Genomic DNA, 72,089 nt, shown 5'->3' with positions numbered 1-72,089 from the left:
GGAGTGCTAGGAAAATCTTTGATTCTAATATTAGTTTTTGACAACTGTTCCTGTCCCAGAGCTCCTAAGACCTTTGTAATTTCCTGAGGGATAGGAGCATCTAACACAAAACTCCTAAATCTCTTGGAATCCCCTGGGTGATAGGAATGTCTTTTGTTCTAATGAGGCAAATTTTGGTGGGCTTCTGGATGGGGCTGACTACCAGAAAGACCATGATTAGAAGCTTGGAACTTTCAGCCTTCTCTCCCCCAGTTCTCAGGAGAGGGGAGAGAAGCTGGATGTGGAGTTGATAATCAAATCACGGCTAGGTGATGAAGCCCTCCATAAACATCCCCAAAGTATGGGATTCAGAGAGCTTCTGGGTTGGTGAACCATTCCATGCTCCAAGAGGGTGGCACAGGACAACTCCATGGGAACCGAAGTTCCTACATTGTGTATTTCTTCATCTGTCTGTTCCTTTGTATCCTTTAAAATATTATTTTTAATTAATTAGCAATAGTAAATAAATTGTCTTTCCTGAATTCTGTGAGCTGCTCTAACAATTTATTAAACCCAAGGAGGGGGTTGTGGGAACTCCCAATCTGTAGCCACATCCAACAGAAGTTGTGGGTAACTTGGGGACCTATTACCTGTGAATGGCGTCTGAAGTGGGGGCACTCTTGTAGGACCAATCCCTTAAACTGTGGTGTCTGTGCTAATTCTGGTTAGTGTTAGAATTGAATTGAATTGAGGATACCCAGCTAGTGTCAGAGAATTGGTCAGTGTGGGGAAAATCCACATACTTGGTGTCAGAAATGTATGTGCGAGTAAAGAAAATACAATGAATGAAAACATTCCCTTTTTAAATTCTCCTCAAATACCTTCTTTCGGCAGTGCATCTACTTCTTAGCACTATAACTAATGATACATGTATATAAAGCTTCACATTCATCTTTGAACCTAACCCCTGGGTAAAGTATGATTCCTTGTGCCAAGGGCCAGTGTCAGTAAAGAAGGCAGTTTCAAACCTCAGCCTGAAAACCTGTCAAGTGTATAGAAAACACAACGTTTTCTATTTATCTATAACTTGGCTTAATTTCTATTTCAACCACAATCCTCCATGATTGCAAAAACATAAGCTAAATCAGTTCATGGTCCCTCGTGACAATAAAAAACACAATTAATAAGTGTAAGAATAGAACTACACACTAGGAATTTGGGAGCCAAGGGGAGCAACACCTAACACAGCCTCAAAGGAAGAACGGAGTGCCAGGGAACTTCCTGGACAGTGTGATGTCTGCATTGAGACAAAAGGATGAATGGGGTTAACCAAGCAAAGAAAGAAAACGGCATGCTAGGCACAGGGCAAAGACACAGAGGCAGGGAACTACAAGTAATTCAGTGTTGTTAGAGGATAAGGTCAAGGCATGGAAAGGTGACAGATAAAACAGTGACCAGATCTTGAGGGCTCTATTACACCAGGTTAAGGAGCTTGATCTTTATTATAGGTCAGTGGTCCCCCAAAGTGAGGTGCACACATCCCAGGGTGTACACAAGAACGTTCACTGGACACCAGGAAGAAAATGTTAGAAATTCTATCTTCTGCTTAAATTGTGTGTGTGTGTGTGTGTGTGTGTGTGTGTGTGTGTGTGTGTTGTATAATGTACATAGTATATTAGTGCCATAGGACAAATTATATAATAAACAAATAAATATTAGGTACACTCTGAAGTTTGGGTTCAACCTCAGAATTCACCCATAATCTGACAATTGACTTTGGCTCTGACCAAGTGCCCACTTGAATATCATATCTAACATCACTGAAACTATGTGTAATCAGTGATTCTGTGAAAGCAGACATCACCATCCTATCTAATCAGTGTATCAGCAACAATTATATAAACAAGGTATGTGACTTGGTTTCACTGTTAGTATTAAAATGTTTGTTTTCCAAAATGAGTGAGTTTTCTAGATGTAATTTTGAATACATTTTCCTTATGTGTTTTATAAGTGGAAATTCTACGTGGTAGATGAAATACATATATAGATACATATTTATTATTGCAAGAGTAAAATACTACAGTAATCAATGATGACTGTGAAGCTAATGATTTTGCATACAAAGTCAATTTGAAACTTTCAAATTATTAAATAGGGAAATAGATTACACTTAATATGAAGATTTAGAAAGAGTGAAGTAGCTGAATAACTTTATGAAACATATTTTTGAGCCAACATGCTTATAAAATTTTTAAGAATAATATAACATAGCAGGGCACCTGGGTGGCTCAGTTGGTTAAGCGTCTGACTCTTGATTTCAGCTCAGGTCAGATCTAGCAGTTCATGGGTTCAAACCCCATGGTGGGCTCTGCACTGATGGCATGGAGCCCGCTTAGGATTCTCTATTCCCCCCTCTCTCTCTACCCCTCCTACACTCATTCTCTCTCTCTCCCTCTCTCTTTTTCTCTCTCAAAAATAAATAAACATTTTTAAAAATAATAAAATGTAGAGTAAAACAGATTCTATTATAACTTATGGAAGCACTTGGTGTTACTAGCCTGCATTTATAATACAAAATAACCTGTAAGAACTGTATTCAAGTTTTCATTACTTAATTCCATTTTGGCCATGAGTCTTTCAAAAAAAAAAAAAACTTACACCTGTCAAATCGGCTATAATCAAAATGTCAAGAAATAACAAGTGTGAGCAAGAATGTGGAGAAAAAGGAACCCTCCTGCGCTATTAGTGGGAATGTAAATTGGTGCAGCCACTGCATAAAACAGAATGGAGGTTCCTCAAAAAATTCAAAATATAAATCAAATATGATCCAATAATCCCACACCTGGGCATTTACCCAAAGAAAATGAAAATACTAATTTAAAAAGATATGTGTATCCCTATGTTTGTTGCAGCATTATTTACAATAGCCAAAATATGGAAGCAACCTAAATGTCCACTGATAGATGAATGGATAAGGAAGATGTGTATACACATACAACGGATTATTATGCAGCTATAAACAAGGATGAGACTGTGCCATTGCAGTAACATGGATGGACCTAGAGAGTATTATGCGAAGTGAAATAAGTCAGACTGAGAAAGACAAAAACCATATGATTTCACTCATATGTGGAATTTTAAAAACAAAACAAATGAATGAACAAACAAATAAAAAGTGGAATCATATCTGTAAATACAGAGAACGACTAATGGTTATTAGTCAGGGGAGGGGGAAGGGGATGGGAAGATGGGCAAAATGGGTGAAGGGGAGTGGGAAATTTTGGACTTTTGGTTATGGAAGGAATAAGTTGTGGGAGTAAAAGGTACAACATAGGGAATGTAGTCAATGGTATTATCATAGTGTTGTGACAGATACAGCTACACTTCTGGTGAGCATAGCATAACATATAGAGAATTTGGATCATGATGATGTACATTTGAAACTAATGTAACATTGTGTGTGAGCTGTACTAAAAAAATATTTTTTAAGAACATTTATTTGGGTGTTCTTTAATCCTGTGAAAGCATGGTGTCAACTCTGATACTTCAGAATTTTACTCCTATATCAAGCACCACAGCATCCTTGATACCTTATCTTTAATTGAGATATAATAAGGAATATAAATAGCACATTTTTTAAAAAGGGAACTTTTAGAGAAAAATGAAGTTCTCAAAACATATTGCGATTTCACCAAACTTCTATCATTTTCCCTAGGTGAAGTAAAAAAATCTTTTGAGATTTCCCAAGTTATAAATCCGAGGTACAAAGTTTCTCCAAGAACTCAAGGTACTGGAAAATCTTTTCCAGAATCTAATTTGCTGAGCACAAAAAGGATAGTGCTTTTATTGAATGTATTCCTTTGGTGGTGTTTGTGTAGACATTCGGGCATGTGGAGAAAATACGGCATTTTTAAGTTTAATGGCTCTGTGGAATAATGACTAAGTCAACTCTCCTATTTTCCTTGGTGGCTGAGATAACTTAGGATCTCCCTAAAACTAATAGCATGGTAAATCTGACTGATGAAACACTAACAGAATGGAAAATCATTTAGGTAAACAAACAAGGTAAAGAATGATTAAGGAGTCACAAACATTCAGTATTTTATTCAAATCCGTTAGCTATATTCAATAAGGTAATTACAGTAAAGCATAATATAACAGGGTTACTAGCCAAGGATTAGCCAATGGTGGGCCCTCTCATCATTTTCAGCTAAAAGCAAGCTAATGAACATAGAAGAGGTTTAGAAGCTCTCTTTTACTTATTATAAAAGATGCTCAAATAAGATGGAACAGTAGCTGCTACATGTTTTAAAGCATTTGAACAGAAGAAAGGCTTAATGTACTCCACAGAAAACAATAGCAATGAAGCAGGCTTAGCAGCAGGTTGATAGTTGCTTACAGAAAAACTGCTTCAGGGGCTCCTGGGTGGCTCAGTTGGTTGAGCACCCGACTCTTGGTTTCAGCTCAGGTCATAATTTCATGGTTCATGAGATCGAGCCCTGCTTCGGGCTCCGCAGTGAGCCTGTTTGGGATTCTCTCTCTCCCTCCTTGACCTTCTCCTGCTCCTGCTATCTCTCTCAAAATAAGTTAAAAACTTATAAAAAATACAATGACATAGTTAAGTTGAAGTAAAAGGATGAAAAAAAGTTATGCAAACATTAATCAAAAACATCTGAGGCTCTATTTTTTTAAATTTTTAATGTTTATTTTTGAGAGAGAGAGAGACAGAGCACGAGTGGGGGAGGAGCAAAGAAAGGAGACACAGAATCCGAAGCAGGATCCAGGCTCTGAGCTGTCAGCACAGAGCCTGACACGGAGCTCAAACCCATGAACAGCAAGATCATGACCTGAGCCAAAGTCAGACACTTAACCAACTGAGCCACCCAGGCACCCCTGAGTACCTCTATTAATACCAGATAAGTACACATCAGAGCAAATAAAGTTACTAGAGACAAAAAGGGACGTTATGTAATGATAAAAGGTAAATGATAAGTGTTCATCCACCAGGAAGACATTGCAATCTTAAATGTGAATCCACCAAGTAAATGAAGCTCATACATGAGCCACAAATCACATGAAGCAGACACTGATAGAGCTGAAAGGAGAAATAGACAAACACACAATTATAGTTGGGGAATTCAACACTCCATTCACAATGATTGATAGAACTTCTTAAGCAGGAAATCAGCAAGGATATTTAAGAACTGAACAAGACAGTCGACCAACAGAATCTAATATCCAATACCCAACAGCAGTGGAATACACATTTTTGTTAAATATCCACAGAACACTCTTTAACCTAAAAGAGTTAAAGTCATAGAGAGCATGTGCTCTGACCACATGACATCAAACTAGAAATCAATACCAAGAAAACATCCAAACATTTAGAAATTAAATAACACACTTCTAAATAATGCATTGGTAAAATAGGAAGTCTCAAGTCAAAAATACATAATTGAATGAAAATGAAAATATAGCATATCAAAATTTGTGGAATTTAGCTAAAGCAATGCTGAAATCAGGAAAAAAAATTGTAACACTAAAAGCTGTATTGGAAAAAAGAACAGGCTTCAAACCAAATCAATAATGGGGCACCTGGTTGGCTTAGATGGTTAAGCGCCTGACTTTAGCTCAGGTCACGATCTCACAGTTTGTGAGTTGGAGTCCCACATCAGGTTCTCTGCTATCAGTATGGAGCCTGCTTCAGATCCTCTGTCCCCCTCTCTCTATGCCCCTTCCCCCTCTCAAAAATAAAGAAACATTAAAAAAAAAAAAGAAAAGAAAAGTCTTCAAATCAAATCAATAATATAAGTTCCTAAATTGAGAAACTAGAAGATAAGAACAAAAATACCCAAAGCACACAGAAGAAAGTAATAAAGATAAGAGTATACATCAACAAATTTGAACAGAAAAAGAATGGAGAAAATTAATGAAACAAAAAGCTGGAACTTTTTGGAACTTTGAAAAAAATCAATAAAGTTGATCAATTTTTAGCAAGAATGACCAAAAAAAAGGAAGAAAAAATGAATTACCAATATTAGAAATGAAACAGGGAATATCGCTACAGATTCTGCAGCTACTAAAAGGATGGCAAAGAAATACTACAATTTTACATTTATAAAATTGACAACTCAGAAAAAAAGGGGGTAAATTGCTTAAACACTACAAACTACTAAAACTCAACCAAGAAAAAAATAGGCAACTTAAGTAGTCCTGTAGCCATTACAAAAATTCTATTTGTAATTTAAAATCTCCCCCCCCCACACACAAAAATCTTCAATTCCAGATGGTTCCACTAGAGAATTAAATAGAACATTTAAAGAATTAACATTAATTTGACATAATCTCTTCCAGAAAATAGAAGAGGAGGGAACATATCCCAACTTATTTTATGAGGCTAACACCAAAGACAGTACAAAAATAGAAAACTGCAAACCAATATCCCACAATATCTCATTTACATACAAAAATCCCCAACAAAATATTAACAAACCTAATCTAGCAGCATATTAAAAAATTGTACACCATAGCCAAGTGGGATTTACTCCAAGTATGGAAGACTGGTTCAACATGCTTAAAAATAATCAGTGCAATCCACCATATCCACAAACTAAAGAAAAGTCATATGATCATATCCATTGATAGAGCAAAGCATTTAACACAATCCAACACTCATTTAAAAAAAAACTCTCAGTAAACTAGAAATAGAATGAAGTTCCCCAAACTGGAAAAGAGCATTTACTAAAAAACCTACAGTTAAGATCATACTTAATGGTAAAATACTGAATGCTTTCCCTCTAAAACAGGAGATTCTCTCATTATTGTCATTCAACATATACTAAAAGTCCTAGCCAGTGCAACGAGTTGGAAGAAAGAAAGAAAGAAAGAAAGAAAGAAAGAAAGAAAGAAAGAGAAAGAAAGAAAGAAAAGAATGAAGGAAGAGGGAGGAAGGAAGGAGGGAAGAAGAGAGGGAGGCAAGAAAAAAAAGAGGGAAAGAAAGAGAAAGAAAGTAATGGAAGAAAGGGAGGAAAGGAGGAAGGGAGGGGAAAAAGGAAGGAAGGAAGAGAGGGAGAGAAGGAGAGGAAGGAAGGGAGATATAAAGATGAAAGGAAATAAAGAAGGAAGGAAGAAGGAAAGAAAGGCAAAAAAGGCAGTCTGGAAAGTAAAAAATAAAATCCCAATCTGCAGATGACATGATTGTCTAAGTAGAAAATCCCAAAGAATATACAAAACAAAACAAAAACAACCACACATAAAACAGGATACAAGATCAACACATAAAGTTTGTTTGCATTCCTATATGCTAATAATGAACATGTGGAAATTGAAACTTAAAACACAATACTATTGGGGTGCCTGGGTGGCTCAGTCGGTTGAGCATCTGACTTCGGCTCAGGTCATGATCTCACAGTTCGTGGGTTCGAGCTCTGCATCAGGCTCTGTGCTGATAGCTCAGAGCCTGGAGCCTGCTTCAGATTCTGTGTTTCCCTCTCTCTCTGCCCCTCCCCTACTCGTGTTTTGTCTCACTCTGTTTCTCAAAAATAAATAAATGTAAAAAGAGGCCATAAGCTATTTATAACCACTCCAAAGAAAATGAAATACTAAGGTATAAATTTACAAAACATGTACAGGTCTGTATGCTGAAAATTAAAAAATGCTAATGAAAGAAAAAATACCTAAATAAATGGAGAGACATACCATGCTCATGCATTGGAAACAACCTAGCAAGAGTGTGAGCACTCCCCAAATTTATCCATTCAATTTCTATAAGAAATCATGGACATAGACAAACTTATTCTAAAATGTATATGGAAAGGCACAGGCCCTAGAACAATTCAAACAATCTTGAAAAATAAGAATCAACTGAGAAGAATCACTCTATCCAATATTACCGTTTACTATGTGGCTGGTGATCTACAGAGTGAGATACTGTTGGAGGGATAGTCACATAGATCAATGGAACAGAACAGAAAACCCAAAAATAGATCCACACACGTATGACCAACTGATTTTTGATGAAACTGTAAAAAGCATTTCAATAGAGGAGGGATAGCCTTTTCAACAAATAATGCTAGAGCAATTGAACATCCTTAACCAAAAAAATTTAACCTGCCTAAACCTCACACCTTCTATAAAATTTAGCAGAAAATGGACCCTAGACTTAAACATAAAATATAAAACTTTTAGAAAAAAATGAGAGAAGGTTTCGGGGCTATCAAGCTAGGGAAAGAGTTCATAGACTTGGCACCAAAAGTATGATCAATAAAAGAAAAAATTGATACATTGGACCTCATCACAACAAAAAAGTTTGCTCGATAAAAGAGTCTGTTAAGAGGATAAAAAAACAAGCTACAGACTAGAAGAAAATGTTTCCAAGCCTTTAATCTGGCAAAGTATGATTACCTGGAATATATAAAGAATACTCAAGGCTCAACAGTAAAAATGTAAACAATCCAGGGGCACCTGGGTGGTTCAGTCAGTCAAGCATCTGACTTGGTTCAGGCCGTTATTTTATGGTTCATGAGATCGAGCCTTCCATTGGGCTCCACACTGACGGCGAGGAGTCTGCTTGGGATTCTCTCTCTCTCCCTCCCTCTACCTCTCCCCTACTCTCTCTCAAAACAAATAAATTTAAAAACTTGAAAAAATAAAGTACACATTAAATGTGATTTCATAAATTTAACATGAAAGATGATTGCATAGATCAGAACATGAGCACAAGACATGAACAGATATTTCATCAAAGAAAATATTCAGAAGGCAAATAAGTGCATAAATGGATGTTCAACATCGTTGGCCATTAAATAAATGCAAACTGAAACCACAATGAGATGTCACTACACACCTATCAGAATAACCAAAATAAAGTGTAGTGACAGCTCCAAATGCTGGCGAGTATGTGGAGAAACTGGACTACTCACACATTGCTGGTGGGGATGTAAAATGATACATCCACTCTGGAAAACAGTTTGGCAGTTTCCTATAAAATTAAATATGCAACCACCATTCAACTCAGCAACTGTCCCCCTGAACTTTTATCCCAGAGAAATGAAAACTAATGTTCACACAAAAACCTGTACAGAAACGTTATAGCAGCTTTATTTTTTAAATTTCTTAATGTTTATTTATTTTTGAGAGGGAGACAGAGTGCCAACAGGGGAGGGGCAGAGAGAGAGGGAGACATAGAATCCGAAGCAGGTTCCAGGCTCTGAGCTGTCAGCACAGAGCCTCATGCGCGGCTCGAACTCCCAGACAGTGAGGTCATGACCTGAGCCAAAGTCGGATGCTTAACTGACTGAGCCACGCAGGCACCCCTATAGCAGCTTTATTTATAATAGCCAAAATCTAGAAACAACCCAGATGTCTTTCAACAAGTAAACTATGGTACCATGGAATTCTAGCTGGGAATAAGAAGGAATGAACTATGGATACACCACACAACTTGAATGAGTCTCCAGGGGTGTTATGAGGTGTTAGACCACCATGTCAGCAATTCATGCTCCAATGGTTCAAGGAAAAACTACTCTTTGCCCTATTCTTGCAAGCCTGAAATTATTTCAAAAGGAAAACCAAGTAACTGACAGAATTAAAGTTTAATTGGACATGAGAAAGGCAGGAGTCAAGAAAGACTCCCAGGTTCCTAATTTAGGTCACGGGGGTTACCAGCTGAGGCTGAAATGCAAGGCTTCCCATCTTAATTACGATGTATATTAAATATTATTTCATAAATTTAATATAAAAGAGGATTGCATAGATTAGAGAGTCTCTTTTACTATCGCATATTCATTTATTAAGGTGATCTTGACAAATTTCCGTATCCTCAGCTAACTTCTTTCTTTTTCTTTTTTTTTAATTTATTTTCTTAGATTCAAGTTAGTTAACATACAGTGTGGTATTGATTTCAGAAGTAGAACCCAGTGATTCATCACTTACATATAATACCCAGTGCTCATCCCATCAAGTGCCCTCCTTAATACCCATCACTCATTTAGCCCATCCCCCCCAACCACCTCCCCTCTAGCAACCCCTAGTCTGTTCTCTGTATTTGAGAGTCTCTTATGGTTTACCTCCCTCTCAGCTAACTTCTAAGAGTTGCCTGTGGTCAAATGGTTTGGTGCAAGAACAAGAATCAGAAATCCTAAGCCTTATTCCTGGCTCTAATTTTACACAGAGCACTAAATTTCTTCAATGCTTGCTTTCTCATCTACGAAGTGGGACCAATAATTCTAGTCTGCAAAATGCTTTCCTCAGGAGAGAGTCATAATTTGAGTGCAGTTAACGGCTTCTAATTTTTCAAAAAATAAAATTCTGCCTAGTAGCGGAGACACAATGTCCCAAACTAATTGTTTCTACAAGTGATCATTTTTTGGAAGCCATCAATTCATTTTGTGATAATTTTATGAAATGGCGACTAAACTGGAACTAACTCATATGAAAATAATATCTTTTAATATTAGCTGTAATGACAGCTTGATATCTTAATAGGGAAGTTGTGTAACATGAGGAGAAAGGGGAAGAGATAAAAACAATGAAAAGTCTATTCCTACTTAAAACTCCAATTTTAAGCAGTGGTATCCACCCCTTCTATAAGTTTTCTCAGAAAGCACCAGACAGAATTATATGTAGTCCCCACAAGAAACTAATGAACTCTGGGGCGCCTGGGTGGCGCAGTCGGTTAAGCGTCCAACTTCAGCCAGGTCACGATCTCGCGGTCCGTGAGTTCGAGCCCCGCGTCAGGCTCTGGGCTGATGGCTCAGAGCCTGGAGCCTGTTTCCGATTCTGTGTCTCCCTCTCTCTCCGCCCCTCCCCCGTTCATGCTCTGTCTCTCTCTGTACCAAAAATAAAAAAAAAAAAAAAAAAACGTTGAAAAAAGAAACTAATGAACTCAATACAAACAATACCACTAGACATGGTAAGAGATGCTGCCTTGGAGTATTAGTGTCAGACTTGAATACTGAAGACCAAACTGGGGCCATACCTTAATCTAAAGGGACTGGGTCCAAACAAGATGCTTCTGGTTGCCCATTGTTAAGCCCTTTCCCCGACCTCTTCAGAGTGCTTTTAGGTTGTTCTTTAGAAGAAAAGACCAGGAAGACTCAGAGAGAAAAAACAGTTCATGCATTCATCATCTCTCCTCACAGAGAAACAATGATTTTTTTAGTACTGTACAATAATTTTTAAGTGGTTCCCTCTCCTATTTTAATGTGAGTCCTTAGTTTAAATAGATTCATAAAATGATAAGTCATAAAATTATGAAATATGCCTATAGTAGCAGAAATAAAAGAAACTAATGCTTAGAACATGTTTGAATAAAATTCTAGTCACTCTGCAGGGTTTGAGGGGCCATAGGTCCTAGTATCAAATTTTAAGAATTTATATTTGAGGGGTGCCTGGGTGGCTAAGTCAGCTGAGCATCTGAGTCTTGATTTCAGCTCAGGTCCTGATCCCCAGGTTGTGGGATCAAGCCCTGTGTTGGGATCCACAATGAGTGTGGAGCCTATTTGGGATTCTCTGTCTCTCTCCCTTTGCCCCTCTTCCCCACTTGCATGCTCTCTCTCTTTCTCTCTAAAATAGAAAAAAGGAGAGGTGCCTTGATAGCTCAGTCAATTGAGAGTCTGACTTCAGCTCAGGTCACGATCTCATAGTTCATGAGTTTGAGCCCCGCATGGGGCTTGCTGCTGCTCAGAGCCTGCTTTGGATACTCTGACCCCTTCTCTCTCCCTGCCCCTCACCCACTCACACTCTCTTTCTCAAAAATGAATGAATGTTTATTTTTTTAAAAAGGGAAAAAAATTTTTAGTAATTCTTATTTAGATATAGCATACATACAGAAAGTGCATAAATCCTAAGTGTACAAATTGGTAAATAATAAAAAGTGACCACATCTATGTAACCAACAATCAGGTCACGAAATAGTAATACATGAAAAACTAATTCCTGATACAAATTGGTCAGAATAGTGGTTAATGTTGGGAGTTGTCAGGGTGCCTGGGTGGCTCAGTCAGTTAAGCGTCTCATTTCAACTCAGGTCATGATCCCACAGTTTGTGGGTTCGAACCCCATATCAGGCTCTGTGCTGACAGCTCAGAGCCTGGAGCCTGATTCGGATTCTGTGTCTCCCTCTCTCTCTACCCGTCCCCTACTTGTGTTCTGTCTCTCTCTCTCTCTCTGTCTCTGTCTCTCAAAAATAAATAAACATTAAAAAAATTAACGTTGGGAGCTGTCATGTGGGTGAAGGACATGCTCACTGCGGTATTGAAAATGTTCTATATCTTGGGGCGCCTGGGTGGCGCAGTCGGTTAAGCGTCCAACTTCAGCCAGGTCACGATCTCGCGGTCCGTGAGTTCGAGCCCCGCGTCAGGCTCTGGGCTGATGGCTCAGAGCCTGGAGCCTGTTTCAGATTCTGTGTCTCCCTCTCTCTCTGCCCCTCCCCCGCTCATGCTCTGTCTCTCTCTGTCCCAAAAATAAATAAACGTTGAAAAAAAATTTTTTTAAAAATGTTCTATATCTTGATCTGGGTGATGGTTATCACAAGTGTTTACTTATGTAACAATTATCCTGTACATTTAAGATTCATGCATTTTCTCTACTTAAGTTATAGTTCAATAAAAAGTAAAAAATGTTAAAGGATTAGTTTTGCCTGTTTTTGAACTAGATGAAAATAAAATCATACCACATGTGTTCTTTTATACCTTGCCCAACATCATATTTGGGAAATTCATCCATGTGGTTCAATATAGTTGCAATTCATTCATTTTTTTCAATAGTGTTCAATCATATGAATATACCACAACTTATTTATCCATTCTACTTCTGGGTTATATCCAGTTTGGGGCTGATATGAATACTATTTATGTACATGTCTTTTGGTATGTTTGTGTACACATTCTTGCAGGGTATATGTTTAGGAGTAACATTGCTGGATCTTAGGGTGTGTGTGTATGCAACGGATATACTGCCAAAGAGTCTTCTAACATGCTCACCGATTTACATCCCCACCATCAATGTATGAGAGTTCCCACCAGCCCCATATCCTTGCCAGTAGTTGATGCTGTCAGTTTTTGTAATCTTAGTTATTCTGGTCAAAGCATACAGTGCATTTTATTGTTTTCATTTTAATTTCATTGATTGCTAGTGAGTTTGAATAGTTTTTCATGTATGAGTAGTCATTTTGTGAAATTTGCTCAAATCTTTACCCCCTTTTTAAAATAGCCTGTCTATATTTGCCTTACTGATCCAAAAGAGTTCTCTCTTTTTAAAATTTTTTAAATAAATTCTACCCCCCCCCCCAACTTGGGGCTCAAACTCATGACCCTGAGATCAAGAGTTGCATGCTCTACTGACTGAGCTAGCCAGGTGCCCCTGAAAGAGTTCTTTATATATTTTGGATATAAATCCTATGGCTTTCCTTTTCACCTTTGTAATGGTATCTTTGGTGAGCAGATGTTATTAATATTAGTTTGGTCCAACTTATCGATCTTTTTCTTCATGGCTAGTGCACTCTTTGTGTCCTACTAAAGAAATATTTTTCATCGTGGTCATAAAAGTTGTTTCCTATGTTACTTTTAGAAGGATCATAAAGATTGTGTTCTATATTAGTTTTGTAAGTTTATTTTTAGATCTGTAATTTTGTAGTATTTAATATTCTATATGATATGATGTAAAGGTCAGGTTTCATTTTTTCCGCATGGATATCCAATTGTACTCGCACTAGTTATTGAAAAGTTCGGCTTTTCCCACTGCTCTGAAGTGTCATCTTTGTCATATATCAAATGTCCATGTGTATGTATCTACTGCCAGTCACTCTATTCTGTCTAGTTGATCTAATTTATCTTCCTTGCACCATATTATGCTGTCTTAATAACTGTAAGTTATTTACAGTTATTTTTTACAGTATATACAGTTATTTACAGTAAGTTTTGATACTCAATGGCAAACCTTTCTACCTTCTTCTTTTTAAAAATTGTCTTAACTATTTTTGCCTCTTTGAATTTTCATATAAATTTTTAAATCAGCTTTTCAAAACCCACCAAAACAAACAAACAGAAAGCTTGCTAGGAATTTTATTGGGGCTGCACAAAAATTTAGAACAATTTAAGGAGAATCATATTCTGTCCATGAACAGGATACTTTCCTCCACTTACACAATTGAGAATAAATTTTACCATTGCTTTTATTAAAAACAAATTGAAATATTTAAAGGTAGAGGTGCCTGGGTGTCTCAGTAGTTAAGCATCCAACTTAGGCTCAGGTAGTGGTCTCATAGTTCATGAGTTTGAGCCCCATATCAGGCTCTCTGCTGTCAGCACAGAGCCCACTTCTGATCCTCTGTCTCCCTCTCTCTGTTCCTCCCCCATTAGCGTTCTCTCTCTCTCTCTCAAAAATAAAATAAACATTTTTAAATGAAATATTTAGAGGTAAAATATCTAGCAATTTGTGTTTTTAAATAGATTTCTACATATGTCTCATTGACCAAAACCGTGTCACATGGTGTCTCCTTACTACAAGGGATGAGATGGGACTGAGAACATGAGGTTTACATTTTTTTGTCCCCAGGAGCAGCTGGGTGGCTCAGTTGGTTGAGCATCCAACTCTTGATTTTGGCTCAGGCTATCATCCCAGGGTCATAGGATGAAGCCTTGCATAAGGCTCTGTGCTGAGGGTGGAGGCTGCTCAAGATTGTCTCTCTCTCTCTCTGTCTCTCTCTCTCTCTCATTCTCACTCTGTCTAAAATAAAATTTAAAAATTGTTTAAATTATTTTCATTTTAATAATTTATCAGTAATTTGTGAATTTTCTATATATACAAGTATGTCAGTTGCATATAATGATGGGTTTTTTTGCCCTAAGCCTTATACATTTTATTTTGTTTCTTGCCTTTTGTACTGGCTAGCATAATATTACATAGAAATGGTGATAGTAAACATCCTTGTCTTGTTCCCAACTGCAGGGGGAAAGGTTTTGATATTCTACTATTTAATACATTTGTTGTAGAGTTTGTGTAGAACCACCTGTGATATTACAGAAGATCCTTTCTATCCATTCACACTAGGCTTTTTTTTTTCAGTAATGAATATATGTAGAATTTTACCAAAAACCTTTTCTTTCTTTCTTACACTGAGAATATCCCGCCTTTATCCTGTAAATATATTTAATTACATTTATTAACTTTTTAATGTTAAACCAACCTTGCATTTCTGGAATAAACCTGACATAGTCATCCATAGTCATACCCACTGGCTATGGTCTTTTCTGGGTTCTTGTCTTTTAAGACTAAATTGCAGTTACCCCCAAATCGTTAAAAAGAAAATCTCAAATATAACTTAGGGTAATTTATGCCTAGGTTATGCTTAATTTTGGTAACTGTTTCGGACTCCCTTTTCCAGACACTATGGTTATGTAACAAATCACCATAACTTAATGACTTAGAACAATAATAATTTTTCTCTCTCATGGTGTCCATGTGTCAAGAATTCCAGAGCAGCTCAGCAGGCCCAGCTCTGCTCAAGGTCTCTTATGGGTTACAAATCAGATTGGTTGGGACTGGAGTTATTTCAAAGGCCTTTTTCACATCCCTAGTGCCTGGGCTGGGGGGACTCCAACAGCTGGCTACTGGAACATGGGGGTCTCATCAAACATCCCCCTCTGCCTCTGTTGTCATCTCTGGCAAGACAGCTTCAGGGTGGTAGGATTTTTTGTATCAGCTCAGGGTTCCAGAGGCATGTGTCCCGAGGCAGAAGCAGAAGGAAACTATGTTGCCTATTATGACCTAGCCTTAGAAGTCACATAGAATCATTCTACCATACTATTGGTCAGGTAGTTACAAAAGCCCACTCAGTTTCAAGGGTTAGGAACATAGGCCCATCTCCCAGTGGAGGAGTGTTAAGTCACACTGTAAGGAGAACATGTGGAGCAGATGTATGTCAGCAAAGCCATCTTTAGAAGATACAACCTGCCACAGCAACATCTCCACAGCCAACCTACACAGTCATCTTTACCATCACCCACCTTTGGCCGGTCTATTTTAGGTCCCACACCTCCTTTCTTACCTCTGCCCCCAGTAGTATGGTGCCCATCTTCATTGTCCTTCATGCACAGCCACATACTGGGGTCCCACAAGATCACTCTTAAGACTCGTTTCTCAGATATCTTCCCTAGAGTTTTGGAGGGAACCCAGTGGGCTTAAGAAATGGGTATCAAATGTTACCCCAGCCAGAGGTCCCAAGGAATGTTATTATGTACTTGGGACAGCTGGACAGACCCCTGAGTGCATTTTCATGACAATGTGCCAAGATGAAATTCTTTCCTCAATTCCAAGGATCTTCTCAATGAGGGCTTTCTCCAGACCAGGACTGTGTTAGAAGCTGGTCGCATGAAAAAAGAAGGAACTCACAGTGGAAAGATGTGTCTGTAAACTTGTCAGCACATGACCCAGAGGAAAGGGAAGATTAAAAGATACTAAGCCAAGAAGTGTCACGATCAGGTTTGCACTTTGGAAAGATCATAACTATGGGGCGTCTGGCTAGCTCAGTCAGTGGAGCCTGCGACCCTTGATCTCACGGTTGTGAGTTTGAGCCCCATTTTGGGTGTAGAGATTACTTAAAAATAAAATATATTGAAAAGAGAGAGAGGAAGGGAGGGAGAGAGAGAGAAAGAAAGAGAAAAAGGGAGGGAGAGAAAGCAAGCAAGCAAACAAGCAGGAAAAGTCATCACTATGTTTAAGTAAAGCTTGTCCCTTACTGCCAGGAACAATGCATACTCAGTGGCACTGTGTGTACAAATCTGCATTTCAATGTATTAGACCTGAGGGGGATTTCTTTGATATGAAGCCGCTTTGAGACAGAATCATCAAGGCCTCGCTTGTTTATATACATACCAGAAGCACACTTTGAAGAAAACCTGCAATGGAATGGAGTCTGCTTTCCTCAGTTCAGAAAACTGGAGGATTTGGAGTTGGCGTCGCGACTACCTCATCTAAAGAATTTACTCCAGGGGAGGGGCGCCTGGGTGGCGCAGTCGGTTAAGCGTCCGACTTCAGCCAGGTCACGATCTCGCGGTCCGGGAGTTCGAGCCCCGCGTCGGGCTCTGGGCTGATGGCTCAGAGCCTGGAGCCTGTTTCTGATTCTGTGTCTCCCTCTCTCTCTCTGACCCTCCCCCGTTCATGCTCTCTCTCTCTCTCTCTCTCAAAAAGTAAATAAACGTTAAAAAAAATAAAAAAAAAAAAAAAAGAATTTACTCCAGGGGAGACTGGGTGGCTCAGATGGTGAAGTGTCCAACTCTTGATTTCAACTCAGGTTACGATCTCACAGTTGGTCACGATTTCATGGTCGGTTGGGAGATCAAGCCCTGCATCGAGCCCCGTATTGAGCTGTGCATTGAGTCCCATATGGGGCTTGGAAACAGGCGTGGAGACTGCTTAAGATACTCTCTCTTTGGGGCGCCTGGGTGGCTCAGTCGGTTAAGCGGCTGACTTCAGCTCAGGTCATGATCTCGCGGTCTGTGAGTTTGAGCCCCGTGTCATGCTCTGTGCTGACAGCTCAGAGCCTGCAGCCTGTTTCAGATTCTGTGTCTCCCTCTCTCTGACCCTCCCCCGTTCATGCTCTGTCTCTCTGTCTCAAAAATAAATAAACGTTAAAAAAATTAAAAAAAAAAAAGATATTCTCTCTCTCTCTCTCTCTCCCCCCCCACCACCCCCTTCTCTCAAAAAAAAATTTACTCCAAAATCTGAATTCATTATTAATTTTCACCATCCCAACAGATAAAGACTAATTTGATTCCGTAGTTGAAAAATGAGCATAGCAACATCCTTTGTAAAATATTTTGGAAATGTCCCTGATTTATTGAAAATGCTATGACAAATCATGACAAAGATCATAAAGAATTTTCACAATAGTCTTTTGTGGAATCCTGAGCAGCAGCAGCTATTCCTGGTAGTACTGTCTTTCCCTGCGCTCTAACCATCATTGGACAAGGAAACTGTACACCTGATTGATTCAGGAAATCAAAGTAATAAAACTGCCAGCAACAATGCGGCCAAGTGATTAAAAGAAGGCTGGTTGAAAATTTAAACACCCTTTTTACTCATTAATCTCCAACTGCTAAAGACAAACAAAAAGCAAAATTAACATGATTGTAAACTAAGCACTTGTGTCCTGTGGCTACCGTGTTAGCCTGCTGAGAGGGAATGGGCTGATCAAAGCCGCGGAGTCCGCAGAGAACTGTGGCTAAGAGCTGCTTCAGGGAACGCACAGCCAGGATCCATTACCGGCCCGGTTCAGAAACAGGTGAGTACCGTAATTAATCTTGCCCTCAATTTGGAGGGAAGTGGGAAACCCACCTGCTCTGTCCACTGAGTTTATATGTTAATCCTCTGAGCTCTGGGAAAAAGTTTTTAAATTGGTGTAAAGACTTTTTCTGCCCTTCCGAAAGTGTAGAGAAGAAACAGTTGGGAGGGGGTGTTGAGGTCTCTAACTTCAGGCAGTTAAGATGCCTCCCAGGAAAGCTGTTGATTGCTACCTTGCTTGGTTTGACGCATCTAAGCCCACAGAGCAAAGGCTCTTCCAATGAAGCTAGCAGGTTTTTTAATGCAAGAAATACTCAGAGACACAGGGGGCCTCACCCCACAAACATAAACCATGAAAATCCAGATACTTAGAATTGATCTTGGGGACAAATTCACTAACCAATGGTGTCTTGAATTGCTTAAAGCATATCCAGTACTTTATATATTATTCTAGATAAGAAAAATGAATAGGCGTCTGCTTTGTCCCTTCTCTGCACCAAATTCATATTAAAAAAAAACAAAAACCAATAGGGGCTCCTGGGTGGCTCAGTTGGTTGAACATCCAACTTCGGCCCAGTTCATGATCCCACCTGTCATGGGTTCAAGCCCCGCATCGGGCTCTGTGCTGACAGCTCGGAGCCTGGAGCCTGCTTCGGACTCTGTGTCTCCCTCTCTCTCCTCCCCTCTCCCACTCTCTCTGCCTCCCAAAAATAAATAAACATTAAAAAGCAATAAACCGTACAAACAAAATATCGGCATCAGCAATAGAGATTTCACATTAGAAAAACTGAGAACTACTAAAACTCAGTGCTGAATAAATGGGGTAACAAAGTCAAACCACAGAAAGCAATCTTTCTTCTGCAACGAGACAACAAATTATGGGCATAAGCAGAAGATGCTAGAAGGTGCCCTCTGAACCCCTAACAAGGAGCGGTAGAGGCCACTCTGTGGCAGAAGGCTGAAAGCAAAGCTGTTTGAGGCGCCCGGTAGAAACTGTAATGCTTGGGTGCTCCTCCTTCTGAGACACCCTCAGTGATGCGCTGAGGCCCCAATGGGGCCCCGATTAGTCATCCAAGCATAAAACCTTAAAAAGCAAGGTCCCTTTCCTAGAGAACCTGCCCACAATGATAGAGGTGTGGCTTCACCAGAACTACCTCCCCCATTCCACTCTGCTCCCCGCCCCCCACAGTTCTATGATAAACTATTGCTACATTTCTGAAATGTCATTGCTGCCAGCTTCTTTTCCTCCTGATTTATCTGGATCTGCTATCCTACAATTAAAAATTTGGTTGGGACCTGTCTTAGTTTGGCCTGCTACAACAAGACCATAGACGGGGTGGCTTAAAACACAGAAATTTATTTCTCACAATTCTGGAAGCTGAAAAGTCCAAGATCAAAATGCCAGTAGATTCGGCGTCTGGTAAGAGCCCATCTTCCTGGTGGCTATCTTCTCACGGTGTCCTCCCATGGCAGGGACCAAAAAGAGAGAAGCAAGAACTTTCCTGTCTCTTCTTATAAGGGCACTAATCTCATCATGAAGACTCCACTCTCACGACCTATTATCTCCTGAAGGCTCCATCTCCAGGTACCAGCACATTGGGGATTAGAGTGTCAGTTTATGTATTTGGGGGCAGGGTGGCAAGTGGCATCAAACACGCAGTCTGTAACAGGACCCATATCAATTTCTGACAACATCCAACTCCTATTTGTTCAAGATCAACGGAGCAGCACCGAACCTGAATCTATTGAGAGCAGATTCAACCACATATTTTATTTTAGTTGTTCAAATAGGTAGGGAGTCCCTGCATGGTCACTACGTATTGAGCAACAGGGTTTAGGATGAATTCCATATGGTCATTCAGCTTGAGTTAAGGAATAGTCTTTAATGGGGGAAATTACAAGCCGGGGGTCAGAAAGAGAAGACAGCAGAGTCTAGGTTCTTCCAAACATCCAAGAGACAGGGGTGCTATGGCTGGGTGCGTGTGTGTTCCAGTGGAGGAATATGTCCTCCCAGATTAGATCTTCTTAGAGTAAACTTGTGAGGAAGCAGCCTCATCAGAATGTTTCCCAAAGAAATTATTTAGAGCCAGGGTAACTGAAGTTAGGTGCCAGCTGCCCAATACCTGGTGATCTTAAGAAGTTCAGCCCTGGGGCACCTATGTGGTTAGTCATTTAAGCGTCCGACTTCAGCTCAGGTCATGATCTCGAAGTTGATGAGTTCGAGCCCCACATCGGGCTCTGTGCTGACACCTCAGAGCCTGGAGCCTGCTTCAGATTCTGTGTCTCCCTTTCTCTCTGCCCTCCCCCTTGCGCACTCTCTCTCTCTCTCTCTCTTTCTCTCTCTCTCTCCCTCTCAAAAATAAATAAACATGAAAAAAAAAAAGAAGTTGCAGCCCCTTATGCAAGGAGTAGAAACCCATCCCAGGAAGCTAAGTGTGGGCACAGCTGTTTCTGCTGGTAGAAAGAGAGACCCTAGTCCTTTCTGGCACAATATGTGGGCAACCCCAGTGTCATCTCCCAAGGTCATTTTTGGATGATCCTACCTGAAGCACCATACTCTTCTATTCATACTTTATTATTTATTTATTTTTTAAAAGTGTATTTATTTATTTTGAGAGAGACAGGGACAGCACAGCAGAGAGAGGGAGAGGGAAAATCCTAAGCAGGCTTGACGTTATCAGTGCAGAGCCCAACACAGGGCTTGAACTCACGAACCGTGAGATCATGACCTGAGCCAAAACCAAGAGTTGGACACGTAACCAAACGAGCCACTTAGGCGCCCCTATTCATACTTTAAAAAGTGTTAGTTATAACCTGCAAATGACCAGTACGAACAACCCTATGCTACAACAATCTGCCAGAGAAAGGAAATGCTTTGAGCTAGTAAAGGTTGTTCAGAGATGAAAAGGTTCCAATAGAATACTTGTATAACATTCAGACACATCAGAATATTAAGTTGAAGGCAAAGTGGAGATTGTCTACCTATTGGGGCAAAAAGATGGAGAGATAATAAGATGAAGGAAGACATAAGGGAGAATAATATTTGAAATTAATTCCTGCAACAAATATTTATGTTTATGAAGTTCTGAGACTGAGCTGGTGAGCAAGACAGATATGCCCTACTTGTTCTACAGACAAGTAAACAGCCCAGTAGATGTTTAAAAAGCTAAAATAATTTTTAAAGATTTTTCCCCTGAATTACTTGCATGAACATTTTAAACTCTCCCAAGTTGCATTTCTGTTTACCTGAACAAACAAACAAAAAAGAGCTGATTGATGGAACACAAGGAATTTTCAAAGTTAAAAAAAAGGGGGGAGGACTTAACCTAATCTTTTAAAAAGTACTCAGGAAAAAAATGTTTAATGTTTACTATGTTCTAGACACATTTTAGGGAAAAGACCGTCATACAAAGGCCTGTTTGGACAGAATTTTTAAACTTCAAAAATAAGAATTGTACAAGTGTTTAAGACTCACCAGGTAACAATAAAGCACCATCTACCAACATTGAAGGGAATGTTATGATTTAGTAAAAGGGCATTTTCAAATATGCCAGAACTAGGAAAATGTACCCCCTTTCTAAATAACCTATTTCAAGACTCATTCTAGAGCGAGAGATGATCATAAGGAAAAACTCAAGGATAGGGAAGTTGTAGCTGGAAGAGACTGGCAGTAAGCACCGAAAACATTTCATTTGTAGGGGTGAGTCTTGATAATTGGTGTAAATACAGTTATACCACAAGGAAAGTAGACAATACATGAATCCACAGAGTAGGAAATATAAATGGCTGGTGAAATACCACTGATCAGAGACATGTAAATTAAAACCACAAAAAAAATACCACTTTCCAACCTATCATATTGATTTAAAAAAATTTTTTTAATACTGGCAGAGGAACCAGCTTGACAGAGGAACCCACTGGCCAAAGCTGGGATAATTTTAGCATCAAAAGAACCATAACTGTAATTGATTGAAACATGCTGACTACATTAGAAAAATGAATCCATGTCATACTAAAAAAAAAAAAAGAGGAATAAAATAAGCAATCAAATAAATAAGAATTTCTTTGAATGGGCCATTATACCAAGTTCTTAACTCTGGAAGGAAAAGGAATATTTTTTTCTTTGCAGTAGGAATCATATTGCAGGATAACTAACAGCCCTAGTTAATGAGAAAAAAAGCTCTTCTTTCTATAAAAATGCCAGCTATAAATGTAGACAGAATTGGAAATCACAGTTTGCAACCCCTAAGGAAATAATTAAGCCAAGAGTATCAACAGATGCTTTAACCATCAGGTGAATGGTTGATGAAGAGCTGGATATCCACCTAGTCCCAAAGTTATCACCCCACAGATTACTAGTTTGTTCCAAGATGACTGTCACTACATAAACCGTTAGTATCTTGGTATCACCAATGATAGGATAACCAGAGCTTCATAATGTGACTCCTGGTGTGATGCAGTGTTTAGCCTGAATCTAATCAAGCCTTTAGATCTAGCTTCCAATAATAGAAAATATGGCACTTACTGTTAAATTACACCACAAGGGACCAGTCAGAAAAATCCAGAAATTGGGACATTCTAGGAAACAACTATCCTGGTCTTTCTGAATCAATGTCATTGGAAAAATAAAAAGCTGGGGGTGGGAGGTGAGGAGGAGATGAGAAGGGATAAGAAAGGGTGTGTCTCTTCTAAATCTAAATACACTTCAGAGACCCAGCAACCAAATACAATCATGGCTCTTAACTGGATCCTTATATGAACAAACTTGCTGCAAAAGACATTTGGGGGACAAGAGGGGGGAACTTGGGTGTGTTGGTATTATTGTGGTTATGTAGAAAAGTGTTCCTATTTATATATACATATCAAAATTTAGGAATGAAATGTCATGATATCTGTATTTACTTTAAATTTCTTCAAAAATAGGTGAAACATGACAAAATACTAAAATAATTGTTTAATCAATGTGATAAGCATATGGTGTTTATTATACTACTCTACTTTTTTTTTACTTTTTTTTAACGTTTATTTTATTTTTGAGACAGAGAGAGACAGAGCATGAACAGGGGAGGGGCAGAGAGAGAGGGAGACACAGAATCTGAAACAGGCTCCGGGCTCTGAGCTGTCAGCACAGAGCCCGCCGCGGGGCTCGAACTCACAGACCGTGAGATCATGACCTGAGCCGAAGTCGGACGCTTAACCGACCAAGCCACCCAGGCGCCCCTATACTACTCTACTTTTACGTATGTTTATAATATTCATAATAAGTATAAAAAGTATTTTTAATATCTAGCATTTGTGAGGGTTTGAGGAAACAGACCATTCTATACATATTGTTGGTAGTAGTTAAATTGTTATAACCTTCTTAGAGAACAATTTGGAATATATAAATATCATTTTAGAGGTGCCTGGGTGGCTCAGTCAGTTGAGCGTCCGACTTCAGTTCAGGTCATGGTTTTGCAGTTCGTGAATTTGAGCCCCGTGTCGGCTCTGTGCTAACAAAGAGGTCAGGTGGAGCCTGCTTCAGATTCTGTCTGTCTGTCTCTCTCTCCCTCCCCTGCTCATGCTCTGCCTCTCTCTGTCTCTCAAAAATAAATAAATGTTAAAAAAATAAATATTATTTTAAAATATACATACCCTTTAACATAGTAATCTCATCATTAAGAATCCATTCATGGGACACTTGGGTGGCTTAGCTGGTTAAGCGTCTGACTCTTCGTTTCAGCTCTGGTCATGATCTCTCAGTTTTGTGAGTTCAAGCCCCAAGTCAGACTCTGCACTGGCAGCACGGAGCCTTTGTGGGATTCTGTCTCTCTCCCTCTCTCTGTCCCCCACCCCCACTCGCTCTGTCTCTCTCAAAATAAATAAATAAACTTGCAAAAAATATAATCCAGGGGTGCGTGGGTGGCTCAGTCAACCAGTTAAGTAATCCAACTTTGGCTCAGGTCATGATCTCAAGGTTGGTGAGTTCGAGCCCCACAGCGGGCTCTCTGCTTATCAGCACACAGCCTGCTTTGGACCTTCTGTCCGCCCCCCTCCTCAAAAATAAATAAACATTTTTTTAAAAACTTAAAAAAAAGAATCCATTCAATAACTAGTGACAGAAGAATAGAGGATGTATTATAAAGATATTTATTATAGCATATTGATAATATAAACAAATATGAGACAATAGGAAATGGTTAAAAAGGACAAAGTAGGTGCACATTTACTGTTCTGGTTTGCTAGAGCTTCCTGACAAAGTACCACGGACTGGGTGGGTGGCTCAAACAACAGAAATGTATTTTGTCACAGTTCTGGAGGCCACAAGACTGAGACACAGTATGTGCACGGCTGGTTTCTTCTGAGGTCTCTCTCCTTGGCTTATAGGTGGCCGTCTTCTCCTAGTGCCTTCACATGGCCTTCCCTGTGTACCCATCTGTGTCCAAATTTCCTCTTCTTACAAGAACACCTGTCATCTTGGAGTAGAGGCCACACTAATAACTTCATTTAAACTTAATTATCTTGGGGAGCCTGGGTGGCTCAGTCGGTTGAGTGTCCAACTCTTGATTTCGGCTTAGGCCATGATCTCATGGTTCTGTGAATTTGAGCCCCATGTCAGCATGCTGACCCACACTGTCAGCATAGAGCCTGCTTGGGATTCTCTCTCTCTCCCTCTCTCTCTGTTCCTCCCCAGCTCGTGCACACATTCTCTCTCTCTCTCTCTCTCTTAAAATAAATCAATAAATAAAAACAAAAAAATTAATTTAATTCTCTCTGTAAAGACCCTGTCTCCAGGTACAGTCACATTCTGAGGTACTGGGAGTTGGGGCTCCAACATATGAAACTTTAGGGGCACACATCATAACATTTACTGACATGGAAAGATGTGCATGACTTTTAGGCTAAAAAAAATTAAGCAGAACAACATGTACAGTATCCCTTTTTCTCAAAATTTAAAAATAACAAAAGCAAACCTCTGGTACATATTTATACATAGCTTGGGATATATTGAAAACATACCTATCTGAAAGGATTGATATCCACCTGTTACAAAGGCTCCCTGGGGAATAAAATGGAGTTGGGAATGAAAGGGAAGGACATATTTCCACTCTTTCTTTATAAGCATAGGTTACTTTTGTAATTAGAAAATTTTAGCTTAAAAAAAAAAAAAAAAAGACCCTTACAATGAGCTCCGGACAAGACCTGGAGGCATCAGAGACTCTCCAGTCCCAAGTGCCATGAGGCCAGGAAAGTAGACTTAGCCGCGCCAAGGACCAGATGTGCACAATCTGTCCTACCTCCGCTAATACATTGGCACCATCTCAAGAATTGGGGAAGGGTGACCAAGATTGTCTTTGTCTGCCAGCTCAGAAGAATGAGGGATTCAGAGTCAAAAATTCAGTTTTAGAAAATAAAGTGATATTTCTTGCATGTCTGAACTTTTAGACTGAGATCCATATGGCTACACATACTGTACTCATTTAATTCTCTCACAATCTTACTATCTTCATTTTACAAATGAAGACAGGGCTTTTTAAGGTTAATTTTCCTGAGTATGTAGCAAAACTGGAACTCAAATTTGGGCCTCCCTTGCACTGAAGCCCACACTACCTACTACTCTATGCTGCATGGAATAGGTTTTGCCTCTTCTCTCCACCACCTGTACCCAATCCCGACTACCAAACCTTGCTAATTCAGGCGGCATCCTCTCTTCTAGGAAGCCACTTTCCAACATTTCCCCTAACTTTAGGTGGCCTCTTAGGCCTCCCTAAATCCCTATCTGTATTTCCATGATCTCTGTGTATGTTTGTCCTCCTCCACAAGACTGTGAAGGGCAAGAGTTAAATATCTCTAGTGCCTGACACACAGTAGGTGCTTTAGTTCTACGACAGAAGAACATCACTTACATTTTATTGTTTCCTCACTAAACTCTGAATTTCATAAGGTTAAAGAATACATCCGGTTTTATGAACCATTAAGCCACTGGCACCTAACAGCACTTGGTTTTCAGTAAATATTTTTGAAAGGATGAATGGATAATTTTATAAGTAATCGCCTCTATTTCCTGGGACTCTGAGTCACATTCCGAGAAAAAGCAGCTTCCTGACATCCTTTTCCTTGTAATGGTTTAGTGTATTAAATTATTTCTTGGATTTATCCTTCCATTGCAAACTGCTAGCGATTCTCACTTAACTGACAGAATGTCATGAATCAAGGGAGGTAGAGGTGAAGTGAACAGGTTAGCCTCCAATTTACAAGCTTGCTTTCCACTGGTTTAATTGTAAAGTCACACGTTCCTCGGTGTGACCCTCTCACGACAAAATCTCCACGAGTGGATTGATCACGTAGAACTCTGACTAATTAAAGATGTAGGATAACAGAAGAGTTAAAATTGTATTTGCTAGGCAAGGTTGTGATCTTTTAAAAAATGTTATAGTCTTTCATTGGTGAAACAAGGAAAATATGGTCCAAATTACCTTCCAAGCGGTTTGCCTAGATTGACAGTCCCACGGACAAAGGAGGGGACAAAACACTCCTTCCGACCTGCATTTGAGGCCAGAGCCGGCGCCCCTTGTGGGCGGGACCACGCGAGCCTCCGGGGACCCAAAGGAGGAGGGGGCGGGGTCGAAGGCGGGTCCAGGCCTCCGGGGGCGGGGCCGCAGCGGGCGAGGGGCAGGCTGGGAAGCGGCGCCATATTGGCGTCGGCCGCGCTGTATTGTCATAAATAGAGCCGGTTTTGTGGTGTTTTCACTACTCGGTTGGATGCCTCGGCCGTAGTAAGTGAGAAAGTGAGCGAGCAGGCGAGCTACAAGCAACCGGAGGAAAGTGGACAGGAGGAGAAGGAAAGAGCAAGAACTTGACTCCAGAGCGAAAGATACTCGGCGGTGAGGGAGACGCAGGAAGCGATGAAAGAGATGTCTGCGTAAGTGATGGGGGGCGGCGGTTGGGGGCGAAGCGGAGAGGGGTGGGTTGGGGTGGTCGGCCGGGACCCCGTTTCCGTTCCCTGCCCCTCGCACCCTGCCCATAGCTCGCCGGAGTGGTCTCCTTCCCTGCTCCTGGCCGGTCGGCAAGGGCACCTCCCCTACACCGGGCGGCTCACCTGGCCACCCCTGAACAGACTGGGGGGCTCTTGGAGCCCCCATCTGCCCTCGCCTGTCCCGCCTGCGAGGATGCCCCCAGGCAAATAAGCAGCCGGAGAGGCGCGGGTGTCCGTGGGGAGAAATTGTCGGTCACTCTCCTGCCCCCAGCGCTGTCTGAGCCCGTCTCTGCTCCTGTCTGCATTGGCGCAAATACCATCCCCCTACCTCCCCCTCCTCCCTCCCGACCGGCTGTCTCCTGGTCTTCAGGAGTGAATGACCTATCCTAGCCCATGGGTTTCTTTTTAATAAAGACTATGATCTTTTCGCTCTCCCCCGGCCTCCCCCACCTACCCATAGTATATCTACGAGTCTGGACCTCCTGCTCACACTTTGATAAGTCACAAACGGTTTCCATGCTTGGCAAGATTTTGTTGTGGCTTCTAACATTTTGGTTTATTAGGAAGTAATTTAAGCAGAAAAATGCAGAGAATAACATAAGCATCATTTGTGTAGTCACCATCCATCTCTCTCAAAGCATAACATTCTGTATGTGTGGAGAGTGTGTGTGTGTGTGTACGTAAATACCTTTATTTAGAAGAAATCAACTATTACAGATGTGTTTGAAGGATTCTCCTACCTCCTCTGTTCCATTCACCTCCCTCCCCGTAGTACCCCACAGTCCTGAATTTGATGTTTCTTGCTGCATTTTTAAAAATGCTCTTACAACATATGTACATGTCCATAATAACTGGCATTGTTTTACTTGTTTTTTAAGCTTTGTATAACTGGTGTCACACTTGTCATTCGGCATCTTCTTTAAGTGCAACGTAGTTAGTATCTTTGAACTTTGTCCCTGTTAATATTTTCAACTCTAATGAATTCATAATAAGTACTATATTGTATTCCATTGTAGTGATACACCTTAGTTTAGGGTTTTTTTTTTTTTCCTGTTTTGACTATTTCAGGTTGTTTTGAAGTTTTTTTTTAAATTTTATTTAGAGAGAGTGCTCACACAACCAGGGAAGAGGGGCTGAGAGAGAATCTTTTTTTTTTTGTTAATGTTTTTAAATGTATTTTTGAGAGAGAGAGTGCGCAAGCGGACAAGGGGCAGAGAGAGAGAGACAGAGGATTGTGAGCCTGATGTGGGGCTCAAACTCACAAAATGTGAGATCATGACCTGAGCCAAAGTCCAAGTCAGATGCCCAACCAATTGAGCCACCCAGGCACCCCATGTTTCTAAGTTCTTAATGGTACAGTGTGGCAGTAAACATTCTTGTACATGTTTCCTTGTACACTTGTACTAGAATTTCTCTAGAGTGTTTACTTGTAAGTGAAATTGATGCATTGAAGGGAATGTGGAATTCCTTTGCTTGCTTTTTCTTCCCCCCCCCTCTAGATGAGGGAGTTTCAGAATCATAGATTTAGAATTTTAGAGCTGGTAGGCATGTTCTTAGCTAACTTTTTCAGCATACAGATGAGAAAGTGGGACCCAGGATCATAGTATCGGAACTGAAGTACTTGTTGAAGGGAGAATGGAGGGGTGGAAAGATCTTGAGTTTTGGAGTTCAGATTCTGGCTCTTCGTATCCCTTGGATCTTGGGTACCTATCTGTAAGATGGCACTTATTCACTACCTACCTCTTACAGTTATTTTTGAGATTAATTGATCGTATATACTCTGTCCCATCCATTTACCATACACTTATAAACAAATTTTGTTTGTTCAACAGGAAAATTGATACCAGAAAGAAATTAAAGTCACTAATACTGATGTTTCCCTTTTGTGTCTCTTAATCATTTCAGAAGATACATAGGCTATTGTATCTTTCATTTGCTTCTCCCTCCCTACCTAATCAAATCTTTACCCAAGGAGCATGCCTTACTATATGAACTTAGTGAATAAGACACTGTTTTGACCAGTTAAAATTCAAAACGATCACTACTGTATTTTGGTGTGTTATTGTTTACAGGGCTGATGTATTATTTAAAAGACCGTTCTTTTATATTTTGAGATTACATTCTTAACTGTTGTTGTTGATGGTCCTTACTGTTGAATGGTAAAGATAGATGGCAGGGTTACTTGGTTATCGTGTATGTTTATTTTTACTTTACTTTCTTAGCAGAATAAAAAGTTATACCAACCCATGGTGGTCCCAAAATTTATTTTGAAATTATTGGCCTGTGTAAATACAAAATCAGAAATTGAGCTGTACTGTATTCAAAACTGTAATTCCCTGTTAGGATCTTTTGGAGGCTAGCTTATATTGTATCTATAAAAGTATAAAGAATTTGATAATTATTTAGTGTGACAATGGACTGGGTACCAATCTAAATAAAGAGAACAATTAACCAGAGTCAATGTTAGGACTGTAAATTCTGATTTGAGCAAAGGATGTTAATGTAGGTCTCTCAAGGACAAATCCTAGTTGTGATTTCTTTTTAAAAGCGAGTCACAAGGACCTACCTTCTAATGTGATGTTTTGTTTCTTTCCTGGGGGGGGGGGGGACATTGTTCTTACTCAGAGCTTTCTTTTCAAGTGGCTGACTGCTCTTCAAAGATTGAATATAGATGGTACTTGACTTAAGTCCGCAGGGTGTAGTGGAGGTGGCCCTGGCCCAGCTCCCATTCAGGCTCTTTGCCTTTGAGCTAAGTGGTGCTGGCACAGTTGTCCTGATGCCAACACATGCTGCTTTTGGCTTGAAAAGACATCCTAACCATGAAAGCTGGAGGCAGTATGAATAGCCCTTCATCAAAATAAACACAAAATACCCTTTTTTCCCTTAAAAAAAAAAAAGTGCCTGCCCCAACTGTTAGTACTAAGTAAACTTTTAAGGTAGCTAAATTAATGAGTGGATTGAGAGATCCATGTATCAGTATGATATGATACTTTAAATTTTTTCTGCTGTTTCATTTTTCTTGAACAGAAACACCATGCTGGACAGCCAGCGTCAACAAAAGCATTATGGAATCACTTCTCCAATTAGTTTGGCATGTCCAAAAGAAATTGATCATATTTATACACAGAAATTGATTGATGCCATGAAACCATTTGGAGTGTTTGAAGATGAAGAAGAACTGAACCACAGGTATGTCATATAAAAATGCAAAATATTTAATAGCACATTAAATATTTAATCATTAATTCTGCAAATATATATCAGGTACTTACCATTATCCTGCCTAGGGATACAAAAATGACCAAATGGAGAGAAATTTTGGCCCTCCTAGAGCTTCTGTTTTTAGGTGGTTAGGGGAAAAGACAATTAGCCAAATACGTACAATAAATACAATGTTACACATAAGAAGTGCTGCTGAGAAAAATGAAGCTGGAAGTGGAGTTGTCAGGAAGGCCTCATTAACATTTGAGGAAAAATTTGAGAGGGAGGGAACTATGTAGATATTTGAGGGAAGAGCATTCTAGGCAGAAGTTTTCAGGTGGGAGTGTACCTGGTATATTTAAGGAATATATAGTAAGGTAACCAAAGTGTCCAAAACAGGGGGATATGGTCTTAAAGAATATGAGGTGGGAAGGAGCTTGGAGAGCTAGGTCACTTAGGACCTTATAAGCCATTATAAAAGTTTTGGCTTTAACTCTGAGTGAAATAGGAAGCCATTACGTTTTTGAGCAGAAAATGGACATGATTTACTCATGCCTTAAGACAGTCAGTCTAGCTGCTATATTGAGAATAGCCTGAAGAGGGATCAAGGGAAGAAATGGGGAAACGAGTTAGAAGGCTATTACAAGAACCCAGGGATGAAAGGACGGTGAGTTGAACTAGGGCAATGGTAGTGGAAGTGATAAGTAGTAGAGTTCTGGATATATTTTAAAGGTAGGGTTGTTTAATGACTGGAATGTGTGTGAGAGAGAGAGAGGTTAAGGATGATGCCAAGGGTTTGGATGTTAGCACCTCAAAGGATGGAATTCCATTACCTGGAGAAGGCTGAGGGAGAAGCACGTTTGGACATCTCAGGAATTCCATTTTTCATGTCATCTTTGAGATGCCTAAACTCTACTCTTCCCCAACCTCTTTTTTTTTTTTTTTTTTTAATGTGGATTTGGATATGCTGTTGGTTGAAAGTTTGGTTTAATATCAATTCTTTTATTAAGTAATATTATTTCATAAAAATTAGCCAGTATTTAATTTGCTCATTTTAATTATCCAAAGACCTATGACTGTCAGTGAGACAATGCTAACCTCTATCACCACGTTGAATTGATTTTATTCCATAGTAAGGCCAAGAAAGTTGACAATTCAGTTGGCCTCTGCAGACTTATTGAAGGTAATTTTGATTTTTTATTAGGCTTTTTGAATTTTGAAAATAGCTCAAAGACCAAAATACTGTCATCACATTTGTCATTTCTTTGGAACTCTTAGGGACCTAAGAATGCCAAAGAGATGTGCCATGTACCAACAGATGCGACAGCATTAGCCCATGTATAATGTGCTTTTACTCTAGCACCAACACAAAGGTTCTGCCTATATGTTTAACTACTTTTTTAAATACTGGTTTTGGGTTTTCTTAGTTTTAATCTAAAGCATGTTATTTTTTATTATAGGCTGGTTGTTCTTGGTAAATTGAACAATTTAGTAAAAGAATGGATTTCTGATGTCAGTGAGAGTAAGGTAAGACTCTAAACTGCATTGAATTCATAGTTCATTATGTCCTGGTCCTTAGTCCTAGTTAATAAGATGTAGAAATTGAAAATAATCTGAAATATATTAAAACTAGGCTTTTTGCTCTGCTTGGTAATGAATTGGTCTAGATAGTTGAGTCTCTAAGTGAGAATTTCACTAGTGTCTAGCTATAGATCTACATAGATTTCTTGCTTGAATTATATATAGTGGGCCAAAGTGTAAATATCAAGGGATTTTAGCTTAAAAGCCAGATATCAGACATCTTGTGAAATACCAGGTCTGGCAACATTGGACCTGCCTTTGGGCAAAGCAGGAAGAAGCTTCAGTGGATTTGGGCTCCTGCCTTCCAGTGCCTCGTGGCCCCTACCAATGCCTGGTCTCTCTGACACAGCACTTGTCACTTATCAATCAATTTTGTGTTTCTTATGTATACTTCCCTCCATTTGCATACCTGCCTGGCCCCTGAGACATAAGAGTTTGCAAATCCTAATTTGTAATTATACAACTTTTTTTTCCCTTCCGGTAGCTTAACTATTTTTCTTCTAAAATAAGTTACATTTTCTTACTTTCTTAGAGTATTTTGAATGTAATTGAATTTTCATTTGAAAATCACTGAATATTATTTTACTGAGTATACTAAATTGAAATAGGGTGTGTGCGACTGGGTGATACCATTTTCCCCTTCACTATGTGGCCCAGACTGTTGTATTTTAAGTTTTTTGTTTGTTTTTATAATTTTTCCATTTCTCCCTTAACAATAATCAGTTGAAAGTTAATGTCTCACAGCAGTCAGTGTGTCTCTCTAAATTCTTTCTGCCCCTTACTCTGCCTGATTTTAGAAATTAGATAAACACCTGTCAGAATTCTTTCTTTTGTAAGTTTTATTTCTGTACCTATATGATACATGTTTAAAATTGGTTCTTTTAGACTCATGCGCTCTCAAAAATAAATTTAAAAAAAAACATTTAAAAAAATTTTTTGATTTCCAAAATTGGTTCTTTTAGACTCTGAATAAGGTCATGAGGGACTCTGGTAAGTCTTCAGTCATTGAGTTTAAATAAATGGTCTTTATGTTGTTTATTTTTGCTGCCAGATAGCTATCTGACTCGTTTCTGAGCTCTCAGCAGGATTATCAGTAGTTGAGATTTTCAGATAAGTTGAATTCTGAGCAGGTGAAATGCTAGTCATGAGTAACAAAAAAAAAAATTCACTTTTGTTTTTCTGCTACTAGGTGATCAACTCCTTAAGAAAAAAGACCTGTCTTGGTCACCTGCCTAACTTCAAGACAGAACTCAGGCATTAAATAAATGTTAAAGGAATCCATTGTCCCTTTCTAATCAGCCTATAATTGTTACAAATGTGCAAACCAAATACTCACTAGAATTATTTTAAAATCATAATAACAAGCTTTATGATTTATTGTGTGTGGTCTTCATGTCAGCTATTATGGTTGTACTAAGGTCTTTGTTTCCATCCCCATTCTATGATGCATTCAAGATAAATCAAGTGGTATTATCCACAAAAGAGGCTATAATAATTTGTTGAGAGATGTACCTAATTTTCTTCACAATTTCTTTGCACTTAACTGAAAAATCCAGTAGAATTCTGTTTCTAGGCCAAAAGGTGTTTGTTTTTTATTAAATTGCTTTTTCTCCCATGTTAACTCACATCAGTAGTTTAATCTGCATAAAGCAATCACTGGTTTACATTTAATTTTTAGGCATAAAAATTTAAGACTGCCACAATTTGGCTTTTTGTAGGCACAGTAAGTAAAATATCTAATTATGAAAAAAATTTTTAATTGGTTTTGACATCTTCCATTGTTTGGATAGAGTGATTTTTCATTTTATGTATCAACTATTCCTTTAATCTATGCATATTTTAGTTTGGAAAATATTGGAAGAATTTGAGTTAGATCAAAGCTCATTTAAATATTCTACACACAGTTCGGATATTTTTAGATTGTAAACAATCTAAAACTCAAATTAGATCATTTTAATTACTGTGGTTTGTGATGAAATTTTGTTTCTAATGTGGAACGCTTCACAAATCAGCGTGTCATCCTTGCACAGGGGCCATGCTAATCTTCTCTGTAGTTTTAGTATTTGTGTGTTGCTGAAGCGAGCACTGTAATGAAAATATTTTACCCTGGTTCAGTGTATCATTTTCTCATAAAATCTGTAAGAATCTTGCTTTTCAAAGTAGAAAAGTAAAAAATAGAAAGTAGGAAGGTAAGCTAAAAGTTCCCTATCTTCTCTACCTTTTTGGCTCATATTAGTCATCAATATCTTTACTGACTTCTTGCTCTAAAATTACGTGTGGTACTCTTGAAACATTAATATCCATTAAACAGGGAATAAGAAACATATCTTGTTACACAGATAATTTCATTCAAGTGAATCAAGGATATTCTTTGGAACTTGCACTGGGCATTATAAAAACTAAGAGAAGTAGTAGAGACAATTCTCATTTTTAAGGAATTTATAGTTGAAGAGATGGGACATATATTCAGCAAAGAAAGGTCAATAAATGTATAATAGAGGAGCAGAGAGGGAAAAGAGCTTGTTATGGAAGAGAGGGGATCACCAGAGAAGGCTTCATGAAAAAAGGTAGAACTTGAAATGAATTTTGAAAAAATAGTTGGTACTGAGATACCCAGAGAAGGATGGACAAGTGCGATGGAAAGGAGACTAGATTGTGTAACATGTTGGCAGTTGGGGCTTTAAAAGGATCCAGGGATCCTTACCTCAGCAGTCAGAGAAGAGTGCATTAGTAAGTTTTGAGCAGAAGAGTTATAATATATAGTAAGAACATTAGCAAGTGAGTTTTGTACAAAAAGAAATAGAAAATATAGACGAAAGGCAAGAAAGTAGCTTAAGATCCTAGAATTGAGGATTAAATTAGAACCTAGAATTAAGGGGGTAGTAGTTGAATAGAAAGGAGGTGACATGTGAGGGATATAAACTACAAATTGGTAAGCCAAGAAGAATAATGACTACAGGGAACAGGTGGTGAGGAGAATGAGGAACAAAGAGAAATCAGACAGGATACCTGTTTATCATAGGAAGAATATTTTGTTTCAGGCATGGCTATTGAAGTGGATCAGAATGTCTGAGTGAAAATAGCGAAGGGGAAGTTAGAATTGGCTCGAGAGAGAGGTGAAAAGTAGGCTTATAATTCTGGTACAGTCTAAAAGATTTTATTAAAGTTGTTAGATTAGGTCATAAGGAGATCATGTCAAGAATGGCTCCACTTTCTTACAGAAAGGTTGCAAAGCTAGAATAAAGAAATTAAGCATATTTGTCACAATAACTAAAGGGGAAATGGAGTCAGTTAAGTGTAAGGTACTGGAAAGAACTGAAAGTGCATTAGTTTGGTGCTTAAGACCTCCTTGGTGACTTCTGAGTGACGGAGCCATTGAAAGACAGGCCATTGGAAGGGGACAAGTAGGGTCAAGTGATAAAAAATGTTTTTCATAGAGATTTGTGCATGCGTGAATTTGTTTTATCTTCCCTCAGGAAATACTCTGATTACTTCAAGCTACAGCCCAAAAGAGCTCTGAAGTACTTTCACAAATCTCAATTTACCTAAGTTGACAAATGTAGTATATATCACTAGTATTTAGGCAATTTTTATGCTAAAAAATTTGAAAAATGGAATGCCATTTGTTTAATTTAATTTAATTTGATTTTAGAATCTCCCACCTTCTGTCGTGGCTACTGTTGGTGGTAAAATTTTCACATTTGGCTCCTACAGGCTTGGAGTACACACCAAAGGTAATTGCTTTTCTGTGTTCTACTGATAAGAACTTTCAGTAACAAGCTCTTATTTATTTATAATTTGAAAGTAAAGAAGAGGAAAATACCCATTATCTCACTACTCAGCTAATCATTGTTAACGCTTTCCTATATTCATTTTACATATTTTCTTCTGTACATGTTTGTATATATACTTTAACAAAAACGTACTTTACTCTTGTTGACTAGAAATAACTTTGATTTGCAGGAGCTGATATTGATGCACTTTGTGTAGCTCCAAGACATGTGGAGAGATCTGATTTTTTTCAGTCTTTTTTTGAAAAATTGAAACATCAAGATGGCATTAGAAACTTAAGAGTAAGTATCCTTTAGTATTTAATATTTTGAACTTATTAAGAAAAGCTAGGGCTTATGGTTGTCAAAATATTTAAGAAGTCACTACATCTGGGGGACCTGGGTGGCTTAGTCGGTTACACGTCCGACTTTGGCCCAGGTCATGGTCTCGCAGTTGGTGAGTTCAAGCCCTGCCATGGGCTCTATGTTGACATCTCAAAGCCTGGAGCCTGCTTTGGATTCTGTGTCTCCCTCTCTCTATGCCCCTCTGCCACTTGCGCTCTCTCTCTCAAATAAATAAACATTAAAAAAATTTTTTTTAATTTTAAAAAAAAGGAAGCCGCTACATTTTATTAAAATAGCAAATGATTGAAAACATGGGCTTTACAGTTATACAGACCTGGGTTTGAATCTGGAATCTACCACATACTAACTTTTAGATTTTAAGTTACCTATTCTCTTTGAGCCTAGTTTCCTCAGCTGTAAAGTGGAGATGTAGTGATAACTTGTTACAAGGTTTTTCTGAGGATCAGTGAGATAATTGACATAAACATTTACTATAAGATCTGATAAATGGTTGATGCATATCAAACGATGGCTATTATTATGTATAAGATTAATAGTAACTTTGTGTTATATGTAGCCATTCATTCAGCAAATGAAATTTCAGCACCAGTGATTTGTCAGATACTGTCCTTAGTCCCACAAATACAGTAGTGAATAAGACCGTTTATGGGAGGGAGGGATTGGGGAAATTAAATAGATAGCTTTAATACTATCTGAAGTGCTAGGATAAGGTGAAGTTGAAAGGATCTGCATTATTTGGGTATCTGGGAATGGAGAAGGAGATTAAGAATTTGTTAGGCTGAGGGATTAAGGAAAGCTCAGAAAGACATCGGTTTCTACTAAATCAAATTATATTGATTGTATTTTTCTAACAGATTAAATCATGAGCTCTGGTCTTGTTTTTATTTCCAGTACTAGTGCCCTTTGTAAATAATCAGTTTTTAATTTAATCTCAACAAATAGTAAGTACCCAGATGATAGCAGTTCTGCCTGCTAGTTTCTGATGAAGATTTTTAGGAGGATAATAAATTTGATAACTATGGTCTTGACATTTTGTGTGTCTTAAATAACACAATCACAGAGTAGAAGTATTTTTCTAGAATGTGAGACCCAAGAATATTTTTGCTTTTTAGCAAAATTATTCACATTGGCACTTTAGGAAGGATAAAGAAAGGATTACACCTTTGAAGGGATTACTTATGTGTTGTCATTGTTGTCCTCTTGTAGGCTGTAGAAGATGCCTTTGTACCTGTTATAAAGTTTGAATTTGATGGAATTGAAGTAAGTGTTTAATATTTTTCTGACTTTGTAATTGAACTATTTAATACATAAGGTTTTTTTCAGTTTTGTTTTCTTTTTTAAGTCAGACTCACATAGACACATATTTTAAAGAATCAAATAGTCTTTAAATAGTTCCTCACCTTTCTTTCTCCTGTATCTATTGACTTCTCACTGTGGAAAATGAACCAGCTTCCATCCCTACCCCATGATTTTTATACACACCCTTTGCATTCCCATAATCTAAAATAATTGTATTACTATAATTTTGGTTGGAACATATTCAATATTTACATTATAATGATCTTATAAATGATGTTCAAAACTGAGCATAACGTGTGTACTAGATTACCATTCTTTGCTCTGTGGCACTGTGTTTCTTGGGAGTCAATAATTGTTTTTGCATTTTGTTTGCTTGGTTTTTATACATAACACTATTTCAAACTCAGTCTCTGCTAGCTGTCTAAATCTCCAAATAGATTTAGATTTCTCAGGTGTTCTGTCATTATCAACTTAAAAAGATATCTGACTCTTCTCACCTGTTCGAATCCACACCCAATTCTCCATGAATGATATACCAACTAGCATCCTGGCATCTTTCTTTACTATCATCCCGGGATTTCCTTTCACTTCTCTCTAGAGGTTTCTTCTTTTTTGACTTCCTGTCATTTTACGGGCACTCATCCACTAGCTTCCTGAAAAAGAGCACATATTTTTGAGATCTTGCATGTTTAAAAGTGACTTTATTTTGTTCTCACACCAAAATAATAGTTTGGCTGAGTATAGAGCTCTAGGTGGGAAATAGTGTATCTCAGAATTTTGAAGATCTTGCTTCATTGTCTTCTACCTCTCATGCTTTGTTGAAAAGTGTGATGCCATTTTGATTTCACATCCTTTGCTTGTGAGCTGTTTTATCTCTTTGGACACTTAATGTGATCTTTTTTTCCTGGGCTTCATAGTTGTTAAATTCATGGCAATAATATACTTTGGTATATCTTTTCAACCAAATATGCTAGGCACTAATAGTCCTCTTAAGCACTTTGGAAACTCCTGTCCTTCTGTTCTTGGAAATTGTATTGAATTCTGTTGGATTTCCTACCTTTGTTTTCTCTCCTTTTTCTGTGTATTAGACCTCCACATCGCTATATTTTTGTTCTGCTTTTTGGGGTTTTCTCATCTTCCAAACTTCCTATTGTCCTCCCTTTCTGCTGTCATATTTTTAAGAATAACTTTTTTATTCTCTAAATGTTCCTTTCTATTTATGTATGTGTTTATTTACAGCCTCCCTCTTTCCTGGTTATAATATTTTTTATCTCTTAAATCTGCTGAGTCAGTTACCACTCATCCCCATCTGCTTTCATCGTTTTTGCTGTTGTCTCTTTATTACCTTTGTCCTAGTGGATGATGCCTTCAAAAACAAAATAATATAAAAAACAAAACGCAATTATGCTGGTATTTTAATGGGGTTTCAATAGGGAGTGAATGTAAATGTGTGTTGGATCTGCCATCTTTTCTAGAAGTTCACTCATAAGATTTTGATGTTCTTTTTAATGCTCGGCATATATGCTAAATTAAAATGCTTTCTCTTAATTTGCAAACTTAATTACCATCACAGAACTTTGGTGATTTTCCCATGTGAGATTGCCTAGATAGGCTTTTTGCAGTTTTGGTAGACCTTCCCAAACTAATAATTAGAACTTTATACTTTTAAGGTTGGGAGGGGGGAGAATGGACTAGAAGGAGAAAAAGTAATATTTTTCTCTTTTTTTTTTTTTTTTTTTTTTTTTTTTTTATCTTTCCAAAGATTGATCTAGTCTTTGCAAGACTGGCAATACAAACCATATCAGATAATTTAGATCTAAGAGACGACTCTCGACTGAGAAGCCTTGATATAAGGTGTATTCGCAGCCTAAATGGTAAGCTTCTAAAAAGAAATCTCAGATACCTGCTTGAAAACAATTAGACAAAGAGATCTTTTTGCAGAACTATTAATGGACTTTTCAAGGGACTGGACTAACTCAGTTAAAAATGATGTGATTTTCTTTATATAGATCATCTGACCACATTTAGGCGTTTTAAAAGATACATTTATTTGAAATGTTGTTTGTAGTAATGGTGCACAAACTTAATGGTCTCAGGACCCCTTTGCACTTTGAAAATTTATTGAGGACCCCAAAATCTTCTATTTATGTGGGTTATATCTGTCAGTATTTACTGTATTAGAAGTAAAAACAGAAAATTTTAAAGTATGAGTTTATTTCAAAATAATAAACCCATTCTAAGTGAATATAAATGCATCTTTTCTGTGAGAATGGCATTTTTTGCATTTTTGCAAATCTCTTTAATATTTCCAATATTTAATATTGGAAAAAGGAAGAGAATTTTAATAGCTTTTTCAGAAAATTATGGATATTCTTTGATGCTACACCAAAACTTGACCAGTGACAGTGTCTTTTTTTTTTTTTCTCCAACAGCTCTATTAAGGTATAATTATATGCCATAAAATTTGTCCCTTTTGGGGTACAATTCCATAGTCTTTACTGTATTCACAGAGTTGTCCACCACAGTCCAATTTTAGAACATTTCATCATCTTCAAAAGATCCCTCTTACACATTTACGGTCATTCTCCTTTCCAACCCCCAGTCCTAGGCAACCACTAATCTACCTTCTGTGTATAAATTTGCTTTTTCTGGACATTTCATATAAATGGGATCATACAATATGTGGTCTTTTGTGTCTGACTTCTTTCACTTAGCATAATGTTTGTGAGGTTCATCCATGTTTGTAACATGTATCAGTAGTTCCCTTTTATTTCTAAATAAAAGACTTTTTTTAAGGTTAATTTGAATATCAGTTAAGTTTTTATACTCTTATATTAAAATCTATTGGTCTGTTTTGTTCTTTGAATGGATCTTTTACCCATACATGATTTTATATACAGTCATGCCTTAGTTGTTTGGAAAACACTGGTTCACAAAGTTATTTGGATCTTCTAAATGTTAACACACATTTCCTTATAAGGTACCCCCAAAAATCACATTCATTAATGTCCCCACCAATCTCACCAGACAAGTCTTTAAATACTGGAAAGCTGCCAGGCTCACAGCAGATACTGGTTGTCCAAAATTTTAATTTTTACTTGAAAGCTCCAATTTTATTGTTGGTAGCAAGTTTTGTTGTTTGTTTTCCTTGAAGTGAAGGACTCACTTTGTTTGTTCATTGTTTTAGAATCTAAGTAAAACTGTTCCTTGAAAAAAGCAGGTCGTTCAGCTTTCTTCAAACTTTTCAGACACTGCAGGGTTCCTTTCCTGTTTTCTAACTGCAAACGTGTAGTGGTGAAGATAAACTGTTTACTAGTACAGCTTTGGTACCAGCAGTTTTACCCACCACTGCTTTTGCACCATCAGTGCAAATGTTAACGCAGTAAAAGAGGCAAAGCCTTATTGTTATTATAAGAACAGGTTTGACGAACTTTGGAGGAAAAAAAATAGGTTGACCTGACAGATTCCCCGGGGATCCACAGACTGCACTTCCGAGAACCACTGGCTTATAGCATCTTTTATTTAATCATTGCATTTTTGTTGTACTTCAGGGTCCAACAGTAAATCACAGTGTTTGTGAAATAAGGTTTATTTTAAAGGAAAAAGTTTTGTAAGTTGGCGACATTGGATTAACAGTAAAGTCCAATGTTGAAGAAAGCTAAAGATACTCAGACCCACGTCTTCCTTTAATGTTGAATTACGTTACCCATGTGCTGTTTAATTCTTTAAAAGCAAAGTGATTCCTCATAAAAGTGCTAAATTTCAAATACATAGAGAAAATAAACCCTCGCATTTTATTATCTTTGATTTTTTAACCTTTGAGAGTCTGGAAATTAGAAGCCGTCTGAATTAACTGGATGTTGTTGCGTAATGAAAAATGAATGCTTTATCTTTTTCAGGATGTAGAGTTACTGATGAAATTTTGCATTTAGTGCCAAATAAAGAAACTTTTAGACTCACCCTAAGAGCAGTCAAATTATGGGCAAAACGTAAGTATCCCAGATCTTTTAAGTTTACACTGTAAAATTACCGCTTTCAGTTACTAATGATAGAAGCACATATGAAAATTCCTGAACCTATTGATACTGTTAGGGATTGAGGTCCAGTAAATTTTGGAGAATCTGTTTCTTTTTCAGGTACAGTGGTTATGGTGATCTGATATGTGACTATACCTCCTTCTTGCTTGATTGAAAACTAAAAACTCCTGACTTCCCATCTTGGGTTTTAGCCAGCCAGTCAGAATGAGTTAGAACTTGAGGAGTGAAACGTTCGTTGTTCTTCATGCTCTCTATGGGGGAGGACCATCTTACTCATCTTTGTCTCCCCATTACCATTAGAGTATAATTTATAGTAGGTATTCGGTAAAGTTATTAAGTGGAGAGCCTATAGTGATAGTTTCAGCTTCTTTCTGTTTTTGCCTCGTAACACTTTTCTAGTAAAGCCTGGAACTAATTATATATATACATAGGCTATGGTTCATAAAAGGCCCAAACCTAAGCTGGCACAGCACATTTTTCATAATTTGTAATTGTATTTAAGTAGTGCTATACTTCTGGCACCACGTTTTACATAGTCTAAAAATGCACTCGCCAATAAAATTTTTTGTGATGATGGAAATGTTTTCTGTGCTGTTCAAAAGTAACCATGTGGCTATTGATCACTTGAAGTGTGCAACTGAGAAACCGAATTTTTTAATCAAATTAAAATTTAAGAGAAGTGAAAGCATATATTCATGTAAAAATTTGTACACAGATGTTCATAGCATTCTTCATAATAGCCAAAAAGTAGAGACAACCTCATGTTCATGAATTGATGAATGGATAAACTAAAGGTGATAGGTATAGCCATAATGTGGAATATTACTTGGCAATAAAAAGGACTGAAGTAAATTCCATTTATATAAAATGTTCACATTAGGCAAATGTAGAGAGATAAAAAGTAGATGAGTATTTGCCTACGTCTGGGAAGACTGGGAGCAGATAGGAGGGGAGCAACTGCTAAAGGTTTCTTTTTGGGGTGGTGAAGGGGTTCCAGAATTAATTATGGTGATGATTGCACAACTCTGTGAATATACTAAAAGCCATTAATTTTAATCTGTTACATGGATGAATCTTATGGTATATGAATGATATTTCAATAAAACTATTACAAAAAAAAGAAAGTACATATGACTTGTGGCTACCGTGTTGGAAGTACATATCTAAAAAGACCTCAGGCAAGTAGGAGTTGTCCTTGGACTCAGCTACCTGGTATAGTCAGGATAAAGTAAGTTGCAAGAAAGGGATATCACATTTTTTTTTTTCCTTACAAATTAAATTACATAACATGTTTTGTCAATCCTTAGATGTATATTTTACCCATTTAACATATCTAAAATTGAAATTTTTGTATCTTTTTCTCTTGCTTGCTTAGTGGGACATAAAATAACACTATGTTGGGGCACCTGGGTGGCTCAGTTGGTTAAGCATCTGACTCTTGATTTTGGCTCAGGTCACAGTCTCATAGTTCATGGGATCAAGCTCCACGTCGAGCTCTTCTGCACTGACAGCTCAGAGCCTGCTTGAGATTCTCTCTGTGCCCACCCCCTACTTGTGCACGTGCTCTCTCTCAAAATAAAAACATTAAAAAAAAAAAGTCCTATTATGTAATTGAGGACTTAGTAGTTTTGATCAAATATGGTAATATTTTATAGATTGCTACAAGAAACAATCATAAGAAAAATGAGTACTGTCAATGGTGTATTGTACTTTATGGAGAGGTACCCAAAGTCTGCAAAATACTAAAATTAGTCCAGCTTTACACTTGATTTTTAAATGCCGGTGAATATAACTAATGAAATGTTTATTCTTCCTACTTGTAGTCCCTCCAGATATCTTTCCTCTTTGTTTTCATTTTTTTCTCAACCATAGCTATTGAAAAGTGGGAAATTCCAATGTTTTATAGTAGAGCCTGCTTGGGCAGTCAGAACTGGGGCAGAGAACTGAGGGGTCTGTTTTTGGAGGGCAAAATAGGGGGATAGGATGCAGTGAATGGCTTACTAATAGAACCGTGGGCCTAGCATGAAGGTCTGCTTATTGATAGTAATGTTATTTCAATAACTAAGCAACAATCTTAGGAACTAAGTTATCCTATTCCTTAGAGTTGAATGTCATGGATAGTAGATCCTAACAATAGTTAACAAAACATTAATTTTCTAGGACGTGGTATTTATTCCAACATGCTGGGATTTCTTGGTGGTGTCTCCTGGGCAATGCTGGTTGCAAGAACTTGCCAATTATATCCAAATGCAGCAGCTTCTACTTTAGTTCATAAGTTCTTTTTAGTTTTTTCCAAATGGTAAGTATTTATGGGCATACTTTCACTATCTTATTAACTTCTCCCTGTATGTAAATTTGTTTGGCAATTTAAGAGTGATGCAGAGACGTTTTCTCTTGTCTTACATTCTATTTAAGTTAAAAGTTTAAAAATGTCAAATTTGAGACAATGATGAGACACCAGATGGTGCTCTCTTCTGGCATTGAGGGTTTCTATAAATGTAGGCTTTTAGCTTGAGAGTGGTCATGATAGATTTTGCTCTGCTGACTACAAGCTATGTAGAGGTTAACATATCCTATGTAAAATGGAGGTGATAATCATAACTACTGCATGGATTTATTAGGAGTATTTTCAGTTAATGTCAGCTCTTAACTGCTATTAAATTATCAGTTAAATCCATAAAAGCAAATAGAAGGAAGGGGAAAATTCAGATTTAAATTAGCTACAGCTTAATGAGCAAAACAGTATTTGTTTTGCCCTTTCAGAAGATACATTTAAAATGAGCAGCTTTTTAAAAAATAAAATAAAACAAAATAAAATAATAAAAAATAAATAAAATAAGCAGCTTTTTCATTTGTGTACTTCCTTCCCTTGCCCACTTTTTTTTTTTTTTTTAATACCAAATACCCAGCCATAATGTTTGCCATATGAAAGTTGAAACAGAGTCTAATGACTTTTATGGTTCCTGAAGTGAGGTCCTATGTCAGTTAATTTGCCTTATTCATGTTAGGGAATGGCCAAATCCTGTCCTGCTGAAGCAACCAGAAGAAAGCAATTTGAATTTGCCTGTTTGGGATCCTCGGGTATGTGACTTATTATGGAAATTTATTAAACCTTTTAGGAAAAGGACGATTCTCTAAACTGCAATCTAAAGATAATTTCTCTTGTTTCTGCTCATCTTCCTTCTGTATAGCTATAGTTCTTTCCTTCTGTCTGCTGTGTCTTTTGGTGAAGATGACCTGTATTCCAAATTCTGATCCAAATGTTATGTCATTAAAAATCACCCACACGGGGCGCCTGGGTGGCGCAGTCGGTTAAGCGTCCGACTTCAGCCAGGTCACGATCTCGCGGTCCGTGAGTTCGAGCCCCGCGTCGGGCTCTGGGCTGATGGCTCAGAGCCTGGAGCCTGTTTCCGATTCTGTGTCTCCCTCTATCTCTGCCCCTCCCCCCGTTCATGCTCTGTCTCTCTCTGTCCCCAAAATAAATAAACATTGGAAAAAAAAAAATTTAAAAAAAAAAAATCACCCACATAAGACTAGATGAGTGAGTGTATCAACCAAAATGTTGTAATCTGTTGCTAAAAACTTACAAGTAATTAATTACTAAAAGTGCTGAAGTATATAAAAGATTTACTTTGCAGTGCAATTTAAAGCAGACTTATGGTTCTAAGCTAGCATAACTCTCACCTTGCATTTTAATTTGCTTTTAGATTGAGTGCTCATTCCTCTGAGTTACCTAGGGGAAATTACCCATTGAGTAGGTGCAGAAAGAGGAGTGAGAAACCATTGGATTAATGCTTTTTGCAGCTCTGATACTGTGTTTCCTTGGTTTTAAGAGACCATCGTTTATAAGATGCACCATCCATTTAACAGCTTTTCAGGGGAAAAATAAACTTCTGCAGAGTTTCCTTTGACTATCAGACACATCTGACTTCAGAAATAAATGTAGTTGGGGAGGGAAAATGTACTTCTTAGAATTGAGGAACTGTAGTATTAAATTTATATTTCATATTCTTCAGACTTTTGGGGAAATGAAGTGAGGACAACTGAAATAGGAGAATAGATCAATTATTCTGCTTCTAATTTCACAGGTAAATCCATCAGATAGGTATCATCTCATGCCCATAATCACCCCTGCCTACCCACAGCAGAATTCTACGTATAATGTGTCCACCTCAACTCGAACAGTAATGGTAGAAGAATTTAAACAAGGTAAACTTGTTGGCCCTTTGCCCTTTATGTATTCCCACAAGTTTTTGGTTTACAACAGTTTTATTCTAAAGTTTAGTTATGCCTATTATTTCTAAAAATTCTTTCAAATATGTATTTTTTCAGTAGTTCGTTTTCTAAAATCTAATATTAAGTCCAAAATGGAGCCAGCCCAATCTGTTTGAAATTGATTTTTGTGTTATGAGAAATTCCTTTTTTTTGTTGTTGGTTTTTTTTGTTTTTTTTTTTTTGTTGTTTTTTTACTCAAGAGTTTGTTGAGGTTAGAGATTTTGGGGGTAGGTTGATACAGAAACTGATAATAAAATAGCCAGTTTTCAAAATCAGTCTCTGTCTCGTTTTTAATTTAGGTCTTGCAGTCACAGATGAAATCCTTCAAGGGAAATCAGACTGGTCCAAACTACTTGAGCCACCAAATTTTTTTCAAAAGTATAGGTATTTGAAATTTTTCATTTTGTGTGTGTGTGTTTAAGGAAGAATGTTAAATTTACAAAGTTAATATATGATGGGTGACTGTTGTCCCTTACATTTCAAGTGAGGTAGAGAATAGGTTAGCAGAAATCCTAAATGATGAGTTTGTGTATTCTAGTAGTATCTCACCCAGTATTAGTGGTGTTTTTGTTTTTAGTGAATTGATTTTTGATTATAGTGTCTAGAATTGATTTTGTGAAAATCAGAGCGTGTTCTAATTTTCATAAGCTATGTGTCTGCATTAGTTCTTATGTTCATTGGGAGGAAGAAAGAAAAAATAATGATGGAAAAGCAGACCTAACAATGTTTCTGGCTTTTTTTTTTCCATGACTGTTGCTAAAAATTCTTCACAGACATTATATAGTATTGACTGCCAGTGCATCAACAGAAGAAAACCATCTAGAGTGGTAAGTGATATTCAAGTTCTGTACTTAAATTTGTAGTGATAACATTTATATGATGCTTTAGGTTTATAAAATACTTTATCACTAAAATTGTTAAATCTTATTAGTGACTGTTATACATGACCATGGAGCATCAGTGTTTAAGAAATGCCATCAAATAAATGTTTCATAATTAGAGGTAATACAGGATAAGGATATATGTATGTTCTTTGCCTTTGCCACTTCTCAGATTTAAGCAAAATTGTGAGACACTTCAAACAATTCTGATACCTAGGCTCAAGTTTTCCATCCTTGCCATCATGTTTCCCCTTCAAAACTAAAAGGAAAAGATATTTTATATATTCTTTTAATTTAGGAGATTAGGGACATGAAAGCTTCTGTCAACAGAGAGGCATTTTTGGTCAAGGAGCAGTGCTTTCTTTCTAGTACATCTAAGTTCATGCCCTTTGCCTCCAGTGTATAGACATCCCTAACTCTATTAGGCGGAAGCTATTAGGCCACCAGAGATGGTTGTGCTTTCCTCGGGTCTGACTTCTGGGAAAGAAAAACACAATACTGTCTTACTTTTGCTTCCAAAGTTTAGTGCTTATTTTATTGATAATTAAAGAGGCACTGAAAAGAATCCTTTCACTAAAACAACATATTTCATTTGTCTAGATTGGGAATCAGGAAACTATGATCTGGGCCAAACCTAGTCTGCCACATGTTTTTATAAATAGTTTTATTGAAATACAGCCGCACTCACTCACTTATATGTTGTGTATGACTGCTTTCCTGCTATATGGCAGGGTTGAATAGTTACAACAGAAACTCTATAGCCACAAAGCCCAAAATACTTACTCTCTGACCAACACTGAGTAGTAACTCAGTGTTTCACAAATGTGCTGTTGAAGCACACACAATTACAACGTATAAGCTTTTTCAAGTGTTTGAATAATTAAAAATGTTCTTGTAGTTTTTCTAATTAATAAAATCATTGTAAATTTACATAGCTGACAGCAGTCACATGTGTTAAATGAGATAGAAAATAAAGTTGCAGATACCTGATGAAACTTTCTATATTTTAGTAGTATCTGATCTGACTTTACTGAATTCTTTTTTAAATGTAATATCTAGTACCAATTTTATGAAAATCAGCATGTTTTATTTCATTTAGTGCCAGTTTTTAGCTTTTTTTGTTCACATGATTTAAACATATCTTAGCCTTACGGTTTAGATACAAGATTTGAAAGTGAAAAAAATCAACAGTTTTTGTTCATACTGAGATCATGACTATTTTATGGTCTAAACAGGCAGGGTAGTTTAGATTAGGAATTCATTAAGTAGATCATTTCTTTTAAGGGGTGGGGGGGACACAGAAATTGACAAAGTAACTTGTCATTTACTTAAATGGTATTTTAAACAGTCCCTAATATATTAGAATTTTTTTTTTTTTTTTTTTTTTTTTTTTTTATTGAGCATGTAAAGCATCATAGCTATCATATGCCTTTTTGGGTTACTTAGGTGTAGTTTCCAAATTTCATATGGAAAAATTTTGTCCACTCTTCTATTTCAGGGTTGGATTAGTAGAATCTAAAATCCGTGTACTTGTTGGAAACTTGGAACGGAACGAATTTATTACTCTTGCCCATGTAAATCCCCAGTCATTCCCAGGAAATAAGGAACATCATAAAGAGTAAGTTAAATATTTTTTAATACTGTGTTTCTTAAATAATGTTATTTGACAACAGGCATGATTTAAGATCAGTTGTGACATTGTCATTTAACAAACATTGATGGGGGATGATGATACATTATGTATTTGAACATGAGTGGTCCTACATTAAAACTAGTATATGCTATGTTGGTAGCCCACAGACCCCAGCAGAAACTCCCATCACAAGTTTGGAGCATCTTTATGAATATATTTGATACGTTACTTTCAAAGCCATTTAATCCTCTTTATTGCAATACAGGGTAACTGATCAGTGTTTTTTGGTGTCAATTTTAAGAATTTAGCCAAACCAGGGTCGGCGGCCACCTGGGTGGCACAGCCAAGCATCCAACTCTTGATCTCAGCTCAGGTCATGATCTCACAGTTCCTGAGTTTGAGCCCCACATGGGGCTCTATGCTGATGGTGCAGAGCCTGCTTGGGATTCTGTCTCTCCTCTCTGCCCCTCCCCTGCTTGTATGTATGTACACTTTCTCTCTCAAAATAAATAAATAAATAAGCTTAAAAAAAAAATGAATTTAGCCAAACCAGGGAGACTGGGTGGCTCAGTCAGTTAAGCATCTGACTCTTGATTTCAACTCTGGTCATGATCTCCTAGTTCATGAGTTTGAGCCTTTGGGCAGAGCCTGCTTGGGATTCTCTCCCTCTCTCTCTGCGCCTCTCCTGCTCATGCTCTCTCTCTCTCTCTCTCTCTCTCTCAATAAATAAATAAATAAACTTACAGAAAAAAGAATTTAGCCAAACCATTGCAATTTGTATTTATGTTTCCATGGAGATTGAGTTTGAATTACCAAATGACACCTGTAAAATTATAATAAATAAATAAATAAATAAATAAATAGAAATTAAATTTTTTTATTTTATAGCAACAATTACGTGTCAATGTGGTTCCTTGGAATAATTTTTCGGAGAGTTGAAAATGCAGAAAGTGTTAACATAGACCTGACCTATGATATACAGTCGTTTACTGATACAGGTAAGACTTTGTCATCATGGAGCTGTGGTTCTCAAGTTTGGTTGTAACACAGTATCATCTGCCATGGATCTGGCTGGCTAGATTTGTTAATTGGTTAAATGAATGTGTACATCCACATTATGAAAACCTATGCTGCTATTTTAAAAAGGCATAGTGAAATAATTTCCAAGACATTAAGTGGGGCTAAAGTTGCAAAACAGTATGTATAGTATGCTACAATTTCTGTAAATAAATAAACACATTTGCTTGTAAGTACCTAGAATATCTTTGGAAGGATATATAGTTTTAAAAAAAGGTGGTAGAACTGGTTGCTTTTTAGGTCAAGGAACCAGGTGTGTCTAGGGGATAATGTGAGGAGACTTCTTTGAACTGCTTGAGTTTTGTACCAAGTGATGGCATTACCTATTTCAGAAAAGACTAAAGAAACTGTACAGGTTATTTTAATTTCCAGTGTGTGCAGATATGTGCACTTGATAGCCTTGATTAGGTTTCAGAATCAGAGAAAGAGTGTCTTTTACATCTAGCTCCCTAATAACAGCTCTCTGGAATATCTTAACGTATCTTTTATAAATTTGGAGTTGTATTAATCTGGAATAGTGTACATTCATACTATTAATATTTTTGGCTTGGCTTATCTGAGTTTTCTAAATTCTTCTAAACTAGCTTTCACATTTATCATGAAAATGCAGATTCCTGTACATCACGTCGGCACTACCGAATCCCACACTCTGGGAGTGGAGCCAGAGAATCTGCAAGTTGAACAAGCACTCCTGGTGATGCTTTTATAAGCAATCTGGAATGAAAACATGGATATACATTTTTCCATTCTAATTTGGGCTCATTTTTCCAAAAGCAGGAGATTGGGAAGCTCTGTTTGTTGTAGATTTATAGAATGTTCTTCTCCAGATAGAGATTCTGAGACCCCAAGCAAGGAGATAATGTACCACATTTCACAGTAGTTAACTATGCAAAAGAAGCCTCTCCTCTGTGTCTTCAGTAAGCTTATGATCTAATTTGGTATTCACAGTTAAACATACATTAAATAATTCGTGTTAATAAAACTGACTTTGTTACAAGATGTGAAAAGTGCTAGAAAGGGACTCTAGGGCTGTGTGTATTCCACCATCAGCAAGTATTCAGGGCTTTTGAGCCTCATTTCCCCACCTGTACAATAAGGATATACTTCTGGATAGTTCCTGACAGTCCCAATATTCTGTGATTAGTGTAGTAAAAGAAACATCATGGTGGATGACAACTTGTATTGCATCTTGGATCTTTAGTATAAGGATTAGCTTAGACTTGGGTGAGTAATTATGAGAAGAGACTGTCTTTTGGGAAAATAACAGAAAACAGGATTTGGAAAAAACTTTTTTCATGCATTTTAATGAGATTGGATTATTGGAAAGTCTTAGAAGTTGGACATGGGAAAACTAGTTGGTACTTAAATAGGATTGTGAAATGAAAATGTTTTAAAAATACTTGTTCTGTAAGCAGAGTGGGTATGTATGTTTGTGAGATTATGGGGACATATCAAATATATGCATTTTGGAAAAAGAAAACAGACTTCCTGGTTGAGGAAGAAGTTGCCCATTTAACATACTAACATTGTTACAGTGTACAGACAGGCAAACAATATAAACATGCTAAAGGAAGGGATGAAAATTGAAGCAACTCATGTTAAAAAAAAGCAACTTCATCACTACCTTCCCGCAGAGATTCTTCAAAAGAAGAAAAAGGTGAGTTTGTAATGTTAACTCTCCAGTATGGTTCCCCTCAGACAGATGTTCCTGGGATCAGATTGGCATTCTCACAGCTCCCAAACCTATTAAGAAAAAAAGGAAAGAAAAGTACATTTCAGTCTAGAACTAAAATCTCCCCTTCATTCATCACAAAAGATTCATTTTATGTACTTAAGAATTGAAACCAGTAATTATTCTCATTTGCTTTTTGAAATCCTAACTGCTTTTCCCTCTTTCAGCAAAGTCTTTCTGATGTCAGTCGAAGTTCAGGTGGACCTCAATCCAAAAGATCATCTCTGGATAGCAATTGTTTGGATAGTTCCAGAGACACGGATAATGGAACTCCTTTTAATTCCCCAGTGTCTGCAAACAAACCTTCCAAGCCTGACGTTCTTCCTTCAGGAGAAACGGAAAGGTCTGCACTTCAGAATTTTCCTTTCAGTCTTCAGTTTGAGGATGATGTAAACTTTTCTGTCCTTAGCTAAGTATCTTAACTGTTAAAATGCCTTAGCAGTTACTAGTCATTTTCTGACTAGAAATACTTGACAGTGCGTTGTAATCCTGTGGAACGTGGTATCGGCTCATGAATATGTAGGACTTTAAAAGTACGCAGAAATGCCCAGGTCTTTGCAGTTTTTTCTCATTTTTCACTCAGTCCTCTGCCTTTTTTCCGCTTTTCTCTTCCTCCATTGGAACATTAAAGTAGGAGTACTTGAAAGAAGTCATCCTGAATGTTAGAATATGAGTGTTTTAAATAAGTCACACAAAGTATTTAATGATAATTCAACACTTTTAATAGGAATAATACTGAGCCTGCTGCTGTAATTGCGGAAAAGCCACTGAGTGTGCCACAAGCTCAAGGACTGTCTATCCCAGTCATTGGTGCAAGTAGGTATCTGCACTTCTGTTAATAACCATTCTACTATGTATATATTTAATTGCTAGAATTTTTCTTTTTTCCTTTTCAGAAGTTGATTCTGCAGTAAAAGCCGTATCGCCCCCAGCTGTGTGCACCATTCCTACTGTAGTCGGACGAAATGTCATTCCTAGAATCCCAACACCCCACAACCCTGCCCAGGGACAGCCACATCTTAATGGAATGTCAAACATAACTAAGAATGTTGCACATAAGAGGTCCCATTCCCCATCCGTAGATGGGTCTTCTAAGAGGTTGAAAGAAATAGAAAAGGTAAAGTTACAACCTTAGTGGTAGTCCTTTTTTTTTAAGTTAAATTAGCACTAAAGAAATTCACAACTCTCCATAGCTGTCTTAGTGTTCTGTTAGGATTTGTTTAAAAAGAATATTTACCCAAACCCTAAAGGAATAATACTGATTGTTCATCGTAAATTCAGATGACTAAAACTTGATCTGAAAACTTGAGTAATTGGTCTCAATTTCTCTTTGACTTACACAGAAGTTACTATTGGTAACCAGTCATATTTATTGTGTTATAATGTTGATGTTTTCTGCCTCCAGTAGGTGGTGGTAAAACTATCATCATCTGAATTGATTTAACCGAAAAGGTCATTCAAGTTGAAGTTAAAGGTGGCAGCTCAATTTAGTCTAATTTAAGTTGCAGTAGTTTTGACAGTAGCCTTATCATTAGCCTCTCAGTTTATATAGATTGTATGGGTTTTGTAGGTGATAATAGCAATTCATCTTAGTATTTATATTCCAGTTTATTCGACTTGAATCAACATTTAAGGAATCACGTGCTCCTGAAGACAGAAAAAGAAAAGCAATGGTAAATACGTTAACAGTGTGCTTCAAAATACTACTTTCAAAGAGCCATAGATCAGGAAAAGGACTGTATATTTGAAAATGGATCATAGTAGATAGGTCTGTGAAGTTTGGGTTATGTTTTATTTTGTGTAGACATAAGCATACATAGGAAGGAAAGTTTTCATTTGAATATAATTCTATTTTTAGGATGCCATTGGAGGAGAATGTATGCCTATTCCAACTATTGATACATCACGCAAAAAGGTAAAGTCTTACTCGTAGATAATCTACAGGTACAAAAAGCTTAAGAGCCATGCACTGGGTGAAAGAAAAGGGTAATAAGATTTTGTCCCTGTCCTCAAAGATGAGCAGTATAGTTTGGAGTTGGGGTAGAAACGCAAGCAAGGTCTGGTCTTAAATGTATGTACTTCCAAAGTCAGGAAAAGAGGAAGTTATTTAAGCTTAGCTATTTATTCACATTACGTTCAACCTTTGTTCCTTTTTCAAGCACAGTAATTTCTTACCAACGCTTGATAGATCTTTTGATGTATACCATTGCTTACTGTCAAAACTTAGGCTTGACTTATTAATATTTTGGAAGAACCTAATGTAATGGAATACATAGTACCTTTAAAACATGAGCTAAAGAACCCCTAAATCTTAATTTCAAAATTTATTTTTCAAAGAATTGCCATTGAAACTAATAATACAGTATTATTAAGCATGGAAGGCTAATAAGTAGGTGCTGAAAACTCAGCCTTGTGTAGATCAGAGAAGTCCTTTTCTGAGCATTTACAGTCAACAAAATGGCTTATTTTACCCCCGTCAAAGAGTAAAGTACTTATCACAATCAACCAGGCTCCTCACAATGTAATAGCCATTTAATTTTATTTGTTAAAGTTTATTTATTTTGGGAGAGTGCAAGTGGGGGAGGGACAGAGAGAGGGAGAGAGAGAATCCCAATGCAGGGCTCCATCTTCCAGACCGTGAGATCATGACCTGAGCCGAAGTCAAGAATCAGATGCTTAACCGACTGAGCCACCCAGGCACCCCTTTACTGGCTTTTGAAGCAAATAGTATCATACTTTCTATTAGCTGTAGAATTCATAAAGTTCCTTTTAACATAAAGAGTACATTACAAAAAATATGAGTATGTGATAATGGAAGAAAAAAATCTGATATGGTTATTAAGGTACAAGACCATGAAATGACAGGCTGGGTCTAGGTTGAAAATATTTCAAGTATAGAGGGTAAGGATATAAACCAAACAAATGTGGCAAATGTTTAATAATGTCTGAGTGTTAATTGTGGCATTAAAAAGTCTTCATTGTCGTATTCTCTACTTTTTTTGTATGTCTGAAATTTTTCATGTTTTTTGAATGGCTGTGGGTATGTAGGTTTGGCCAAGTTAGTGACATGAGAGAATTAACTCTCGCGTACTGTTTCCATCACACAACTATCTGTAAGAGGTCTCTTTCTCAATTTCTCAGGATTTACCTTCATGATATAATCCTCTTTAGTATCCTCAGAAGCCTTCATGTAGATGTACCTGAGTTTCACTGTCACTGAAGTTAACATTACCTGGTCTGACTACAAAGTCCATTTTCCTGAAAACTCATCTCACAAGTTGGATTTACAGTGTTGTTCTCCACGAATATATGACAGACCCTGTTTTCTTCTGTAGCACACTCATTTTTCACCCACCACCACCACTTTCCTGCTTAGTGACCCTGCTTTTCGTACTTCTCTTTACCATTGCCTGACTTTGTGCATTTCTCAATCCAGAAGTGGCGAGTGATTTAACAAAGCCCTTTTTCCTGTACATACACTCCTCCCACTTGCACCCTTGCCCTGTGCCTCTGCTTTTCACCTCTGACTGCATAAAAAAAAGTCCCCAAACCAAGGAAATGACTATGAACATTGGAAGAAAGTATTCAACACATATGTGAGTGTTTAAGAGCTTAAGGAATTTGAAGGAAAACTCAGTTTTGTGACTGATTTACTAGTTGAGGCTTTATAATATATGTTTGCTTTTCCTTCTTTATTTCTATTCCTTTCTAATAGAGACTACCCAGTAAAGAACTACCAGATTCATCATCTCCGGTTCCAGCAAATAACATTCGAGTCATCAAAAATTCCATTCGACTGACCCTTAATCGGTAAAAGCAGTGCCTCCTTACTTAAGTGAATATGCAATCATTTAGTGGCATAGAGCAGCCACTCTTTTTAAAATAGAAGTGGCTGTCACACATATAATAAGGTGAAAGTTACAGTCATCGGACTAACAAGCTTGAAGTGGTTTTGAACTCTCACACTCTGACCTGCAGATGCCGTAGCATTCTCTCATTGATTTGCTACGTACACTTCTGTGAGGATCATCTGCTATCAGATTGTCATCTACAATGTTATGGCTTTGCGTTGGAGGTTTTACTGCCTTAACTTTCGATGCTTGTTTCTCTGTTGTGGGAACCAGTTCTCGGCTCTTTGGACATGGATAAAACGAGTCCAGAACTTTTTTCTTTTTTTTTTTTAAGTCTTATGTTATAATCATTGTATAGAACTGAAAAAGTTGAAAACAAAAAAATTGTAATTTTCCAAATGTTAACACATTTACTTTAGCCTTGAAGCCACTTTGTGAAACCTGAGATAAGTGAATGTGAGGTATCTTTTCTGCTTTCCTCATTTGTGTAGATGTACTTATTGTCTATTCTGTTGATTTAAATTATTTTTTTCCAGAATGGCACATGGAATATTTAAATTTTTATTTTTTTGTGCCTTTCTGTCCAAATGTTGCATAGTTACCAGGGAGGATTAGTCCAGTGATTACATAAGAGTTGGGCACCATAAATTCTCTATATTTTGCCTCCCATGGAGGCCTTCGAAATGCATCTTTATTAAGAATCAAAATGTAACCAAGATACTGAAAGTCAGTATATGAATGGTGAAATTGTTACATATCCTAGCTCATGCCATTCTTGTTAGTTGACTGGTGTTTTTTACCGAGGAGCAACTCATTCCAACATCAACAATGAGATACCTTTAAATATGGCAGACTTGTATTCTTGAGGTGTAAAATTAACTCGGCATGATAATTCTTGACCATTACTTACCCCACAACTTCAAATAGTTTCTTCATGGACTAGGCATGCAGAAATAAGCAGTGGATTTTACTGAAACCTAAGGCATTTTTTGGACGACATTGTTACCAACCATTAATTGGCTCAGGACCTTTGTAATTTTTATTTAACGATATGAGTTGTCTTTTTTTACACTGCTTTTTTCAATGCATTTCTTAATATTTTTTAAGTTTCATGAACGCATGCTCAGTTTATTAAAATCCATAACCATGTAATTCTTGTAATATGTTGATTCAGTGTTTTGTAAATGAAGTCGTATGTATTTTCAGAGTATTTTTGTATGTACTGTAAGATACCATCTTTTCAAAGAGAAAACTTTAAAACCTTTACTGTCTCTCTTTAATTTTTTTAAATATGGATTATGCTTGAATTACTCTTAAAATGAAAATGTATAGATTGCACAGCCAGGAATGCTGGTATTTATTACTTTCTTCAGCTTTCACTCAGCAATTTAGTAGGTTCTGGTAGGAAAAACACAAATGGTACATTTGAATGGAGCAGGGAAAATACTTGGTTGTATATTTTATAGGACTCATGGGACCCGTTTAGCCCGTGGAATAATAGTCCATTTTCTCTCACAAGCCCCTTACCACAGAGTTGAAATGCTTGGAATCCTGATAGCAGTATCCTTCTCCCACTCCTGTTCCGTGATCCCTCGGTTGCTGAAATGGAAATTCTAGTATTTAATCTCTTACAAGGGACAACTTAGAAGAGCAAGGAAAAAATAGTTGTTGTTCTGTTACTCTCTTTTTACATAGTAAAAGGCAAAAGTGAAATCCTGTAACCAAGTTGTAGCTCACTTGGAAAGCTCTTCTTTTAGCCAACCCTTTTCTTTATTCAAATATTTTTAAATTTGTCCTATAAAAACTCTTTGAGCAGAAGTAAAAGACTATGAAAGGACTAAATAATTAAAAAATTCTTCAGTTAGGAAAATTTGATTAAATTTTCTGTATGTGCTATGTTTGCATTTCTGTGTTTAATATCTAGCTATTTTCCCCTTCTTTTATCAGTATTCAAGTCTCTGAGAATTCTCATGTTTGCCTTCCTATATAAACATTCTTTAGAATGACTAGTAGAGTTTTTCTTCAATAAGAAAGCAACAGGCCTAACCCTTATACCACAGTATAGTCATTACTTGTCTGTTCAGCATGGGGTTGAGACACAGCCAAATTGGTTGAATGTTAGACACCTCAAAGATCACATTCTTCAACCTGTTTGATAACTTGGGAGTTGAAGAGATACTTTTGAGATGGTGGGTTTGGTCAGAAATGAAGTGTTTTCTATCCTAAACAGTAGATAGAATGTTCAGTACATTTTGTGAGCATAGTAGGAAAGCTCCATTGTACTGGTTCCAAGTAAGTAAAAGGGGAAGGTTTGTATTGGGATTGTATGTTATGTTCAGAGGCACTAAATAAATGGGTCTTCAAGTTTGAAACTTACCCAGAAATATATTTTGTAAAGTTAATAACCTCCGGTATGTAGACACATGTTCATTTTCCCAAGGGTATGAAGTCTTAATCTCAGTGTTCAGGACTGGCTCTGAAGAATAGTATGTATCAAAGGAAAATACTTGTCTGCTAGCTTAAATCACAGGGACTTAATTCATTTGAGAGAGTACATGGCTTAAAACCTTATAAAATTGGGGCAAAATGAATTTTAAAAGACTATTGGTGCTTACAATAACTGTCTTAAAGCGACAAGTAACCTTATTAAAATGCTTACTTTACTACAGTAGCAATAAAGTACAGATGAACAGTGTGGAAATGGGCTAAACTTATTTTGTGTTCCTCAGCTTTGAAATAGGAATTCCTAACTCGGGGATCATGGGCCTTTGGGAATTCTTTGCAAATGTATATAAGAAATTTGTTTATATGCGTTTTTGTTTTGTTCTTTTCTGGCGGGGGCGGGGGAATTCATAAATTTGGTCAGCTTCTCAAAGTGGTTCATGATCCTTAAAAAAAAAAGGGGTGATGGGGCATTCTTAGGAACCACAGCTTTGCAACATTGAATTATCCCAGACTTTTTGAGGTTTTTTCCCATAAGCTTTCTCTGTTGTAGATTTCTGAAAAAATGTAGTATGGCTCTTAACTAGTAAAGTGGGCTGTTGGAGGATTCTGGAATACCAAATTTCTCCGAATTTCTTTATATATTTCAGATGAACCAGTGTTTAGATGAATCAGTATTTAGAAGAATGCTTACTATTGAATTTATAAATGTCCTCATGTTTACATTCATTAACAGGGTCAAACTTTAATAACTTTCAACCTAAGACTGATCAGAGCAGAATAGCTCAGAATGATCTTTAGAAATAGTAAACAATAGAACTAATCAGTGAGGATCCTAATCCTTTGGTTTCAGCAGCATTAACGTTCTCTCTTGTTCCTTCAGATTTGTGGTTCAGAGCAGAACAGTCTGAACAGAAAGATAAAGAGAGAACTTTAGTTTTAAAAAAATAACGTGTTCTTAAATAACCCATCAAATCTTCCAAAGCTTAGAATTTAGGTCATAATGATAGTGGTAAACAGTGCAGACAATGGAAGAAAACAGGTCTCAATAATGGTAACTATTTCCTTTGGGTTTTTTTAAAGAATTGTACAAGGTAAGATCCTCACCAGATTCCCTATTTTTTCTGAATTTTACTGATACCATTTTATATCTGTAGTTGAACATAAGATTATCATCGGGTTTGCTACAATTTTTAAGCCATTGCTGCATTTCAGCAGAGTCACATAATTACCTTATAAAGAACTTAAGATATCTTTGAGGTAAATGGTGCTACATCATTCCACAGTATTATGTAAAATGAATGCAGCTGCCGTTCCTTTCTAGATAGCTGTTTGTGTAGTTCATACTAATATTTCCTGCCTTTTATTTGGATTGTCTTATTTCTTAGTTGTACACACAAGCCTCACTTGTCTGGAATAAGTAATCAAATAAACTTGCTTTGCTAAATAGGTGTTGATGATTGATATTATTTGGGAGCAAGTCAAAATATCTTAGTTATTTTTCAAACCAACAGCCAATTTGGGTCATTTATCACCAAGACTCTTTCTAGCAGATAATCGTATCCAGTATCTGCTTAATATGAAAGCAAAGCTCATACTCAGTTTGTCTCACAAACGTTAATTAAACATCAGCAAGCAGTAGCACATGGTGGCATCTGCCTCAAGAACTGGGGGCAAAATCTGTCACTTGTGGTCAATAGAAGGTGACCAGAATTCTCTACTAATGGCTGGACAGAGGTGCATTTCACAATCAGGCCTTGGGTACTGTTTACAGAAGTACAAGTTACAGAGTTGATTACATTCTTGTTACTTTAACAGTAACTTGTTTTCAGCCAAGCCACATATCTTGAATACTAGTACTGAATTCACAAATAACCTGTGTCTACATCATTAAGATTATTAGCTAGCCATTCATGGCACCAATGGAAATACATTTGACATTAAGCTAATTAGCAAAGCCTCCTGTATTTATTGATCTATGGGTGACAACAGTAGGGCTTCTAAACAGTTACTTGGGATTTCTAATGTCTTGCTGATTGGACTGCCAGCTGACCGTCCCTGGAGTGAATTTATGGAACAACTTGCTGCTCCTAGGATATAACTTTTAACACGATTATCACACTATGCTGAAATGTTCTCAAGAAAATTGGCAGGTACTGTATGGATCCCAGTGCCTTAAGGTATTAAGGCAAAATAGAATTGAATTTATTGCTGTTAAAGCACATATTCTAAAACCTATCTTTCAAACCACATGATCTAGCCAAACTTTTACTTCTTGGTCCCCAAAATGACATACTTCTAAACCCTTCCTTACCAGTGTCCAGTTGCTGGCCTTTCAGGCCTAATGGCTGCATAAAGCCTTCTGATAACAGAATGGCCAGCGTGAATCACCCTACCTTCCTAACATACACCTTTTAACATTTCAATTATTCTAACTTGTGAAATGTTCAGTTGTTTCTCCTAAAGAGGTTGTAGGTTTGAGAGTAGTAACCTTTAGCCAAGAATCTATATGTAGTGGGTGCCCAGAAGATGCTGAAGAGGAGTCCTGTTTGGTTGGCTGGTTTTTTGATTTGTGTTTTGTTTCTTATTTGATTAAGATTATCTAGGAGACCTGATGAAGGATCTCAATCACAGAGGCAAACAAAAGCCAGTGAAAATCCTTGTTTTACAAACCTTTTAAACCGTTAACGCTAAGAAGTACATTTTATATTGCAAGCTAGCACGTGTACATACACCAATGTGTCTGTATATATATATAATTTATATGCAAATTATGTATGTACACATACATAATTAATTCTCACCCCCCCCCCCCCCAAAATGCTTTCCTTGGTATGATACAGGTTATTTTTAAGTGCTAGTGTTGAAGTTCTCTCTCCAAAAGCTGGAGGGTGGGCTGGGATAAACTGAAGAAGAACAAGCATGCCTTACTACTCCAGTAAGGTGCAGAAATTACTCACTTTGAATATTACATGGTGCTGGGGAAATGACAGCTGCATGCAAAAAAAAAAAGAAGAAAGAAAGAAAAACTGCACCACTTTCTTACACTATACACAAACTCAAAATGGATTAAAGGCCTAAATGTGAGACCTAAAACCATAAATCTCAAAGAAAACATAAAGCAGTAATCTCTTGGACATCATCCTTAACAACATTTTTCAGGTATGTCTCCTCAGGCAAGAAACACAAAAATAAACTACTGGGACTACACCAAACTAAAAAGTTTTTACATAGCAAAGGAAACAAAACAGAAAGGTAACCTACAAGATGGGAGAAGATATTTGCAAATGATGTATCTGATAAGAAGTTAGTATCCAAAGTATATAAAGAACTTCTCCAACTCAACATCAAAAAACCCCAAATAACTTAATTGAAAAATGGGCATGTATGTCTTCCAAAAAAGACATGGATTGCAAATAGTCACGTGACAAGATGCTCAACAGGGAAATGCAAATCAAAGCTACCATGAGGTATCACCTCACTCCTGTCAGGATGGGTAAAATAAAAATCACAAGAAATAGCAAGTGTTGACAAGGATGTGGAGGAAAAGGAACCCTCATGCACTGTTGGTGGGGATGCAAACTGGTGCAGCCAAGAGAACAGTTTGGAGAGTCCTCAAAAACTCAAAATAGAACTACCATATGATCTAGTAATTCCACTACTGGACATTAATGCAAAGAAAATGAAAATACTAGTTCAAAAGAATATTATTTTTTTGTTTACTGTAGCATAATTTACAATAAGCAACTGTGAAAGCTACCCAAGTGTCCATCAATGGACAAAGAAGATGTGGTATATGTATGCACACACACTGGAATATTACTCGGCCATAAAAAATAATGAAATCTTGCCATTCATGACAACATGGATGGATCTAGAGGGTATTATGTTAAATAAGGCAGAGAGAGCCAAATACCATATTATTTCACTTATATGTGGACTCTAAAAAGCAAACAAAAAAGCAGAAACAGACCCATCAATATAGAGAACTGGTAGTCAGAGAAGAAGGGGTAAGGGGATGGGCAAAACTGGGTGAAGGGGAGAGGGAGGCCCAGGCTTCCAGTTATGGGATGAATAAGTCACAGAGATGAAAGGTATAACAGGGAATATAGTCGATGAAACTGTGATGACATTGTGTGATGACGGATGGCAACCATACTTGCGGTAAGCACAGCATAACATATCCAGACTTGTCGAATTACTGTGTTGTACACCTGAAACTAATGTAACATTGTGTGTCAGACTATACTTCAGTAAAAATACCTCTTTGGCAAGAAAAAAAAATTTTATTGTACACAGCCGTCATATAATATCCCAATGTGGTCCAGGAACTTAAGGATACAAGAGAATTGGGATTAAACAGTAAAAGTATTACTATCTCCTGAGAAATTCTAGACCATCATTATGAGTGTTTAACATTTACTAAGCATTTAGGATATGCCTTTTAAAACATTGTAGTGCTTAATCTTTACGATGATCCTATGAGGTAGCACTGTTAATTATTTTACAGATGAGGAAATTGAGGCTTAGAGAGATTATGCGATCAGCTCCAAATTGCATGACTATTTCTTGGCATTCTCAGGAAATATGATTCAAAGCCTAGTGTTCAACTGTATCTCCCACTTAGGAAAGTAGATGGAGGTGTGGGGCAAATCTCTGCCTCCTTGCACCCTTCCGTGGAGTCTGGAACTTTTGAGGTTAGCCTGGCCAGCAGCAACAATGATCATCTGTGCCAAGCTGCAGGGGGCACTGTGGCTTCCTGCAGGGAGCCCGTGGCTAAGTCAGGACAGCCCAGTTCCAGCCCAGCTCTGCCACTTACATCTGTGTAAGTATGACACTCAATCCCCACCCTGCTTTGTTTTCTCCCATCTGAAACACTTGCTCTTCAAGCCTCACAGGGAACAGAGAAGACCCCGAATAGCCAAAGTAATGTTGAAAAAGAAAACCAAAGCTGGAGGCATCACAATTCTGGACTTCAAGCTGTATTACAAAGCTATAATCATCAAGACAGTATGGTACTGACACAAAAACAGACACATAGATCAATGGAACAGAATAAAAAAATCCAGAAATGGACCCACAAATGTATGGCCAACTAGTCTTTGACAAAGCAGGAAAGAATATCCAATGGAAAAGACAGTGTCAGAGTACCCAGGTGGCTCAGTCGGGTAAGCGTCTGACTGGCTCAGGTCATGATCTCATGGTTCATGAGATCGAGCCCCACGTCAACTCTCTGCTGTGAGCACAGAGCCCACTTTGGATCCTCTGTCCTCCCCTCTCTGCCCCTCCCCTGCTTGTACTCTAAAATAAATAAACTTTAAAAAATAAAAGAAAAAAGTCTCTTTAACAAATGGTGCTGGGAGAACTAGACAGCAACATGCAGAAGAATGAACCTGGACCACTTTCTTACACCATAAACAAAAATAAACTCAAAATGGATAAAAGACCTAAATGTGAGACAGGAAACCAACAAAATCCTGCAGGAGAAGACAGGCAATAATCTCTTTGACCTCGGCCACAGCAACTTCTTAACTTGACATTTCTCCAGAGGCAAGGGAAACAAAAGCAAAAATGAGCTATTGGGACTTCATCAAGATAAAAAGCTCCTGCACAGTGAAGGAAATAATCGACAAAATTAAAAGGCAACCTTCAGAATGGGAGAAGATATTTGCAAATGACATATCTTGATAAAGGGTTCGTATCCAAAATATAGAAAGAACTTATCAAATTCAACACCTCCCCCCAAAAAATAGCCCAATTAAAAAATGGGCAGAAGACATGAACAGACACATTTCCAAAGAAGACATCCAGATGGCTACCAGACACATGAAAATATACTCAGCATCACTCATCATCAGGGAAATACAAATCAAAACCACAATGAGATACCACCTCACACCTGTCAGAAGGGCTAAAAGTAACCACAAGAAGAAACAAGAAATGTTGGTGATGATGTGGAGAAAGGGAAACCCTTTTGTACTGCTGGTAGGAATGCAAACTGGTACAGCCACTCTGGAAAACAGTGTGGAGGTTCCTCAAAAAATTAAAAATAGAACTACCCTATGACCCAGCAATTGCACTACTAGGTATTTATCCAAAGGATACAAAAATGCTGATTCAAAGGGGCACATGCACCCCAATGTTTATAGCAGTGCTATCAACAATAGCCAAATTGTGGAGAGTCCAAATGTCCATCAACTGACAAATGGATAAAGAAGATGTGGAATATTACAATGGAATATTACTTGGTGATCAAAAAGAATGAAATCTTGGAGCACCTTGGTGGCTCAGTCGGTTAAGCGTCCAACTTTGGCTCAGGTCATGATCTCACGGTTCGTGGGTTCGAGCCCAGCGTCAGGCTCTGTGCTGACAGTTCAGAGCCTGGAGACTGCTTTGGATTCTGTGTCTCCCTCTCTCTCTGCTCCTCCCCCACTCACACTCTCTCTTTATCAAAAATAAACATTAAAAAAAATTATTAAAAAAAAAGAATGAAATCTTGCCGTTTGCAACAACATGGATGGAAATAGAGTGGATTATGCTAAGTGAAATAAATCAGTCAAAGACAAATATATGATTTCACTCGTGGAATTTAAGAAACACAACAGATGAACATAGAGGAGAAGGAAAAATATGATAAAAACAGGCAGGCAAACCATAAGAGACTCTTAAATACAGAAAAAAACAGGGTTGCTGGAGGGGTGTTGGGTGGGGGGGAAGGGCTAAGTGGGTGATGGGCATTAAGGAGGGCACTTGTTGGGATGAGCACTAGGTGTTATATATAAGTGATGAATCACTAAATTCTACTCCCGAAATTTAAAAAAATAGGCAATAATAAAATCCAGAAGGCTAAAAAAAAAAAAAAATGACCATCATAGGGAAGCTGCAACGTGAAATTATTCCAACAGATTGGCAAGGTTCTACAATTAGGATGGACAGACAGACAGAATCTCCCAGAATAACATCCATGTAGCATTCCTTAGCCATCAATCTAGACTGGAGCAGGAAGAAAATGAATCCAGGAGAACTATCACCAAGAAAAGCAAAGTGAAAATGAAGGTTCATCTGATAGGCTTAATCACAATGAGAGGATATTAACATTTCTCTCAGAGTTTGAGAGCAATCAAGTAAACTCTTAAGTGACACATTAATTTCGGGGAAATGAAAAAGCTAAATGAAAAGGAAATATAACTAGGAGTGCATGGGTGGCTCAGTCGGTTAAGCGTCTGACTTTGGCTCAGGTCATGATCTCACGGTTTGTGGGTTCAAGCCCCAAGTCGGCTCTCTGCTGTCGGCCCAGAGCCTGCTTTGGATCCTCTGTCCCCGCTCTCTCTCTCTGCCCTTTGCCCCCTCCCTTTCAAAAATAAACATTTTAAAAAAGGGAAATATAACTAGAGTGTATCACACGGCTCAGCTGTGAAGATTCACATAGTCATAATAATATAAGTAGATAATATTGAACTAGCCCCAAATTGTAAGTACATTGAGAAGTGGGATGAGGGAGGAAGGAGAAGGCAGAAGACAGTGAAATCCTCATCTTTAGTGTAGTTAAGTAGAAATATCTAAACCCAAAACGTGTAGCAGAATGTAAGCATTTTAGAAATAACAGAAATGTCTTAAAAAGTTGAAAATCATTGCCTCTAGGGAGCAGAAATCAGGAATGGGGAAGAAGAAAGAGGAGGATTTAAAAAAAAAATTTTTTTTAAAGGAAGATTTCTGGGACTTTTTGACTTTCTAACCGGCATGCAGTAAGAGAATGTTGTAAGCTTTGGAACAGACAGATCTCAGCTGCGCCTCCTACTGCTTGTGGGACGTTGGGCCAGTTGCTTAAACTCCTGGGGCTCCAGTTACTCATCTGTAAAGTGGGACCATCAACACCTATCTCACAGGAGAGGAAGTATAGGGAAGTGGTTAAGAGACCCTGCAGTCACACCGCCTAGACTCAGATTCCATCCAGCTCTTACTGATGGACTAACTGTGGGGAGCTGTGAAAATTACTTAATTTCTCTGGGCCTGTTTTTCTCTTTGCGAGAATGGTGAGTATAATAGAACCTACCTCAAAGAGTTGCTAAATGGATTAAGAGAGACAATCCAGAAGCTCCCAGCACACAGTGGAGTTCAGTAAATAACTCTGAGGCATTACAAGGGTTACACAAAATAACACACCAGGAGCTATCCGGAGCACTTGACCCACAATGGGCATCCCCTTCTCCTAAAAACACATCAGGAGAACCCAGGAGGAGAGCCGCTGTTGATCTCCAGCCAGACTAAAGTAACATGTCCAGCTCCCCATGCAATGATGCCAAGGTAAGTGCTCCTTGACCCATCACCAAGCCCGGCTCCAAACACACTTGTCAGAACAGCCGTTTTATTTGGAGGAAGTGTGTAAGACTCCTTTAACGCTGATGGAGTTTCACCAGCTTGTTCTTACAGTCTACTTACACATGGGAGAGCCTGTCAAGGCCATCACTGCCAGGCCAGGACTCAGATTGCCCAGCATAGCAGGTACACCACGAATGTGCAACACACGCTCTACAGCTTGAATAGCCTTCCCCTGACGCCAGATCAGACTCCATCTGGAAAACCGGCCACAGGAATGCTCTAAAGCCACACCCATACTCCGATCGATGCCCCTAACCCTCATTACTCCCACCTCGCCCGGGAGCAAGACACCTAACCCAAATCCCAAGTCACTTCTTGCCAAGGCTTCTCAGCAATTCAGAGAACTTCTAAGTGCAGGTTCTTTCCAAATAGATCAGTTTCTTGAAACTCACAAGGAGTCAAACACCAGAAGAGAGGGGATTTCTGAAAGCCACCCACTAGGATGGCAACTGGTGCTTGGTAGTTTCAAATATTAAGAAAAGAAGAAACAAGCAACGTTGATTAGGCCGTATCTAATCTCCCTGAGCACAGGAAGTGAGTGAAGGCGAGTGAGTCTGATTTGCAGGAGGCCCTGAGGTTGCACAAAGCAGCCGCTACAAGACACCTGCTTTGCCTGTCTCCAGCTGAGCACACCAGAGGGAAAGCACCACTAAATTCCCTGTGAGCTTTGAGCCAATTAGCTGCAACAAGGTCACCAGGTGAAGGTGAAGGGGACGGGGACGGGGGAAGGAGGGAAGACATGGGTTTGACAGGACTAATCTGATGGGGCCGGTGGAAGACAGTAGCCAGGATGCCGCTCATTTCTAAATGTTTATAGAGCCCTTACCATTCACTAGGCATTAAATCAGGCACCCAGGACACACAGAATAAACTCGTCCCCACACTGAAGGACCCCACAGACTAGCAGGGAAGCTGGCTGACATCCTGGTTAGCTGCACTGTGGGAGGCACAGATGGTGTTAGGGAAGAATAACCTCAGGGTTGAATGCTGTAGGGCAGTTAGGGGTTGTCCGGGCAGGCAGACAGCTGGGGGAGGTGGGTGGAGGTAGAAAGAGAAAACCTCATGTTTCAAGGATGAAGATTCTGGATATTAGATGTTGTTGTAGGGGTGTGTGAAAGGAGTATTAGATGCATTTTGGGGAACAGGTATAGGAAGAAGCTGGAAATGTAGGCAGAGTCTCGCTACCCGGGGATGGGAGGGGCAGAGGCAGGGAGATGGGTCCTGGTAGGGTACAGTGGACCAGGAGAGTAGACAGTGGGAAATACTGGCCCGGAGCCCAGGAGGGAGGCCTTGTCTGGATGTCCAGATGTCACAGAGCAGCAGGGTTGTCTTCAGAGATATTTATTTGTTAGAGGGCAACGAGCCTCATGAAAGGGGTTCTCCCACTAGAGAAACAGGGAGGAAGATTATCTGATCCCCCACAGTGTGCCTGGGGAAGGAATGCGCATGCACAGCCTGGCCCCATGCACTCGGCCCCTCCTCATGTGTTGGGCCGTGTGCAGGTGGCTCCCCGGGGACTGTAGCAGGTTGGTCTGTAGAGTGAACTGCTCAGAGCAAACCCAAAGCCATGGTCTCCAATCAGCTTTATCCATAATAAAGTTAAAGTTTTGATCTCCATCTATCTCCTACAAACTCATGAGGGAGAAAGTGTTATTCATTGAAGCTACTGCCAAACTCCCAACAATACTAACGTATGTTTTGTCCACTGTGCTTTTCTATCCCCGCATTCCAAGCTGGTGGTCGGGCATGCAGGAGTCCCTTTCCTAACACGCCTTCTCAGGGTGAAAAAGCAATCACTCACTGGTTGTCTGTGCTTGGTGTCCTGGGGTAGGGACTGTGAGAGCCTCACAAGGAGAGAGAAGAGACTGGCCCCTGGAACTGAGAAGAGGGGAAATATCAGGTCCCCGGGGGCTGGGGCCTAGACGCTGCCCTTGTCAAGTCCTCAGAGAGGGCAGCTGATCAGTGTCATTAGGAAGGCTGGACCCCAAGCCCAGGAGAACTTCCCTTGAAAAAGACTCCTCTGTTCCAAGTAGCAAGGGCACTGGACCTGAAGGGCCTGTGTGGCCAGACAAAGGAACACTTCAGCAGTGATCAGCCTGAACCAAAGAGCAATGACTTTGCCTGGAAGGGTGATAGTGACATAACCCCTGGGTGGAGGGGCAGGCATTCCACAATCAGAGATCAATTTCCTGCCGGCTCAGTAGAATGGGGGCTCTGGGCAGCCTGAAGCTAATTTAAACAAAACCAAGAAGTGTGTTTCCTTCACCTCAGCATTGGACGACTAACATTCACAGCTCCAACAACAGTCATCAGGACACAGAGGGTCTGGGAGTGCTCAGCATGGGAATTCGGGAGTGAAGCCAAGGCATGTGGGCAAAGCCCAGACAATCTCAGACTTGGCGGTAAGTGAAGAAAGAAGGGGCTGAAAAAAATGCAGTCGGCAAGGCAAGAGACACTAAAGAGGAGAGTTAACAGCGTGAAATATTGCAGAGGTCAATTGAGGAAAGGAGTGAGAAGGTAACCCTGTGATCTGGCATTTGGGGTGACCTTAGAGCAGAGCTGTGGTTGTGGAAGTGAATGCAGGGAATAAAGGTCGCATTCTCAAGAAGAGCAGCAGGGGGAAGAAGGAGAGAGCAGGGGTCATAGATCAAGATGGAAGAAAGGCTTATTTTTAACTCAGGAGATTTCCAAACATGCCTACGGTTGAGGGGAAGGAGCCAACGGAACAATGGTAGATACTTTATAGAGCTAGATGGGGAGAACAGGAACATTTGCACTTGTTAAGAACTAGCCCCGGCACAGAAGAAGTGGAAAGGAGTGGAGAAGTAGCGGTAGACAGTTTCCCACTGATTTCTGCCTCCTGGTGCTCATGCCCTTGGGTAATCCCCTCCCCTTAAATGGGGGTCGGGCTTGTTGACTCACTTCTAACAAACAGAATGCTGTAGCAGTGATGATATGCCACTTCAAATATCAGGTTATGAAAAGACTGTGGCTTCTATCTTGGGCCCTCTTGTCTTGCTCTCCCTTGGATCATTTCTCCGGGGAGACATCAGCTGCCAGATTGGAAGGCAGCCTTATGTAAAGGCCCACATGGGTGCCCTCAGAAGAGCATCCTTCAGGCCAGTCAAGCCTTGAGGCAACTGCAGCCCCAGCCAATCACTTGATTGCAATCTTATGAGAAACCTTAAAGGAGAGGCACCCAACTAAACCACAGCCAGAGTCCACATACTGTAAGATAATAAGTGTTACTTTCAGCCACGAAGTTTTGAATGCAGCAATAGGTAACTAGTAAGAAGTAGATAAGCTGGTGTGCAGGGCAGACTAACATTTTAGAGAGCATGTGCCCAAAGACCTCCCATTTTCTGTGCCAAGAACAAGTTGAAAAGAGGGACAGAAGTTTGGCATGGCCACAGTGGAAGATGGGAAATTTAGTTGGACAAGGATGCATGAAAGAATGGACCACTACTCTTAAAAACCCAGCTGAGATTGGCGACAACAGTGTTGAGGCTACTGCAATATGCAGGTAAGGAGCTGTCGTCCAGCTACCCCCACACCCTGAAATAGAAGAGGTTGTTGCAATGACCAGGATTGGGAGTTTATAAGATGATGGAGTAGAAAGCCAGAGAGGCAACTTAGGAAGATGCTAGCCAGACATGGGCTACAGTGAAGGAACCACAGGAGGGGAACAAGAGGTGGTTGGAAGGTCATGGTTAGATGGGCAGAAAATGGCAGTCTCTGTAAAGCTGATGAGCTGACGTCGTAAGTTAAAGAGTGAGAAAACCAAAAGGCCCCAGGTCTGGGTTCAGAGGGGAAGCAGTTCTGAGGTGACCAGATGACTCAGGGTGTATGCATGGGTGGGGTTCTTAAAATGGAATGCCCTCTGCCAACTCTCCCCATCCAACCCAAGCCACTCTGAGCTCCCTCTAGCCCATCTCCCTGAATGCCATGCTCTCCCCAAAAAGCAGTCCTATGGTTCTGTTCTTGCCATGTCTGCCTGGACAGCCCTCCATTCCATTCCCATCTCCCCCCTTCCAATGTATTCCTTTCATTTTCCCCCAACATATTCCTTTTCAACTCTCAAGCTCCAGCTCACATCCTGCTTCCTTAGTGAGATCCTCCCCCAAATCTCCAGTCTGAATTAACATCTCCCCAGCCTAGTGTTGCACCTGTTACAGCCCTACAGCTTGTCACACGTTATCATTAGGTTGATGGGGTTTTTGGTTTTCTCCATTGGAAGGCACATCCTTGGAGGGTAGAAAGTGTGACCCGGGATCTTTAAGTGGCTGATGTTCTTGGCAGAGTGGCTGATTCACGGTCAGTGCTCAGTCCTGAACCATGTAAAGTAGTTAAATAATAAGGCTGAAGACACCAAGCCGTAATAGGTCTGCCTGAGGAACTCTGAGATCAGAGAGGCAGTGAGCACTTTATCCACTGTGCTTCTGCCAACACTCCCAACAACGGTGCAAGAGTAGACCTTCCACCGTTTGGGAAACTAAGGCTCAGAGGTTCAGATACTTGTCCATGATGGGTGTTTTCACACCTCGCTAGGCTCTCATCCAGTCTCAAGGCTAAGTTCCATGATTATGCTGATGACCCCCAGATTTCATCTCCAGCCCAAGCCATTCCCATACTGGAAACAATTCCCAACTGCCTATGCTGCATCTCTAACAGACTTCTTAATCCGCTGTCTTCATCCTGGCAAATGGCAGCTTCCCTCTACCAACTAGGACTAAAGCCGACTCCTCGCTTTCACACACCCATACCCAGCCATCCTATCGGCACCTGTCAGCTCCACCACCAAAGGCTGTCTAAATTTGACCGCCCACTCCCACTTCAGCACCTGCTGGGAGCCCCCAGCACCGCCCACCTGGATTATTACAAGCTCCTTACTATCTCCCTGCTTCCACACCTGCGGCCTACAGCCTGTTCTCCGCACAGTAGCAGAGAGGATCTTGCCAAATGTAAATCCAACCAGTTCACCCTTCTGCTTAACACCTTCCAGCAGTGTGCCCATCTGAGTAAAAGCACAAGTCCACACGAGGGCCCACGGGCCCTACATGATTCAGGCTCCTGTCAGTCGCTGCTCAGATTGTTAAAATAGCTTCTTCAGGTGTAATTCACATGCATACAGTTTACTTAATGTGTGTGGTTGTGTGGCTTTCAACATATCCTTAGAGCTGTGCAGCCACCCTCTCAGAGAATTTTGGAGCACTTTCGTCATTTCAAAGAGAAATCCTGCCTCTTGCAGCTGGCACTCCTCAGCCTCCCCTCTCCCTGGCCTAGGCAACTTGTTTTCTGTCTCCACAGATTTGCCTACTGCAGAGATTTCCTATAAACCTGTCTGATTTGATCACCTACTTCTGTCCCCCTTCCCCAGACACCTCCTACCTCTCCCCCCTTTCCCACACCTGAACACCCCCCAGCACACTCCCTTCCCAGGGCCCTTGCCCTGCAGCTCTTGCACTGAAAGCCACACTGCACAGCCACACCTTCTCCTCTTCAGGTCTCTGGTCAAAATGCCACCTTCTCAGGGAAGCCTTCCCTGACTTCCACACGAAACAACCCCCCCCACTGTTCCTGAACCACTCCCCGCTCTACTTAATTTTGTCCATGTCACTAATCATTATATCACAGTATATATAATTATATATATTATATGTTTGATATTTGTTATATATATATATATATTTTTTTTTAATTGTGCCCCCTCCGACACCCATGGAATATAAGTTCCAGAGGCAGAGATATCATCACTTTTGTACCCTCAGTGCCTTGAGCAGCATGTGAAACATACTCTATAAATATTGTCAAATGAATGGCAACAATAGTTTTCCAACAGGAGCCTATCAGACTCCAAGATCCATACCCTTGGTGGTGCCTGGGTGGCTCAGTCAGTTGAGCGTCCATCGTCAGTTCAGGTCATGATCTCGTGGTTAGTGAGTTTGAGCCCCCCGTTGTGCTCTGTGCTGACAGCTCAGAGCCTGGAGCCTGCTTCAGATTCTATGTCTCCCTCTCTCTCTGCCCCTCCCTTGCTCTCACTCTCTCTCATTCTCTCTCTCTCAAAAATAAATATTTTTAAACATCTATACCCTTAAACATTATGCTCTGCAGATCTTAGAGAACAGGGAGGATTTGAACAGATGGTAAAAGGCCAAGATCTACCGCCCATGCTCAGTGTGGTGGATGCTGAGGTACATTGCCCAGCTCTCCCCTCAGGACAGGGCATACATTACCCCAGCTGCAGCTCACAGTTGCATCTTTAGGGCTTGCCCTGGCCTAAAGAGACTGCCCTACCCAAGACCACTTCCCCTTTTCAGCACAGCCTGTATTCAATGGTCAATGCAGGGG

The 72,089-nt window shown here is 38.8% G+C and overlaps 1 protein-coding gene and 1 non-coding gene across 3 annotated transcripts; one reads left to right on the top strand and one right to left on the bottom strand.

Annotated features, from left to right (window-relative positions):
- The first annotated feature begins 26,916 nt into the window (after positions 1–26,916).
- PAPOLG (poly(A) polymerase gamma) lies at positions 26,917–58,809 on the top strand. 2 transcript variants are annotated; one of them, XM_040453651.1, is made up of 22 exons: positions 26,917–27,163; positions 30,245–30,406; positions 31,879–31,945; positions 35,652–35,733; positions 35,963–36,072; positions 37,342–37,395; positions 39,197–39,308; positions 41,334–41,423; positions 43,632–43,770; positions 44,480–44,552; positions 45,560–45,680; positions 46,046–46,130; positions 46,520–46,573; positions 48,126–48,245; positions 49,149–49,258; positions 50,873–50,994; positions 51,237–51,412; positions 51,797–51,885; positions 51,966–52,186; positions 52,677–52,742; positions 52,928–52,984; positions 54,785–58,809. In XM_040453651.1, the coding sequence occupies exons 1-22, from the start codon at positions 27,147–27,149 to the stop codon at positions 54,881–54,883; spliced, it is 2,226 nt and encodes a 741-aa protein (XP_040309585.1). In that variant the 5' UTR covers positions 26,917–27,146; the 3' UTR covers positions 54,884–58,809. The 2 variants fall into 2 exon arrangements, with proteins under 2 accessions (XP_040309585.1, XP_040309586.1); XM_040453652.1 differs by lacking the exons at positions 51,237–51,412; positions 51,797–51,885; positions 51,966–52,186; ... (1 more) ...; positions 52,928–52,984; positions 54,785–58,809 and adding an exon at positions 49,948–50,031 and having other exon boundaries at positions 50,873–50,978.
- Positions 33,985–34,087, bottom strand: LOC121016510 (U6 spliceosomal RNA). The gene has a single exon (XR_005784324.1). It is a non-coding gene; the product is annotated as a U6 spliceosomal RNA (small nuclear RNA).
- Positions 58,810–72,089: the final 13,280 nt, after the last annotated feature.

This window comes from Herpailurus yagouaroundi, unplaced genomic scaffold, assembly GCF_014898765.1.
Source record: "Herpailurus yagouaroundi ecotype Mexico unplaced genomic scaffold, PumYag 210, whole genome shotgun sequence".
Classification (NCBI taxonomy): domain Eukaryota; kingdom Metazoa; phylum Chordata; class Mammalia; order Carnivora; family Felidae; genus Herpailurus; species Herpailurus yagouaroundi.
The sequence above is the reverse complement of the archived record's forward strand: the minus strand, read 5'-3'. Positions and strand labels throughout refer to the sequence as shown.

What these genes read in the sequence shown, in the direction of transcription:
- PAPOLG (XM_040453651.1), top strand. An exon ending in GCTTGGAGTACACACCAAAG is followed by an intron (nt 35,734 to 35,962) that starts GTAATTGCTTTT and finishes TTTGATTTGCAG; the next exon opens with GAGCTGATATTGATGCACTT. An exon ending in TTCTTCAAAAGAAGAAAAAG is followed by an intron (nt 50,995 to 51,236) that starts GTGAGTTTGTAA and finishes TCCCTCTTTCAG; the next exon opens with CAAAGTCTTTCTGATGTCAG.